Source organism: Spea bombifrons, chromosome 6 (genome assembly GCF_027358695.1).
Source record: "Spea bombifrons isolate aSpeBom1 chromosome 6, aSpeBom1.2.pri, whole genome shotgun sequence".
Lineage (NCBI taxonomy): Eukaryota > Metazoa > Chordata > Amphibia > Anura > Pelobatidae > Spea > Spea bombifrons.
This window is the reverse complement of record NC_071092.1, coordinates 44,017,562-44,085,694: the sequence shown is the minus strand read 5'-3', so window position 1 is coordinate 44,085,694 and position 68,133 is coordinate 44,017,562. Positions and strand designations below refer to the sequence as shown.

Sequence of the window (68,133 nt, the reverse complement as noted above, 5' to 3'; positions counted from 1 at the left end):
CATACAGTTTTGTTTCAGGGATGTAAATGGGGTTTTTTTGTGGTGTTTTTATAGTAAAGTATACTTGTTTTCATGGGAACGCAGGATCTGACAAGATCGTTACAAAAGATTATATGGTTAATACCGAAGGGATGCATAAATAAACCATATGTCGCTGGTTAATGGAGAAAAAACCCAAAGGATATTTCTTTAAAATTATGCTTTGGTGCCACATAATTAATCCATTTTCTTTTTATAAACCTTTCACCTTTACTTAATTTGAGTGGGCTTTTTGTTTATTAAAAATGTTTACTTGTGTTTGCGCATTAATATAAATTTGGACTGATGGATATCATGCTCTGGGTTTGCTGGTAGAAGCAGCGATCTTAGAAATAGATATTAGCTATAGTTTGCCTGATTGCACTTATATTAGAACACAATTCTCCTTTGGAGGAGAACAAGACAAGTGGAAGTAATCAAGTCTCTAGCATTTAAAGCCATTATCACTAAAACAGTTACATTGATTAAAAAAACAAACTGCAAACAATGGGTGTTTTAAATAAATAAATTCCAACTTCAACAAAAAGTTGGCCGGCTGGCTGGCTGCTCGCAATAAGCTAAAATTAATTTTCGGCGTGTAAATTAGCAACTTCCTCGCCTGATTACATGCCTGCCTGCCTCCCAAACTGAGTACTCCCTCACCTTATTATATGCCTGCCTGTTTGCCTTAATGAGCACTCCCTCACCTCATATGCCTGCATATCTCCCAAACTGGGTAATCCCTCACCTAATTATATGCCTGCCTCCTTCACTGAGTACTTAATATATTACTTCTCAGCCAGCCTTCTAAGCTGGGTACTTCCTAACCTTATTTCTTTTTTTACATTATGCATTCCTCCCTAGCTCTTCCCTATGAGATTTGTTTGCATTACTTTCATGCTGTTGAGAAGCCCTTCACACTATTGCACCCAAGTACACGTTCCCATCACATCAAAATTCCTACATTCTGAGATCCTTTATCTTGAAGACACCAAATTACACACAGCCAAACTTCAGACCATGAGCAAGCCAACCGGAGAGACAAATGAATGTTACGGCTCTACGTTTTGCCGTCATTAAAAGACAAGTAACAAATGATTTTTCCCGGAAACGGTTTTATTCGGAATTTTAGTTTATTCTACAATCCAGAACCTAATCTCAGAGGCATGACTTCACAGTTGTGATCGATCTGGGAGTCACGTGTCTTTTGTAGGGTGAATTATCTCTTGCTTTAGAGTTTAGCAACCCCTGGGTTATCTGTGTGTTGCTTGCTTGTCATAAATACCCCAGCCATTAGATCACCGGCTTTGTGACATTGTGCTCACGGTAAAATGAGACTGATAAAGAACATCGGGTCGATATCTGTGACACAAAACAAATATTTCACAACGCTAAAAAATCTTTGATTGCTGGCTCAATGAAGGAAAGAAAACCTCCTAAAGCATCTGTTTCATCAACTTAAAGGCACAGCTTACTGCCACCAATAGAATAATGCATAATAACGTACTTTCTGAGTATTAGAACATACATTGTTTTCTTAAATGGTCCTTTAAATATATACTAATTAAAGAAAAATACCTAATGGAGAAGCTGCAGCTCCCCGCTTCTTCCATGGTCCCCCAATTCTCACCATTGATTGGCTGCTTGAAATCAATAGGAACGCTTTCCACACATGTTCACAGGGGATCTGGTAAGACCCCCTTCATGCTGTTTGCCAAGCGAGAGCGGGAGCTGACGGGTGGTAAGTACATCACTACCACAGGGCCCTTCATTTTAATCTCTCTCTCAGGACCCCTGATCATACAGCATCCTAAATTCCTGCGGGAACACGGCCCCCTCATTCCTCTTGTATCTGTATGTCAATTGTTGTATTGTACCTGTCATTATCTGTAACCTTTTCACCTTGTACAGAGCTGCGGAATCTGTCGGCACTTTAGAAATAAAGAATAAAAATAATAAAAACAGTATAAAGGCACAGGCTCGCTGAGCGCTGCTGGCTCACGTAACAGAAGGCGACGTTAGCGGGTTTTACTGCTTGCCAGCTGGTGCTGCTGCCAACAGGACTGCAGTCTTAATCAAAGCAGGTTCAGGGGAAATATAGCAGTACGGGACTGGGGGGGGTACCCCTTCTAAGGTCAAGCTCAAAATGACTGTACCATACCATACCCCTCACTAGTGATCCAGATTAAAGGCCAGGTCTCATTTCCACTGTTTTTAATGCATGGCGGTACAGATTAGGGCTCAGAGTCACAGTATAACATGTTAAAGATTAAAACTCAGTTTCGCGGCTCACCGCACAACGTTGCAAATTAAAGTCCAGCTTTGTAGCTTAATAACCAGCATTATACACCAGAGAGCACCGAGAACGTCACAATGTAATGCCTGTTGCCACAGATTTTGTTTCTTTTAAGATTAAGTTAGTGGTACGGTGTAACGTTCACTCAAAGATTAAATGTATGTCGCAGTTTAACGATCATTCTCAGAGATTAATTGAGTGTTATCTCGGCATGTCGGATATTATTTCGATCTGGGTTGATGAATGTATTTTTGACAGGGTCACTCTGTGCGCATAGCCAAGTACTCCAAAAGGAAAGGGGGAAAAGGTAGCAGGTCTTGAGACCTTAATGCTACAGCCCTTAATCCTACACTAGGAAATAGATTTTTTTTAAAACCAGGGCTTTTACTAACAAAATAAAAAAGGATGATTTATTGCATGTGCTTTCTTTCATATTCCCCGTGTCTTCAGACGATCACTTGAAGTTTTCAAGTGACCTGGAGACCATAAATTTTCCACGAACCTTAATCTATGTACCAAAACCACTGCTGAAAAGTGATTTAATTAACACCAGGACTAACACAACAGCCTTTTTTAACATTCCCGTCCCCATCTTCTAAATGTAAAGGAGACCTCTTGTCCTGATGCTTTAATATCTGAACACATACCCTCATACCTCAACAGCTCATACTGTAGCTGCTGAAGTGCCTAACGCATCCATCGGCCATCGTACTCTCTAACTCCGTCTATTGCGTCACCCTACTTCACACACGAAGTACACAGCTTTCTTAACAACTTTTGTTAAACCCACAAGGTTTGAAAAGCTCTGTACGTCATTTAAGAATGAATTGCTTAGTTTAAAGTGTTTTCTTTATGAAATGAATGCTGTGTTTGTCTCCACCAAGGCAGGCAGGATTTCGGGAAGGGCATCCATAGTCCATTAGAACTCCCCGATCTCGGATTTCAGAGGCAATCAGAATTGTGGACAAAAGGGCAATTTTGGATTTATGACAGCTTAGACATCTTTTTTCTACCGTAGAGGGGGGTTAATTGGTTAATTATAGTATAGAGTTCGTAGGCTGAAACTCACCAACCTATCTATCCGCTAGAGAGTGGTCAACTCTGGTGAGCATCTATAGAAAAATAAATTCTGGTGCAACTTTAAAAAGCGCTCTTATCACCACAGTAACCAAATGAATTGTCCAATAAGCAGGAACATCCCAACGTTGGCTAAGGTGATAAGATCACAACTTTGCACCAGGATCACTTTTTCTACATAACCCAGGGACCACCACTAGGGTAATAACAAGGGGGCATTGGAAGAGGGTCTGTTAAAGGTAAAGCACTGTGTCTTGTAAAGCTTTTGTTTAAGTCATTACTACAGCACACAATTAAATATTTCTAGGGGTCTGCCCAAGGGAAGTACCCCCTACTTTCAGTATAGTAACAATTTCCAGGGAAGCCGACTTCTTATTGCGAGATGTCTGGAGGGAAATTAATGTAACATATGGAGTACTTTGCGGCAGCCCAGACAGAACAAAGTCAGGTCCTGGAAAGCAGAGATACAGATAGTGAGGAAACTGTAGGTTTGTAAAGGTGGCAGACGGGACAAAAAAAACATCAAGAATCATACAAGGAGAGGACCATCTGTAATCAGGGGGAAAGCAGGAATATGGTAGAGCAAAGTAGGTCATAACAAGAGAGCAAAACACAAGGTACCCCAAGTAGAAGCTAGATCATACAGGGACAAAGTGTAGTAAGCACTAGACCAAATCAAAAGCCCCCCCCCCTGTATGCCACCTTAGGCCTATTCAGGCCAATGTCTAAACACGTTTTGTGTAAATAAGAATTACTCTATTTGTGGCCAAACACACACTATTCTATTATGTGCCGGCTGCAAAATAGCTAAAAACATCACTTTCCTGATGTCTGCTTGTTCCAGCTGACTATACAACGAGACACAATGTCACTGTTACAAGTAAAATCCTTTTAGAACACTTAGATAAGTATTAGTGGCTCATAGCGCATCTAATGTATCGATACATTTCTCTTTAAAGCCTGTGGGTGACATCCAGGGATGCGGATATCGGTGCCAGAGACGCTGGGTTGGCAGTTTCTGCTATCTCTACGCAAAGCTTTGGCGCACAAACTGAGCACTGTTCTACAGCTATGACAATATGACATTACATCTATATAATGGCGCAGTGTTGCAGGTCCCCATGCGCCGAACAATGGGGCTGCCTGTGGAGTCGTCGACTGTCCCCTCCCTAGCTGGCGAGCTCACACATTCCTTCAGCAAAGTCCCCACACACACATTTACACGGACAAGACTGTACCCTCAGCCCACAACATAGTATTCTCTCCCACCCTCCACAGACAGGCGCATACCTTGTACCCACCCCCCACTCCTCCGTCATGTGCACACCTTAACCCCTCTCTTGGCCGTCAGCCTCATCCCCTTGGATACCAGGAATGTGCTGCCTTGGACCTTTCACACACTTGGAGGATGTCTGAGCTTCAACCTAGTTTTTAAGTAACACAACACAGGTGGGGGGGTAAGAAACTGGAGAGAGGTACTTTACGTCACACTGTGGGTTTGTCACCCCGGTGCGGCCGTTCTGTAGGTTAAAGCAATGATAACCTTGATCGGCAGGACGATTGTGTGATCTGAAAGGTGTGTTTGAGCATTTCATGCGGTGACGGGATTTAAACATCCATGGGATAGGCATACGGCTCCTGAATCTAAGACGAGACCAGCCACCGGTTAAAGGTTTTAGTTTTTACAGCAGGAGAAACGGGGCAGACAAGACGGGCCGAATGGGTCTGATCTGCCGTCCTCTTCTAGGATGTTTGGATCTCCTACCCGGATTGGTAATAAACCTCCTTTATCCACAGTGCCACTCATTAAACAAAAATGCAGGAGGGGGGCATCTCCAACCTGAAGAATACATTGATTCAAATATATGGTCACATTTAGCTGGTCATACTTTTGGTTTCGGCTTTCCATGGTTTCACATTTTTTGTAGCAGGTCATGGTAATTTAGACTCAGGTCCATCAAGTTCAACCTTCTACTGAACAACATCTAGAAACAGAACGTGTCAGCAAAATTCGGCCCATCTGGTGTGCCTTATGTCTATCCCTCTGCCACTTTTGCTGGAAGGCTATTCCATGCATCCACTACCCTCTCAGTAAAGCCATATCTCCTGATATTACTTTTACCCCTCTATTTTAAGACTATGTCCTTTTTTTGTGGTAGTTTTTCCTCCTTTTAAAATAAACTCTCCTCCTTTATCACATTGGTTCCCTTTATGTATTTAAACGTTTATATCATATCCCCCCGTGTGTCTCTTGTTTTTCTTCCTGGCTGTATATGTTTAGATCCTTAGGGACAATGGGCGGTCACTAAACCCATTGAAAACAATGCATTTTGAGCCCCTACATGTACGGGCTTTGTCATTAAGGGGTTAACCTTTCCTGGTAAGTTTTATCCTGCACTACAGGAACCAGTTTCGTAGCGATTTTCTGAAAGAGTATCCAAAGTGTCTATTTCCTTCTGGAGAGGCAGTTCTTTTTTTATTGAAAAACCTATTATCCGTCACAGCGTGTATTTCCACCTGCGGCAGGAAAAAATAAAATCAGCATTTGTATATTACATGCCGTACATGTAGCGTGTCCTATCCAGCCAACTAACGTGTCACCCCATTGGCATTGAAAGGGGTAAAACAGCTCAATTAGGTAATAATGATAAGAGGTACAAAATAATGACCTCTAGGTAAAAGCTCGTGAAAGCAGCCTACAGAACAACGAACAAACAGGGTTATCTCAGGAGAGGCTCAGCTCCTGAAAGCAATTAGTGAATTCACCGGGCTCCCTTGCCGGCTTCCTAGACTTCTACCCAACATCTGGGTAGTTTAAATACAGCAGGGAAGACACAACTGTTACTGAATAAACCTATGCATAGCTGCACGTATGCATGTTTTACTCGAGAGGATGGTAGATAAGTGGAACAGCCTCCCAGCAGAAGTGGTAGAGGGTACAGTAAGAGAATTTAAACATGCGCTGGATAGACAGGGGCTGATTAAGGTCGTTACAGCAGGAGAAACGGGCCGACTGGATGCGCCGAATGTGTCTGATCTGCCGTGAAATTCTGTTTCCGTGTAAGGAATACAAAAATCGACCATTTTGGGAACTTCGGGAATAACCTGCTTTATTGACAAAAGGTTTCTATACGGGGGATGTTCCCAAGTTCATTTCACGAATGAAACCCGCAGGCCAAGAACTTGACCAGGGACTTAATACGCGCCCGCCCTAAAGCAATTAGCAGAATTTAGCAGCAGGGGTCCCACCCAAACAGAAGACCCCATTCTTCTCCTGTACTGGGCCCTTTAATGACGAGGTTCTCGTCTTACAAGTATCGTCTTGGAGATGGATGAATACGGAAGCTGCTGATTTAACAGTGTAGCAGTAATGTTAGGAAATAAGCTATGGTTTTTTCCATTAAAAAATGCATAATTAGTAAACTAGGTCCATACTTAAATGGAATAAATTGTTTTGCTCATCAAAGCGTTTCCTTTCAGCGTCACACACAGAGGCAACCTCTGGGTGCCGTAATTACCCCGTCTCTTTAAACCCCCAAGAGAATTTACCGCGGTTTAAAAAGAGCGTTCCAATTATTATCATCATTGCCTCGTCAAATGCCCCCGTGGGGGTTAATAGCGCGCAGTGAATATGTACCGTCATGGTGGTTTTGCCATTTTGCTTCCTGTCTGCCCCCCCCCCGAGGCGCAAAGTCACATGCCAAGAAATGGCAGCGCGAGGGGGAGATAATAGTAGCGGAGGTAAAAGCGAACAGCGTTAACCCCTTCAGGAGAAGAGAGTTTTGGGGAGGTCTTTTGACAAAGGAGGCTTTTTAGGCTGTGGGGTATTTTTTACTCTCTGGAACGGGGGCAACAATATGCATAAGTGTGTGTACCAAGAAATTAGAGAGGGGCGGTGAAGGTAAAGTGCAAAGGGTACAACAGGGGGCCCTTTCTACAGGGGCATGGCATGCCTGAGGTAAAGTGCAAAGGGTACAACAGGGGGCCCTTTCTACAGGGGCATGGCATGCCTGAGGTAATATGCCAAGGTCACAGCAGGCGGGAGTGCTTTGTACAGGGCCTCGGTGTGTCTGGGGCTATAAATGCAACGTTGCAACAGGTGGGCGCCCTTTCTGTAGGGTACATGCCGTGCCTGAGGGTCTATATCTCAAGGTTACAGCAGGGGGCGCCATCTCTGCAGGGGCATTGCGTACCTATTCCTAATCCAAAGCCTCCCACAGGTGTCTACCCAGCTACCTGGGCTTTTCCTGGCTTCGTGCTCTTACCCACCCGGGGCTATTTAGGAGAGCAGCAGCTGCCCTCCTCCCTCTCCCAGACACTGTCTTCCAGCTGCTGGAGGGTGTGGTGAGGGGGGTTGCTGTTCAGGAAGGGTGTGCCGGCCCTGTGTAGCTGCTCTGCCTGTTCCTCAGGCCCGGCCCTGCCTGTGACTGCAGCTCTCTGCCCACCCTGAGCCCTCCTCCCTCTTCCCCGTGTGCAGGCCGGAGCCCGGCTCGGGGTGTATTTGCGGAGTGAAGTTGAGTCACCGTAGGGGTGTGGTTACCCACATCTCCCTCTTTTTCTCCTTCCTTCCTCCTCTTTCACGCTCTCTCTATCAAGCTCAGGAGGGAGACAGGAGGATCGGGGCTCCAGATCACAACAGCAGGTAAACAAAGTTACAACTTTCCTGCTTTCTCACGGACAATCTCTCTTTCTCTCTCTCTCTCTGGAAAGTATGCCATGTTCTGCCACCCAGGGCAAGAGACCTCCGATCTACTTCCTCTCTGCCATGGGGCACTTGTGACAGCTTGGTTGGTTGCAGGGCCTGTTGCTTCCCTGCTGGTTTTACACCCTCTCCCCCCCTGGCCAGGGAAGGGTTAATCCGTGGGTGTGAGTGTGTGCCTGTCACTGGCGGTGAGCGTGCCTGGCACAGAGTGGCTTTTCTCTCACTTCTCACACCCCTTGCCCTCCACAGACCCTGGGGCTTCATGCATGCACTCCTCCCTCTCCATTCTGTATGTAGAGAGTCACATCTGGATTCTCTCTCTCCCAGCTAGTAAGAGCGGCTGGTGAGTGGGGAGAGACCAAGGTGAAAAAAAAGAAGCAACAGTGGTGGAGAGTGCAAGGGGTTAATAAGAGACCTAATTTTCTGGGATTGCCCTTTATTTTTGATGTTAGAGGTTTTTTTGTGACACTCGTGGGAATGGAGGGCTTACTGTGCTAAAAACCTTGAAGAGGATTGGAAAAGTTCTTCAAATGATGCCTTAGAGTTCTAGAACGTGAAGCAGATGCAGCGGTGACTTGAAAAGCCCCAGAGGAGGGTATTTCTAGCTCCTGGGGAGATATTGGGGGTAGATCTGCTGGTTAAGAAAGGTGAACGGTTTTCTTTTGATATGGAGGAAGGCTGGGATAAGGAGATGTTGAGAGGTCTAAGCAAGGTCAAACTAGCTGCTTGTCTGGAGGACGGTGACAGCTTGTGGTGGTCCGGATACCTGTGTATGTCTCGCTAGTTTGGGGAGGGTGGTCAGGCGGAGGGACTCTTCTCTGGAGGCAGGAGAGCATGTCTCACTGGAGTGTGGAGTTCTGCTTAAGCCTTTTTGTAAGAGGAGGGGAGTGAGAGCCTCCGCAGCATGGGGGGGGGGATTTGGATCTGGAGTCCGGCTGTAATGTAGGTGAAAGGTGAGTGCAGGTGAAGGATGGGTGTGTTTGGGAGGGGAGCGTGGTATGTGGCTTCTCCAACCCCGCTAAATTCTTTGGAGAGTTAATCCCCTCCCCCCCACACTGAAGAAGAGCAGGAAACCTTGACTTGCTGTAAGAGGGCACTGAAAAAGAGGGTAAATATTGATATAATGTGTATATACATATGCGGTTTCCAGTGTTAATGCATACGCTGCATGTGACGAGTCTCATGCAGAAATTCAGAATTTTTTTTTGTTGGGAGCAGCTTGGGTTCTGATTACCTCGTAGGTCTCATGGTGTGTGATGTCATCAGAGCCTGCCCTTAACACTCCCCCGGTTGGCACCTACCCAGTCGGGCGGAAGGCTCCTTTAATCCTGTAGGTGCAATATTTTGGTTCCACAGGGTCAGAACACTCTGTGCCTTCTCTTGCCTCTTAACCCCTCCGTTACCAGAACATTTAGCAATGTGTAAAATGCCTGACCAGCACTCACTTTTCTTAAAAAAAATCATTTTTAATTCATATTTTGTTACATGCTGTTGTACAGCACTATGGAAAATTCCTATATAATGATGCTCTGAATTAAGGAAAACAAAGTTTTGGCTGTAAATATCTGCTTAGTGTGACCTTGGATAAAATAACCCCCATGACCCCATCTGCTGAGTATTAAACTTGTGCATATGCCTCCTTTTTACGGAGGCTTGATTGCTAGTTTGCCTGTCGGGCCTTTGCTTCATCATTTTGACCTCCATTTACCAGAAGATGGAGTTTTTAATAGATACTTCGTAGCGTCGCTTGGGTATATCCTTTATGATGCAATAACGAGTGTCTGTACCATTACTTGTGTGGGAGGTTTATTTACCAGGGTGGAAAAAGTAGATCATACCCAAATATATCTGACCTCATCTGCAGCTCTAGAGAGACGAGCCCCCCTCCAACCTGCAGCTCTGGAGAGAGACCCCCCTCCCACCTGCAGCTCTGGAGAGAGACCCCCCTCCCACCTGCAGCTCTGGAGAGAGACCCCCCTCCCACCTGCAGCTCTGGAGAGAGACCCCCCTCCCACCTGCAGCTCTGGAGAGAGACCCCCCTCCCACCTGCAGCTCTGGAGAGAGACCCCCCTCCCACCTGCAGCTCTGGAGAGAGACCCCCCTCCCACCTGCAGCTCTGGAGAGAGACCCCCCCCTCTGCAGCAGGATGTTGACATTCTGGAGGGAGTTCAGATAAGGACGACTACAATGGTGAATGGTTTGCAGGATAAAACATTAAGGGATCACAATATGATATCTTGAAAGACAGAGGATGGGATGGAAACCTTTCGTTTTTCGAAGAAGGAGAAAATGTTAGAACAAGAGGCCTTAATCTAAAACTAGTAGACCAGTTACTTATATGGACTGCAGAAGTGGTAGAGGGTAATACGGTGATGGAAGTTAAACATGCATGGGATAGACATACGGCTCCTGAATCTAAGACAAGACCAACAAATCTTTACATCAGGAAAAACTATCTAGTCTATCAGGAAGCAGCTAGAAAATAAAACTTCACAAACAGCAGGTGTTTTGAAAGCCCGTATTGTTGGCTCGTAGCAGGTGATGCTTAATTCATACGCATCGTTTCCAGCAGAATGAAACGGGTTATGTTTTAGACATTTAAAAAGCGTGTTTTTTTTGTTTTTTTTTATGGTGTTCCTGGTGAGGAGGGATGCATTCTGGGCTGGTTCCTTTCCAGCTCTGAAGAATGATATTTCCGTGAGTGTTTTCCGGATAGCAGGGAGTGACGTGCTGCCCTCTCCCCGGCCAAATCCGTTTCAGGAACCGGGGTGTGAACCACTACAAACACTCCTAACTTCATACCTGCAAACACATGACACCGCGCCAGAAACGCGGATCACCGCTCGCGCAAGCCTCCTCTGTTACTGTAACATTTCAATTTGCTTGTTTTTTTTGTTTTTTTTGTTTTTTTTTTATGGAGGGTCCTCGAAATATATAATAAAAAAAAAAAAACATATAAAATTTTTTTTTTTACTAATGTTCTATTGCCGAAGTGAGACAATGTATTACATTTCAATTTAAAAATATATATATATATATATATATATATATATATATATATATATATATATATATATATTTGAATACTGATTTATTTATTTTTTTATCTGGTCCAAATGCTCTTATTAACCCTTTATTTTAAATTTTCCATATGAACAAGTATTAATTTTGTGAATGAATGAATGCACAAACACTTTATCGAGATGACGGGCACCCTGAGATGAGTTCCGATTAATTGCAGTTATCAGGGCTTGATATTTTTTTTCTGTACGGAACCACAAACTTTGCCAGTGGCTCATTGGCTGTTGGGCGACTACAATTCCCATGATGCTTCCAGTGGGCTTGGTGTGCTAGCGCGTGAATGAGCGTAATGGGAGTAACCTGTGGGCTGTGTGTGTTTTTTACAACACCGTGGTATCGAATAGTATTTGATGACTAAAAGGTTGTGGTGTCATGGTGTGGCAATCAGTGTGTCGTAATATCGTCAGACAAATTCGTTAGTGTTACCAAACGTGTGTCTTCACAGCTATCGTTACCCAGCATTAGTGTAACAAAGTGTTCCGTATCTTTCAGTGTCACATGTAATATTATTTAATAATAATTATAAAGAATATATTATAATGTCTTCTAGGCGTTTGGATACCATGTGACTCTCGTCATTAATACACTGGACTGCTATCATATCTGCCTTTTTCTTTCTAAATCTCCTGAACCTTCTTTCTTCCTCAATAAACTAGAACTTTATGGCTTTTGCCCTTTAAATATTTAACAGGATCCACAGAACCTCAATCGCCATCTGTTCATTTATCGAGGATATCAGCAGTTTTACAGCTTTTTTTTTTTTTTACCCTATTAGATAAAACTAATAATAATGAGATAACCGTAATCTTTGGATAGGGTTTTGTTGCATCTGCTACCGGGTATTACGAAGAGTTTTTTTTGTTTGTTGGTTTTTTTTTATAAACCATAAATGTTGGGATTTTTTTTTTTGCTTCATTTTAAAAGTGTTAATTTTTTTTATAGTAATTAAAAAAAAACAAAAAAACATTTTAATCAGCTTCCAATTGATACTAATAAACATGGGGCTTATTCACTAAACAGTGAGTCTAGACTGTCCAGTCTATGAATGTTGATGAATGGGAACATACAGCTGCTGCAGAACTCCTTGGAATCCAGAACTGTTGCTCTCTGTTTTGCCCCAAGAAGTTGTATTCCTGGGTAAACAAGGTGCTTGTTATCCATATCCGGATCACTGTGCTGCTTTCACGAACCGTGCGTGATTTTGCAGTAAGGAATGATGAATAATTCATGCATTTTTAGTTTTTTATACTTTTTTTTTTTTTAAATTAAGTTGTCCTTAGCAGGTGCCAAGAGCTTAAAATTAATAAGGAATTCAAGGATGCAGGAGCTGCGATGGTTCAATGCACCATAAAGAGCAGTATGGTCGGTAAATGGCCACGTCCACCCAGCACCCGGAAGGCTGGGGATTGTAGGAGTGGGGTTCGTATCTGTCATGATCCTTACATTAACAGGTGCTGGGTTTAGAGGGTTTTTATGTCATCTTTGGTGTTATCGGCGACTTCATGCTTTAAATTTTTAGTTATAATGGAGTCAGAAAATGGCGACGTTTTCTCTCCGGGATAGATGTTGGGTTTGGAATCTTGTGGCTTTAGGATCTTTGATGCACTTTCATGAGGTTCTGCCCTAAAGCAACCCCAAAGAAACCTGACAGATCTGCCCAAAAATGTCCTGTTAACGGATTCTGGGTTCATTTTGTGTTGAATGGGGGCACTGAATACTGTGCGAGGTCTGGTTTTAGGAACATATTTTATCACTCTATAATCCTAACACACCTGTAATCTTCAATATTTTTTTATAAATCTTGATAGATGACTTTGGGGGCAACTTGTTTTTTTCATTCTTTCTCATGTGGTCCTTCAATCTGCCACGTCCAATCCAGAAAGGGATACTTTGTGATCTCTTTCCCATCTTTTATCCAATAATAAAAGTTTAGATCGTGCTGAAGGTTCTGTCGGTCCAAAAGCAAAGCGTACATCTGCGTGTTACGCTGCAGTCAGAAGAAACCTTCTGCCGAGATATCGCTGTGCTAAATAAACAGAATGCGACGGCTCATCAGACCTGTTTGGCTCATCAAGTCTGTCTCTAAAGACTCAGACCTTAATCAGTCGTGGGTCTCGTCTAAGATTCAGGAGCCATATGCCTATCCCATGCATGTTTACTGTATTACCCTCTACCACTTCTGCTGGGAGGCTGTTCCACTTATCTACTACCCTCTCAGTCAAGTCAAACTTGCTTACTTTTACTTCTAAACCTATTAACAACAAACAGTCTAGTGGATGCACCTCGGGTGTTTGCGGAGTTAACAGCTGTCTTTATGAACAGCTTCATACATGGCAGTGAAACTCAGTGGTGCGCTGCGCAGGAATCGCGCGTCTCTGCGAACTAGCAATTATTCCAAAAATAGTCTACGAATGTGACATTAATACGACAGCAGATATTTAGTAACCATGTGAACGAGGAGGGATTCAGTAAATATGGGGGAATCTGAAAAGGTTGGATTTTTTTTTCTTGATGGGGGGGTGGGGTGTAATCCTCTTTACTATAATGTGATCTTGTAAAGCGCATGAATGAACTCAAACTCATAAAAGAATGTGTTGGCAGCTCAGACCCTGTCGGCCGTCTAGTCTGTCCGTTTTTCCTGCTGTAAAGACTCGAACCTTAATCAGTCGTTGGTCTCATCTTAGATTCAGGAGCCATATGCCTATCCCATGCATGGTTATATCCCCTCACTGTATTACCCTCTACCACTTCTGCTGGGAGACTGTTCCACTTATCTACTACCCTCTCAGTCAAGTCAAACTTGCTTACTTTTACTTCTAAACCTATGTCATTTCTCCTCCTCTGAAGAGAACTTCCCCCCGTACTTTGTTAAACCCCTTTATGTATTTAAACATCGTGTCCCCTGATAGGCCAGCACCGCCTTGGAACCCGTTCTACGTTATGACTGTGCCCCTTCTGCAAAACCGGGGGAAGATGGCCCTCTTGGACGATCAAGCCCTCCGGCGTCCCGCTGCTCAATGGGCCGTTACAGGGGAATGCAGCAGAATTCTGTAGAATGGACGTGTTTTGAGTGATCGCAGTTGATCCTCCCCTCGTGTACCTTTTTCGTGTTTCACATGCACCCTTTATGGTTTTCCTCCAAGCGGTATGTTAGGATTATGTCTCAACTTTAACCCCCCTGCGAATCTGGACCCCAGGGGGCGGCACTTATGAATGCCACTCATACTAGCTGCGCTACTGCGCATGCATACAATCCTACACATGCGCAGTATGCGTTCTCGGGTCCTGAATCCCGCCGAGCTCTATCTCTGTCCCAAAAAACAGAATAGAGGAACAAAATTGGGACTGTCCCGCACAAAGTGGGACAGTTGGTAGGCATGTCCTTACACCGTGCATGGGATGTATTGCATGTCTTTAAACTGCCTTAGCAATCCGGACTCATGGCTTGCATGTCCTGCTGCTCACTTTAAATGTTTTAAATAAAGTTGATTTAAAGACACATCAATGGATGCTAGGTGAGTAATGGCGGTAGTGCACACAGTGCTGATAGTACATACTACCTGTGTGTGAGGCGCTGCGTTACTGCTAGTGTGCTCCTTTCTTTATAATAGTAATAATATTATGCAGTAGTATATTATTTAGATTACAAAGCTGAGAGAGCGTTTATGTCCATGGGGACAAGATAAGCCCAGGCCGCACCACCCAGATACCCCCTGGCCAGGACAGCCTGGGGCTTCTTTACTGTGTTATTACCCCGGCTGGAGTACCCCAGCTGTACTGTATATGGGAGGCCGGGGAGGAGGTGGTAAATGTGAATTACGCACCTAATTCTGCCCCTGGAAGCCATTATATCCTAATACAATCTCTTTATGGAGGGGGTATACTATAAATATATATAATATGGGTATGATGTATAAAAACCATTTGCTACAGAAATCTATAGAATCGCCCCCTGGTTGCTATGGAAATCGGAAGACTTTCCAAACTTGGTCACTTTTGATACACGACACTCGATGTTGGAATATTTTTAGAGTACCGCGTTAAAACCTTGAGCTTTCTTTCTCCGTTTTAATGATCTCTGCGGGTCCGGGTAATGGATTTTCATTTTTAATGCGCCGTTCCCAAGCGTAGCGGGCAGTCTGTCGCCCTCCTGGCGTCTATTAATACCGCGCGTGATATTACTGCATATCACAGATATTAAAAGCATGCCGCGCCACCCCTGCACTGTTTATTTATATTCTTACATGACGTCAGCCGGAGCAGATGAAAGGCGGTGGAACTCGCAGTCGGAGCGCTTGCATTTTAACCGTTCAAATTGCTAGGTGTCATTTATTTGTTTTTTTTTATAGCGCCTTCATATTCCGCAGCGCTGTACACTTGGGTAATATGCGTAGCTTCCCAGGATTCCTAAATCTGAGTTCCTCTAACTTTTTGGGTCACTTTTTCTAGAATACCAATGCATAGAAACATTCAACGGGAGATCAGACCTATCCAGGCCGTCTAGTCTGCCTGTTTTTTTTCCTGCTGTAAGGACTCAAACCTAAACTAGTTGTTAGTCTTGATAGAGAATTCAAATGCCTATCTCATGCATGTTTAAATAAATTCCCTCACTGTATTATCCTCTACCACTTCTCCAGGGAGGCTGTGCAACTTATCTACCACCCTCACCCATCTCATAAAGGCAGAGATCTTTAGTGCGCTTCCTCTGCATTTTATGGAGGCTTCTGTTCAACCCCTATCGGGTACCAGACTGACTTCTACATGTTGGTGGCATTGTCTTGCTGGTGACCTCCTGATCCAGGCAACTGCCTGACGTGCCAGGGATTAACACCGGCTCTGCCCAAATTCTACACAACTTGTTCTGGCCCTGCTTTGAGTACTGGAGAAATTCAAATTAATTTGGATCAAATTCATAGGGCCCCCAAAGTTGTGTTTGTTTTAGAACCTTTTTAAATGTTACCATGTTTTGCATTTAATTAATTTTATGCAAATGACTTTGTAACAACTCCTCGGCAGATTTGCGTGAATGGATTTTCTTTGGTTTGGGCCCGCAAACTGATTTATTTAAATGAGCAAATGAATATTATATATATTACACCATATTATGCACTCATGGAGGATGTGGAGACGCAATAACCGGTTTGCGAATGAATGTCATATCTTGGCGCAAGTATAGTATATGTGATCACACATGACGGGTTTTACGTTGTGTTTTGACAGTCGCTAACGAGCCTTTTATTTGGTTTTCCAGGTTGTGAGCGGTTGTAAAGATGGAAGCCGTACTCTCGGAATGGGTGCAGAAATACCATGACTTCATGAAAGGAGCAGGTGAGATCTGGAATACGGCCGTTCCTCATTCTCCAGCGTGGTTTGTCTTACTTCACCTGTTATTGTGCTGTGACTTCTGCTGATTCTGGCTGAGGGTCTTTGTTTGTAGACACCTGAAGAGATCCCATTTAATGCCCCCCCCCCCCCGGGCTTCTTCATCCCCAGTGCAGATACTGTTTTTATTTTGCATATACGAATGTATTTATTTCATGCATTCTGGTGTTGCTTATAAAGAGCTGCGGACATACGGGATGCTATGCAAATAAAGACACAACCTGTATCTTCCCAGATCGGTTTTCATTTCCCTCTGCCGCCCGTCCACCTGTCCGTCACTCGACACACCATTCATGCTTCGGAGGGTTCATTAAAAGGTTCATTTATACAGTATAGATCTGTCACTTTCCCTAATCCTGTGTTCTACAGGACGCTAAAATAATGATGTTTATACAATTAAGTGAACATTTTAATTATTCCTTTCTTTTAAGTTCCTTCTCCGTATCAGGTCTGCCAGCCTTAGAACAGGATGGTAATTTAGTTATGCGGGTCAAGCTCCCATCACTCCTTTATCGCCCCCATCACTCCTTTATCGCCCCCATCACTCCTTTATCGCCCCCATCACTCCTTTATCGCCCCCATCACTCCTGTGTTCCAGTGGCACCCTTTGGCTATTATGTTACAGCCAGAGACTTCCTTGTTTTCTGTGAGGACAGCTCAGTGACCCCCAAACTTTTGTGTGTGTGTATGTAAATAAAATATATATATTCTTTTTTTATGCCATGTACAAACCAAATGTGTTTTTGCTTCTCTCTCTCAGACGCCAGGATAGGTCACTATCCCTTGATGCACTCGCCGTTTCTGCCTGCGGCCATCCTCCTGGGTTATGTCTACTTTGTGCTGTCCCTCGGGCCCCGGATTATGGCGAATCGGAAGGCTTTCGACCTGAAGCCGTTAATGGTTGTGTATAACTTTGGCCTTGTGGCTCTTTCGGCATTTATTGTTTACGAGGTACGTTACGGAGTGATTGATTATATATTATCGGAGTGAGCTGTGGGGTTTTTATATAGTAGCAGCATTGGAACTATTCTTTAACAATTTTACTATTTTTTAATAGGTTTTGGGGGTATTTGTACAGATATGACTCTCCTTAAAGAAATACACATTTAGGGTACATGAATTAAGTGTTTGTTTTTTTGGGGGGGGTGGGGGCTTTCAGACCGTATAGGTATTGCAAACTTTTCTCCTAAAAAGTGTGCTTTTTATTGAAAATTCAGTTGCTGTTAGTCATTTTGTGTAACAGCCACAATGCTCCTTGTTTAACTCTTTAGGTGTCATAGTGGTAAGAAAGTACATTTCACCCACACTGGAAGCTCATTGCAATGGCTTATGCATATATTCCCGTTTCTATCAATCGCCATTAAGAAATGAACAAAAAAATAGCATTTAGCAACAACGGATTACATCATACAGACAATGTTAATTCATCGTTTCTGTGGCTGTTGATGACACGTTCACAGGAAACTGGAATGATAAAACTAATGATGTACAGCTAGTTATCAAGAGATAAGACAAGAGAGAATAATAAAATCAGGTGCTGGCTGATAACCAAACGCAATTGTTTCTTTCTAGTTCTTGATGTCTGGGTGGCTAACTGGCTATACTTGGCGCTGCGACCCTGTGGATACATCTGATAGTCCGATGGCCCTCAGGGTGAGTGACTGCTAAAACTGCTTGGCTGCGGGTAGGTCACGGAGACCACTTTTCTCTTTCGTATTAATGTGTAACATCATGACTCGCACCTTTCCAAGAAATCCATATTGGTGAAGAAACCCACGCTTTCCCCCCCCTCCTTTTAAAGTCATGCCACCTGTTACCTCCTTCCACTCGGCACCTGCTGGACTTTGGACAATAAACAGAGGGGAGATAAGCTTGTTATTATCTCCATTATTCTGCTTCCATTACCGGTGATGGTAACTTGACCCTAACCCTCCCTTCCACGTCTATCCGAGATTCATCTGCACTACCCATTTAATGGCATTATAAGCCAGTGATATGCAATGTATACATATATCATAATATAACATCATTATAACGCACTCAAAAGTTAAGTGTCCTTTGGTCTGAGATGAATTCTGTATTGGGTTTTTTTTGTATAGCTGGCAGCCTTGGGGTATTGTTCATTTTAAACTATTTTACTAGCGAGGTGGCCTTTACAGACGCTTTTATTCTTTCTCCCCAGATGGTGCGGGTAGCTTGGCTGTTCCTCTTCTCGAAATTTATCGAGCTACTGGATACTGTAAGTGTGGACTGTGTAATGACATGGTATTTGAGTCAAATGATGCTTAAAATTAGTATAATTGAACTGGGCCGGAAGACGAGGCCGGGAAAATTTGGCCTTCAGTCGACCTGCAGGTGCGGCAACATTGTGTTTATATATATATATATATATATATATATATATATATATATATTAAAAAAAAAAGCACATTTAAATTCACTGACTTCATTTATCAAAAAAACGCAGCTTATCTAAAACCTACAAGCCGGATCAATAAATGTAATTTCCTTGTCTCTCTAATGGATGTCAGAGAAAAGTCACCGCTATTATCTCACTTTAACTCTTTCAACATTCTTTTGTAAAGTTACCGGTACCTACCCTGTAATGTGTGTACATTTACTCTTCACGTCATTGCGATGCGTGACCCGGCAAGGGATTGGCTCTTTGCCCTGCTTGCCTGACCTTTGTACTTACTGCGTATCTTGCCGGATACTTCTGGGTTTAAAACTTTTGTTTTTAGTCAAAGCAAAAATAGTCTTTTGAATAGGCGATTTTAAACAGTCCGTGAATGTTGGTTACCATCATTCTTTTTATTTATTTATTATAAAAAAATAAAATAAAAAAAACTCTGGTAAATTTTATAGTGCTGTGTACAAATTGTCTGAGATTTACACCAAAGTGTGGTTTCTGTCTCGCTCCACCATGCACCCCATGTCGGGTCCGCCACATGTTTTGTGCAGTAATAATCTCTGCCCCCCCCCCCCGGCTATCTGATCCTGTAATAAACTGTTAATGCTAGACTGTGTCTGGCAAGATATTCAGCCCGCTTCTGCCTGATACGTCAACACAATGTCCGCCTTGTTTAAAAATTGTAAATGTCAGACTACTTAGTAGTTTTGTTTTGTTTTTTTGAGCTTTGCAGAGTTTTATATCACACGTGGAACCACCAATTACATTGTCATGGTTTTCACCGAAACTCTGCAATCTAGCAAATCACAAAACCTATGTAGATTTTAGATCTTGGTAGCGATGTTTAGGTTCCGCAACCAGAGAGTTTGTCTTCGTGAACGACGACTGTGCCCTAGGCATGCTTTGGCCTTACTTAATGATTGCTGGATCCCCAGGCTATATACAACGTAAAATAGTGATCCAGCATTCAGTGTAGATACCTGTGTTTATTAGTAAGCTGAAAAGACGTTTCTTGTCTCGTGACGTCTGCTATCCCTTTTCCCAGGTATTCTTTGTCTTGAGAAAGAAGAACGGTCAGATCACATTCTTGCATATTTTCCATCACTCTGTACTGCCTTGCAGTTGGTGGTGGGGAGTAAAGTTTGGTCCAGGTGAGTTGTCATGTCTATTAGCTTTTTGAAAGCATTTATTTATTTTTGTGCATTGGGTTTTCCAGCAAAAACTGTGAACTTGACACTTTTATTTCCTTCCTCTGCAACTCCAGGTGGTATGGGGTCTTTTCACGCCATGATCAATTCCCTGGTCCACGTCATCATGTACTTCTACTATGGCCTTTCTGCTGCTGGTCCGCGGTTCCAGAAGTACCTGTGGTGGAAGAAACATATGACTGCCATCCAGCTGGTAAGTGATTGAGGGCATATATATTTTCTAAACATGTTTGTTCACATGCATAACCAAATGTCATGAGACGCGTGTTACCCTTCTGCCATACCACCCCCCACATTCATTACTTCTGCTTTATCTCTCAGATCCAATTCGTGCTGGTCTCCATCCACATAACCCAGTATTATTTTATGCCCAGCTGTGACTATCAGTTCCCCATCTTCATTCACCTCATCTGGATCTACGGCACGGTCTTCTTCATCCTGTTTTCCAATTTCTGGTATCAGGCTTACACCAAAGGAAGACGCCTGCCCAAGATGGGCGCAGCTGCCAACGGAGCCCTTCACCAGAACGGCAAAGCCAACAATGGCAAAGCCAAACAAAATTAAATCCAAGGAAGACACAAACGCAGCGTACCAAAACTTGCGCACAAGTGTAGCAGGTGCAAGAAGCGGGAGATGTCACTTTTTTTTCCCCCCCCAAACCTGCCAGATTTGGTTTCCTACTGCGTCTGGGGCTTACACCAGCCAAATGAAGTGCCTACAAGACTGTTTGATCCAAGTGTCCATCCCCCATCCAGCCTATGTTTCTCCTCCCGCTGTATCTACCCGTTTAACTCCATCCCACCACTCCTGAATATGTGAAGAAGCCACCTCGCTCCGAAACGTCATCATTGCATTGTATCTGTATTCTGTCACAGTCCCGCAACAGCAACCAGGAATCCAGATTCCTGCCTCGTCACATTCCAGTATCTCCCCCCTCTTACAAGGAGTAAAGGCCGGGGGGCCGATTCCTTGCCAACTCCATAACCTTATCTGTATCTTTGTTTGCACTGGGAACTTTCTGGTCACTGGGAGATCTGTACAATGGTTTATAGAAGGTGCAGGAATTCTAAAATACTTGAATACAGGGTTTTGTGCCTTATACCTTTTTTTTTTTTTAGGTCATTATGTTGCTATTTTTGTCCAAAGGAGACAACAGTATTTCGTGGGGGTGTTTTTGTGCGTAGGGTATACGTTGTGTTAAATTTGAATTCACCTGGCCGGAGATGGGTTGTCGGCTATTTTGCCACCTATGACATCATCCATAAACCACACACCACTTACCCCTGTTTTCCCGTCCATACTATCTCCACTAGTGTCACAGAATTATTACACTGTAGGGCTTTCAAATCTCTTTACCGGCAGCAAGATCCACACGGTGATTATTCCACAAGATCTGCCAGAGGCAAACGGGCAACTTACTATTATCACATGGCACAGTGAAGCTGTTCTTTGCGGGACTGTATTTATTTTTTAAATGCGATGCAGCAATGCGTGTAATCGATATCCAGGACAGAGGGTGTAGGCAGCGGTGGGGGGGTTTGTGCCGCATTGAATTTGGGAGCTTTATTTTTTTGTGTGTAATTTACCTGCAAGTCTGCCAGAATCTATTTATCAGTTTTGTGTAATATGGGAAATAAAAGGCTTATTATTGCACAATGGAAATATCAAAGATAGCTCTTAGATAGAAAAAGTATTTTTTAAGCCATCGACTTGTATGGAAAGTACAGCGAGATGGAGGGTGATTATTTAAACGATCTCGTCATCTCGAATTGAGGACTGTTCTTTCCAGGTCTGTGTTCTTACATCATAGTATATCTTCTAGATGCAAATCTGCTGGGTTCTAAAACCTTTCCGAAATAAATAAATAAACAAAAACAAAATAGGATTGGCCAAATTACAGCTTTTGCTGTTGGGTTATAACCCCTTTTAGCGACTGGGTTGGATTTGTAATCTAACGGAGCCGTAGGTTGGCCGAGGCAGTTTACCTGCGCTGTTAGAAACCCTGTTAACCCTTTGTGTGCCACGAATGCACATCTTTGCATGCCCATCACTCAAAATGTCAGGTTCAGAACCAATGCAATAATATCTCCGTGGCTGTCCGAATCTTCTGAGCAGCTTCGTCTTTATTTTCCCGTATGTCTGTTTGTAAATAACCATTATTAACTTATGTTAATTTTTACCTTTTAATTCAAGTACAGTGTATTGAAGATCTAAAATATGTACAGCTAGGGTGGGGGGGGATACACATGGCCAGATTTCCATGGCCATGCCCCTCCCCCCTTAGCAAAATCCCCAAAAAGGAATCCATGCCTCTGTGTGTTCCATGAAGGAAGCCCGATTCCGATTCACCGATACAAGAGGTGCTTTATTACTAAGGAGGGTTCTCCTGGTTCTTGATTTAACCAGAGAAGGAGTCTCACATGTGCCTTACCGTTTTACTGTGTCACTCCATTCCTGAACTGTATCCCAAATCACCTTGTACTGTTATTAAAACATCTTCCACCCCGATGTATCTTCCATCTTATGTCACATTTTATCCGTCTTTGGGGGTGATGCAGGAAGAGTAATTCTCTTGCAAAGTAAAAATGTGGCGCTGGGGCATTCCTAGGGCGCCGGGGTGATTTACTGCACTTTTACCACTCTGCATCAGAATTACAACTTTGTAATTAAGTATCCGTTCCTGAGCACACCAGAGTTGGCTCATACCTCATGTATAACCTATGTACGGAACACGCTACACACTAGTTTTAGCTATAATTAGCAAGGTGGAAGACAAGTACGTTTTATGTAGAGGTTGTAGAGTGGGCCTGTCCAAAGAGAGTTTATGCGCACCCACGCTCCTCCTATCGGCACTTATGTTGTCATGTATGATGTTATTTTCATCGGCTATTGCTACTCTGGGTTTTTAATGATATCCCTGCTTGAACACTGGCTAATAAACGAAAATGAGTGATATTTTGATGCTCAAGCAAGTCTGTCCTCCAGTGCGGTTGGGTTCGAGACCCTTGTGGCTAGACCTGACGTAAGCAGATGCAGAATTCACGCAGTGGCATCGGAGAGAAGAGATGGATTGCAAACCGGCTCCAAGACACAGGTAAAAGGGTTCTTCCACCGGAAGCCTGGAATACTCGTGTTATAGAATATATAGGAATTAGACCTGAAGGACCCTATCGGTCCAGACCGGTGGATAATTCTCATTGAGCAGGAAAAGTATTCTCCAAATTCACGTGTTTTGACTTAATGTTTGGATCAAAAGTTAAGTTCTGACTTCAGGGACAGCTGTGGTGATGTCCTCTGCTTCCTCCTAAGGGTTTCACCAATAAGGAAGCCTAGTCCTGAAACTCTTGCACCAATATGTGGAGATGGCTGCTTTTGTCAAATGCAGATGTGGTGCACCCAGCAAATTTTGAATTTTTGTTTTAAGTTGGTGAACCTGGCACCATGAGCTGGGATTGGGGTCTTTATGCAGATATTGTGCTCGGTTCTCTCCCTAATCAGTAAATGATTGGAACAGCCGCTCAGAGATACCTCTGGTGGCCAAAACAGGGCTTGTGTTAAGTTAACATTTTCAGACATGTTGTGTAGAAGGTAGGAGCTGAGAAGCTGCACACTGATTGGTTCAAAACATGAACCATCTTAAAAATACATGTACCAGTTAACATATTACAGGAGATTTGTTATTATGACATAAGCTTATAACATACATTTTATAGGTCCTACAAAAGGTGGAGTCACCCAGTTCTGCCCCACGAATCCAGGCGATGCTTTACACGAGTCTGCTGTGAGGGCAAACTTCGAGGGGGCCGAGTATTTGTAACGAAGATAGTTTAGGCTCTCATATACTCGTAAGTAGAAGCAATGACCCCGATGTATGATATGAGAATGCTTGCGCTTTCATAAAAGGCTGCTGCTCTTATTTAAGTTACATTTCACAACCTCTAGTACCAGTTCAGAGAAGGGCTACTCAGCTGGTGCATGGATTACAGGATTTAGTAAAAATAAATAAAAACTTTACCAGGACAGGGTAAAGGATCTTAACATATATAGCCTGGAAGAAAGATGAGGGATACGAGTTTTAAATACTTAAAAGGAATCAACAAGATAAAGGAAGAGTTCATTTAAAAGGAGAAATACTACCAGAACAAGAGGACATCGCCATAAGCTAGAGGGGCAAAGGTTTAAAAGTAATATCAGGAAATATTCCTTAATGGAATGGGTAGTGGATCCACTGAATAGCCTTCCAGTAAAAGTGGTAGATGCAAATACAGTGAAAGAGTTTAAGCAAGCATGGGATTGGTATAAGTCTAAGATAGATATAAAAAAAAAAAAAAATAGAATGATTATCTGCTGCCATCATTTTCTGTGTCTGTCACAGCAATAGGAACAGGTGCAAAAACAGGAGCTTGCTGAATCCAAGACACTGCCCATAGGTGATTTAGCATCCCTCAATCTGGAAAGAATCAGTGAAATCATTTCATGGGAAAATGCCAATCTCTCAGCAGCTAATAGGACCCCATTCCCACTATAACAGCAGGAGTAAGCCCAGTAAAAGCATAGAAGCATTCTGTATCCACTCCACCGACCTCAGACAAAAGCTTAAGGTAACGAGAAAATACCTGTGCAGAAATTAAGTTAAAAGCAAAGGAGCACGCGGCAAACACCCTGGCCTGATTTGAAACAACTCGTTAAAAGTAGAGGATCTCCGGCCGTACGGAAAGAGGAGATCTATAGCAGAAGTAACAGCCTTTAAACCAAATCCCCCCCCCCCCATCAACGTGAGAGGAGACACAAGATCCCTGGGAACTTCCCGAACTGACCGAGTCTTTAAATATTAAACCCTGTGACAGTCCAGACAGGTTCTACACAGCAACTCAACCAACGCGTTAAATTACTTTAATACCCGTCAAGGAAACCTTGACATTAAAAGGCGCTTGGAGACACCTGTATCGAAGCAGCACTGAGAGCATAATCACTAAATGCAGGTCTTCAATGTTAGATAAATGTAGGGCTGGCATCCGTGACAATACTGGAAGTCCAAGCACTTCAACTTATGACTCATTTAATAAGGCTATTAATGCATTAAATATATAAACCAACGAAAGAAGCATCTGCCAGGGAGTTCTACGGGGAGGGGGGATGGTTGGAAAGACCATTAAACAACCCAATCTGTACTAAATTCAACTGAAAACAATCAGGCAGCCGGTGACAAGCGCAACCAAGTGCGATTCTTTGCCAATAACTGCTTTAAATGTCTGATTCTGCAAGAACACGACGTAACAAACCAAATAATAAAAACTCTTTAATGCAACACATCCCAAAATGATGCGTTGGAAAGGTATCATACAAGTGGGTAATTCTGGAGGAACATGTGATAATGGAATTACGTGTAAAGTTGTGAACGAGGTTTAGTTAATAATAAATACATGTTGCATTCAAAAAAACATTTAAAGGGAGTAGATTATAAAAACACATTTTATGAGAAGGCCTAGTACTTAGATACACAGCCGTCCCAAGTTAATAAACCATTTATTTCAATATATAAACCTATACATTAGATTGCATTTTAAAATCGCAGGACGCGGGCTCCTTTTATCGGATGCTCTGGTGAATGATGCTCTTGTTGGTACGCGCCTTTTCCTTTTCTTTCTTTGTGACGGGATCCACTTCAAAACATTTCCACAAGCGAAGGGTTTCATCCGCCGCTGCCGAAGCCACGGTGCAGCCGTCGGGGCTAATGGCCAGGTTAAGCACCCGCGCCGAGTGACCTGGAGAAACAGAAGTTAGAGTTGGGTGGAGTATTCTGACAAAAGCCAGCTTCGCTTTCAGCTAAAATTATCCGAATCTCTTAACGATGAAAGAGCTTACCTTTAAGCTCCGTGACCCGTGTCATCGTGGGGTATTTCCAAATCACTAGCTGATTCTGGGCAAATCCGTGGCCAGAGATTAGTTCTTTATAGTTTGTGGACCACAATATTGCGCAAACCTGTAGAGAGACATTTTTATAATTGACCGTTTAGTAAAAAGCAGTGTCCAGGTTTCTAGACAATTAAGGCTACTGGAACAAGGTTAGTGCGATTAGATTAGATTTTGGTTCATATTAAGATACAATGCTGTTCACAGCACCGGCTTCCCATTTAAAGCGACTGATCCTATTGCTGTTCTGTAATTGTGATAAGGGCTTTGTTGGCGTAATCCCCCTACAAATCCAGCACCAGCCCTTGATTCTATATGGAACATGTCATCACTATCAATGTTACCGTTTAACTGGTCTTATCACACAAGGACAGTGAGCTAAACAACGAGGTAGGTTTGCCGAGACGTTTCCGTCATGCTTCTAAGCTGCATTACCTGGGAGTGAGTATCGACGGCGTTTAAACACGTTCCAGAACAGACATTCCAGATTCTAATGTGTCTGTCGCTTGTTCCCCCACCAGTTGCCAACACGTTGGATTGCCACGGGCACCAAGCCACCGCCTGAAATACAGAGTCGTTATTGATTCAACCCACACTTCAGTCAAGAACATTTAAACTCTCCAGCAAGTAGGAGTTAAGCTGTAGGGAAGGAAAATTTAAGAACCAAGTGCATGTTACTGGCTCTTATGAAGTCAGAAGGAATTTTGTGACCAATAAAAAGTATTAAAAATCGAGCAAAAGTCTAAGGGTCCAGCCTGCTAACTTTAGCACTCAAACTGATTTAAAGCAGAGGAGCTCAGATGTTGCAGAAGAATGTTCTTGTCCTCCAAGAACAGTAGGCAGTCTAGAGCTAGATGGAAGCCTTATGTGGGAGATAACTCACCTTAACAGCCCCTTGATGTTGAGTAAACGTCTGCACAGGTGAAAACTCTCCAGAGTCTCCTTGGACACTAGGCCAGACGTTAACCAAGTTGTCATTTGCACCGCTGGCCAAATAGCGTCCATCAGGGGACCACTTAAGGCCACAGACCTCCTGCGTGTGCCCTGTGAGGGTGGCTACATGGTGCTGAGCTACCCTCACATCATGGTGATGAATATGACCAGTTCTAGAACCACTAGAAAGAAATATGGGAAACTGCTTTTTAGCCAGAACAAATGCAGCAATTGTAAAGGACAGACAGACAATTGTCCCAGGCTAGTGCAAAATTATCTTAAGCACCACTAGCCAATAGACCTTAGACACCCACCCAGAGCAAAGTCAAGTAAGACACTGCATTCGGGTCAATTAAAAAGGTTGCAAGTGCTTCAATGACAACATTTATGATCATAGCCTTTGCTGAGGAAGGCCAGACTCCACAACAGTTGACTGTTCTAGGCCTGCTGGCTAAACATCATTGAACACAAAGATTCACAAACTGGTGTTGCTGGCTTGATGCCGTGTCCCAGCAACAAGGTTCTAGATCACTCAAAACTACCCAGAAGTTAGAATTAAAGACTATCGGACTGCCTTACCTGGATACAATGTGGTTGTTCCAGGCCAGAGAGCCAACGCGAGAGGAGTGGCTGACCATGTTACGCAGACGCTTCTGTTGTTGAACATCCCACAGCTAGTAAGAGTTAAGAGTGAGAATTAGGATGAACTCTTGAAGGTATAGACCAACCAAACTAGTTATGTTTAGACTGAAAACACACCTGGACTTCAGCATTGCTGGTGCCTACAGCTAAATAACTCCCTTCTTTGATCCAAGACACAGATGATATGTATTCTTCAGGATGTTCCATCTGTAGTAACAGTATAATATCACCCGAAGTATGGTTCCAGAGATACACGGAGTCATTGAGGGCAACCGCGAGGAAGTTGTGCGAGCTCCAGTCAATCAGATTCAAATCTAGAACAGAATATACAGCATGAGTGAGCAAAGTGTTCTCACTCACAGAAGAGAAAAAAGGCTGCATCGTGCTACAACTTACAGTAGTCGTTCCTGATATCTGGAGCATCGAGCACTCTGTCAGGCATGGAGGGAATGTATCTGCCAGCTTTCTTACTAGAGCCAGGAGTGGTCTTTTGGCTGTAAAGCACCTTCAAGTTATTCTGGTATCCTGGAAATAGGATGGAAATGGTTGGATGTCAGTCTATTCACAAATAATTCCATAAAGAGGTTATTACACCTCAAAGCACACGTGGGTTCTATACAAACCTTCAGGGGCGTTTTGAGGTTTGCCACCAAGCCTTAGAATTTTTGCCTCTTCCATATCAAAGCCATTGATGTTCTTCGCCCACGCTTTCTGCTGCTCCTGATAGAAGAGGTAGAGCATTAGGAGAACATGTCACACCACGCAGATGTAAACCTGTCCTTACAAGGTGTAGAAATAGATTCTGAACTGGAATATGGTGCCAACGACAGTGTATTGCTCAGTATTACGCAATTGGCAGAAGCGCAGCAGAGTCTCACTGGAGACTCTGCCATCTACGTTGAATTGTAGAGAAGTTCTGTGCTTGTCATTTTTGTTCTTTCCAAAACATTTAAGCTAGGTTTGCCACTTTAATATGGCTGAATAAAACCACCTGCACTGAAAATAGTGAGAAGGTATGGGGGGGGGGTATATTTCTGCAAAACACCCCCTTCCATGCACTGCAAGAGGGACACCATGAACATTTTACCATGGGACCATATGATTTAACACTGTACTGTTCCTTTTAGAACACAATTGAAAGTTGTCAGACCTCCAATAAGCAGAAAGGGGATTATAAGGTCTTTCAGTTGGGTGGAAGCAGGGCTATCTGGGCAAAAGACCTTAAGGCGGCGAGAGATTAATTCTTCACGTTGTGTTACATTGGTCAATACCTTTTTGGTGGGAGAGCCGTCTACCGGCTCATTCTCTTTGCTGAGAAGGAAGCTGGCGACATCCATCTGCATCGTGCTGCGGTTGGGTATAAAGCGGTCGCCGCCTGCTCTGGAGGGGGTAACCTGCATCTTTGCTCCGGATTTACCTGCAACAAAATGTTAGGTTAGCCAGGAAAAAGAAGCATAGGTGCCCGAGCTAGCGAGTAGCACGGCAACACGGAGTTGGGGGCAAGACTTTGATGGCCATAAGACTGAGGTCTACAGCAAAGCCCAAGACCTAAACAAGTCACCAGCCAGCGATACATCCATCAGCTTCTGCCACAAAGGTGGTCTACAGACCTGGGGTTTTGGACGGGGTCTTGCTGGAGCTGTGAGATCTATTGGATGCCTTCATGGGCGATACGATGCTGGTGTTGGCAGAAGCAGTGCCTGAAGAGCAGCCGCCCTCCTTCGCTTTCCGCTGCCATCTCGCCAGAGGAGCATTCGTAATCGGAGTGTCCAGTTTCAATATATTGTTGAGGTCACTTTCAAAAACGAACTGAGCCATAATGTAATAATCTGTGGGGAGGAAAAAGAGTAGCACATGCTAAGAAAAACACAGCCCGACAGCTTAACCTCATCAGGAAGAACCCCAAGGGTTCCGCTTTCATTGGTTACAGAGCCTAAATAAAGAGGAGACATTCGGACGTCTTCTAGACATTGAGACCCGGAGGCAGCAGATATAATGTTACCGATAACCCAGCACCAGATACCCCAAGCCAAGGGACCCTATACAAGTATATGTAGCCCCCCCCAACTAGTCATACATAAATATAGAGGGTCTTCATTGCCACACAGTACTGTTTAATACATAGAATTATCTGGCAGATGAATCATTAGAAAGCCCCGTCACCTCTGTCCTTTCCTCCTATAGACAGACATTCGCTGAATTTTAAAAACTTTTTATATGAGATCACCAAGTGGATCCAATTCAGCTTTAACAAAGAGGGAGTACTTTAATAGCCATTTGTCCAATGTCTTCCTGCTATAGAACCTCATTCAGCCCCAGGTTTAGCCTCCAGCATACCCCATGTATTTATAAAGTCCCCAAACTACTAACCGCCACGATCTAAGACTAGGGTGTAACGCAAGGAGGTTTACTGAAAGTGGTGGCAGGTAAGGGAACAGCCTCCCAGCAGAAGTGGTAGAGGGTAATACAGTGAGGGGATTTAAACATGCATGGGATAGGCGTATGGCTCCTAAATCTGAGACCAACAACTGATTAAGGTCTTTAGAGCAGCGGGCCATCAGATTCCATGTTACATATGAAACACATGACACCCCTTACGGTTCATATGTGAGCTTTTAGAAGCTATCGCCCACCGCAACAAAAGCCACCGCGGAACCTCTTTAGGGGGAATATAATACAGCCCCAAGACGTTGTAAACAGTGATCGCCGCGGGAATACAGCAAAGAGATTAAGCAGAGCGGTGAACCGGCTCCCTCCGTGTGAAACATGCATTGAGCGCACTTAATAGCAAGTCCCGAACACAGGCCCGGTTAAAGGAGTCACGGTGCCTTAACGAATCCATACGTTACTATAACCGGGAGCACGGAAGCCCCACTCACCACTGTGCCAGCCACGCCGGTACGATCAACCACCAACACAGAGAAAGAGCTCTAGCCCGTAACGGTCACAAACCAAACCTGCAACTATTTAAACCCCAGGGCCACGCTGATTGGCCGCATCCATCGTTAGTTACCGTGCCAACGACGCAAAGCCTAAGAATGCCTTATTCCTATTGGCTGAAGTAGGCCCATCCCTTGAAGATGCTTCATTCAAAATGACCAGCTGTGTGTGTGTCGAGTTCTAAACACAAGAGACTCAAATCAGTTTACGTGTTGAATCCCGGACTACAGAAATATGGCGACCTTTAATGTTTAGAACTCAGGGACTAGAAAGAAGCGAATTAAATGATTTGCAATTATATACAGCTTGTTTTAGGATCGTTGTATTTGTACATTGCTTGTTAAATCATCTAAAATTAAAAAGTTCCCGTTATTATTTCTAACAGGACCTATTTAACATTTTTTGGGTGGCCTAATGATGCTAATCTGTCATTAAAGTATAACGTGCCCCGTGATGCAAAAATAGTCACCGTAGCACTTTTTTTTTTTTTTTTTTTTTTTTTAGGCACTTCTGCGCCTCTCTATTTGAAGAGAAACTGTTGCTGTCACGGCTTTTAGCATGATTAAATGTGTTAATTAACAATAACTATAACTTGCATTTTTCTGGTTACCAATCATTGTTTGGTGATACTTAGTTTAAACGTTAACCTCGTGGAACCCTAGACTGGCAGCAGCCTGTGGCAGAGCCAGTATTATCTAATCAACTTCCTTCTCCTCTGCAACCCTTAAAAGAATGCCGGAACCAATCAACAACTTAATAACGAGAGAGAACCTAATGGAGAGAAATAATCATGGAAATCCAGATTGGCTGCTTGAAGGTCTCATTAGAGCCCCCGGCCTGAGATGTCTGCAGGAGATGTCCTCAGGATCCCCCCGGCTGGAGATGTCTGCATTTGCAAGGGAGCCGACATTGTCAGACCAACTTGTGTAGTACATACATGGACTTGCTACCTGGTAGAGATGGTATGGCCAATTTCAGTATGAGAGGGGTTAATTTGATTGTACAGGCATGTGGTGCCAAAAGGTCTCGGACTCCAACCGGGGCCTTCTACGGGGTGTTAGGTCCTGCAGTGGAGCTGCCGTTTTGTCTAGGTTCAAATGTAGACGACCATATGCCTGTTTCCCCTCATAGATACTGGATTCTTTGATATGCTAAGTGACCACTAGCAGTCAGGAAAACCATCTCATATCCAGGTCATATCCAACACATTTCAATAATAACTCATATATTCATTATCATACCTCCTTGTGTGCATACCTAGAACGGGGAAGCGCAGCCTACAAAAAGAGTACAAACATACGTAAACGGTTTGGAAGGAATTGTGAAGTCTATGATGGTCAGTCATATGTAGCAAGTGTGACATATCTATGGACTTCACAATTTACAGGAAATTCATAAATGCATGAATTATGGCCGTGGCGAGCACAGGAGGGACGATAAAATGAAAATAAGTTATTTTGACTGATATGTTTCCACTACTCAAGGGGGAGGTCACTTATGGTACACCTTCCCTCCGCTTATACCACCTCTGGGCCGGCTTGGAAACTCGAGATGAACTGGGAAAGAGTATAAAGTTAGTGAAAGAAGATTGGTCAGTGTGCTTACTAGGGGCCAAGATCTAATTTTGAGTAAGTTGCCATCTTTCCTTGCCGGAGCCCTACGGACAGAAAAACTGTTACTTGACCATTCAGTGAGTAGTTAGGTTTTCTGTAATTTTCTCCTTTTTATTTTTATCTGTTGGTGTAAATAATCTGTTTATCATCTTTTTGTGTATGCACTGTGATTTTTTGTTCATAATAAATATTCCTTTATTAAGTTCTGCCTTTGTCTGGTAAAGACTCACGTTACCTGATTAGACTATTTTATTAGTAATTTTAAATCACGTAATTATTGTGTTAAAATATTCTGTGGGTTTCTAAGTCTGATTCATTTGGGGTACCAAGGCACCCCGTTTCTAAATTGTCTTGGTGGTGGCAGCGTTATTTTGTGGACTTTATTCCTGGCAAGACCCTGACAGTGCGGGGAAGGGAGGGCAGATTGAATCTGTGCCAGAACCAGGGATGTCTGAGGTGCCGTGTGAGAATGTGGAGGTTTCGCATCACTGGGAGGGAGGGCAGAGCGAATCTGTGCCAGAACCAGGGGTGTCTGAGGTGCCGTGTGAGAATGTGAAGGTTTCGCATCACTGGGAGGAAGGGCAGATTGAATCTGTGCCAGAACCAGGAATGTCTGAGGTGTTTTGTGAAAGTGTGAGAGGACCACCCGACTGTGAAGAAGGGCAGAGAACGAGTGAATGTCCGTCTGTGCCAGATCCCAGAATGTTTGAGGTGCCGTTTGAGAATTTGAAGATTTTGCATCACTGGGAGGGAGGGCAGAGCGAATCTGTGCCAGAACCAGGGATGCCTGAGGTGCCGTGGGAGAATGTGAAGGTTTCGCATCCCTGGGAGGGAGGGCAGATTGAATCTGTGCCAGAACCAGGGATGTCTGAGGTGCCATGTGAGAATGTGGAGGTTTCGCATCACTGGGAGGAAGGGCAGATTGAATCTGTGCCAGAACCAGGAATGTTTGAGGTGCTGTGTGAAAATGTGAGGGGGCCACCCTGTGAAGAAGGGCAGAGGGTGAGTGAATGTTCCTCTGTGTCAGGATTAGCTGGTTCCCAGGGTCCTGTATGTATGCATCCTTGGAGTGGAACAGGTGGAGTGACAGATGTTTCAATCATAGCTGTGGTAACCTGGCAGCAGAATAGGGGACAAAGAGAGGGCTTTTGTGCACCTGTGCCCGTATTCTGTGGGACTACGAAGTCAGGACACAAGGGAGAGGGTAAAACCGGTGACCATTCTGTTATCCCTTACGAAGGGCCTACATGGTTTGGGAAGCCAGGGCGAGACACCCTAGCTACCCATCAAGTAGATTTGTTGGGGCTTGTAGCTATACCGAGCCGCATGGAGAACCAATCTGTTACTAAGGGGATGGGCTATGCCCCTGGGTACCTTGAGACCATGGCCTTATCCTGTAACAGAGCAGACATCGTAGCCGATGCTTTGAAAAGTACCTTCTGCAGGGTGGGTTTTCCCAAAGAAATACTTTATCTTAGCCGGAAACTGTTACCCAGGGAAAGAGTAGGTAGGCGCAGAGATAAGATTGTGGCTTAATCTCTGGGCCACCATCTTATTTGGGGGAGGTGTCACACCAACTTGTGTAGTGCATACATGGACTTGCTACCTGGTAGAGATGGTATGGCCAATTTCAGTATGAGAGGGGTTAATTTGATTGTACAGGCATGTGGTGCATGTGGTGCCAAAAGGTCTTGGAGTAGAGTGCGTTCGTGACAGACATGACAATTATAAAAGGACCACGTAGATATCGTATGCCTTAAAGTGGCTGGAGTGTCCTCTTAATTCCCAATATCTTCATCTCCTGAAATGTCATGGTTTTTATAAGGAACATTATTGGAACCATCTGGTCTCCACACATAAAGTCCAAACACAACATGAAGCGCCAAGACTGTGTGACTCTGAGGGTCTGCCCCTTCAGCCTCAGATTGGGGTAAAAACCTCAGACTCGGGTACAATCCCTGACAGTTCTTAGGTATGATGAACTGTTGTTCAGAACGACATTTAGCTATGGCATTGGAATGGAAAGCGAGCCACTGATGGCCCCTTCATTGGTGGATTATCCATTAGGCACACTAGGCATGTGCCTAGGGCCCATACATGAGAACCTTCATGTTCTGGCTACCCAGAGCCCTCACTCTGCTGGATGCGGGTAGGCGGCCCCTGCTGATGGGTGGCCCTGCTGATGTCGGTGGGCGGTCCCGCTGGTGTCAGTTGACGGAAAAAATTGTTGCTTGGCAGGCAAGTGGGCGGCGGGTAAGCCGCAACACGTCTCCAGCGACCCATAGCGACGCTAAGACGCGGCGCTTCACTCAGAGTCTCTGGGGAAAACCTGGAGAGTTCCCAGGGTACGCTAGGGGCCCTAAGCTTGTGGGGGAGGGGGCCACAGTGCTCTAATGAATGATCTACCAACCCATGACCGCTGTCAACACACAAAGAAAGTGGAACACGATCTTATCCTTCACGGCAATACCGGTTACTGAGGGAGGTGGCTCTCCACATCTTCATGGTATCTTTGGCAGAGATATCTATTGGCCGGAGCTTCTTAACGTGACCAGTCATGCCAAAATATACATTAATGAGACAGAGGGAAATATACTAATGAGGTTTACGAGGTTCTTCTGGCTACACCCTCACTTGGTCGCATACTTTTATATTTCTGTTTTACCGCACCTTTCCATGAATATGTGTCTGGCATTCCGTCAACGCCACTCCTTTTTTTTTTACACAGCAGATTGTAGCGCATCTATAATGATACCGTGACAACATTAAGACGGATGATAACTGCGATAATCACTTGTTACCTCTAATGAGAAAATAAATCTTCTCACAAACATATAATTATTGTAAAAACACTAGCTAGCCCTGCCCTTGTTGTTCGAACAACTCTAAATTGAAAAGTTTAAAATGCATAAAAAATTATCTGCTTTTTCTTTTTTTAGTAGTAACGTAAGGGTAAGATCGGCACTGACACTTTAAGCAGTGGCGTACTTGAGGGGGGGGCGCGGGCCATGGACCCATCAGGGGGGTCCCAAATCTCCAAGAAATTCTCTCTCTCTCCAATTAGGGAAGAGGGTGTGTGCAAAGGCTCTGCCTTTTTTAATAGGCCTTGTCAACAGCGGGACCGCCTTAACCACATCAGCAGACCCGTCCACTGACAGCAGACCCACCCACTGACATCAGCAGAACCGCCCATTGACATCAGCAGAACCACCCATTGACATCAGCGGGGCTTCCTGTCCGCATCCCGTAAGGTGGGGGCCAGGTAGCTGGAGTCATAAAGTTCCCAGGTATGGCCAATGGATGTCCCTTCATTTCCTGCTGTTTTTCTATACACATTATCGGGGCTTTTAGGGCTGTAGAACCCTGCGATACCCTCATATCCCGCAAACATTCTGAGCTCCTAGAAAATAGGGGCATCAGGGGAGAAAAGAGGAAAAGAAGGATTTGAATGCATGAAACCACACAAACTTTACACCTGTAAATAAAAAATCTCGAAACCACTCTGACAAGACAAGCAAGTTTTGCTTGAAATTATCGCAATCTTTGCCGTTCCTTCTTAAACGATATTTCTTCCCTTCTTTTATAATACTATAACTTTTAAAATGAAGTTTCAATTTTTTGGTTCAGTAACAGGCTGTTTGATACAGCTGTTCTGGACCAACACGCAAAATGCTCATTATCATACCTAGGAACACTCATGGTTGGACTCAATCTCAGGGTTTTTGCCCCAATCTCAGGGGCAGATTCTCAGGGCCACATGGTCTGGAGCCATGGACTCCTTCCTGGACTCCTTCCTATCCTACACTACTGTGATCATATATAAGACCCCCAGTTGGTGATAGGCCAGGGTGATTAAGACCAAGATCTGTGGGGAAGGGACTTCATTAGCATTGCCGTAAAGGATCACATCAGTGTGGTGTTGGAGTTTGGAATTTTAACCAAAATATAAAATGTAAACAATTCCTCTTTCCGCCATTAATAACCCATCTCAGAATAGCCACACCCAAAGCCACACCTCTAACCACACCCCTAAAATAAAGTGTCTATTTGAAATGTTGAGACTACAGAAGGAACTTCTTACTGGCCGATCCTGTCACATGACAGGAAACAGGAAGCTGACTCTGCCGTCACTTATGCTCATAATGGAATCTGTCTTTGTCTCTGCAGATACCTGCACCAAGTTTCCCCGATTTGCCAATCTGCTACTCCTTGCCATGCATATGCCCCTGAGGGGGCCATGTACCTTTACCTGCCCCCCAGGCCGAAACTTATTTAAATCTGTAACACATCGGGTGCGGCAGGACATGTCCAGGGGCTAAACCCCCCCTCAAAATTCCCTACGCAGAACATTTATGACCCTCTGGAGGGACACATACTTTTACAACATGTCACCCTCCCTTATCAGATCTGGGTAGTAAGCCCCCCCTCCCCTGCCACACAACATTGAATTCTATGTGTCGTTTTGCTCAGAAATGTTTTAGACTTGAGAAAGGGAGAAGAGCTCCGAAAGCTCGACATTCCAAAATTCTGTTAGTCCAATAAAAAAGGTATTATCACAAGATACTTATTCCATCTGTTATTTTATATATATATCTATATGCTCCGGTGCAGTGGTTTTCTCAGTAATGTTGCCAGCTATGAGTACCATTAACGTGTTTTACAGCCAACTCCACAACCCCGAGTGTGTTTTTTCAGTCTGTTTTGGGAGGGGTATTGTAATTGTATGATTCATTTCCTTAAGAACAGAAAACTGTATTTCCATTGTTTGTTATTCATCAAAAGCTGTAATATAAATATTTTCCAGCACTGCATCTGGTCATTGTTATCACCAACAACATGTGTGAGAACTTCATGTGATACGGTTACCTCTCAATCCCTCCACTCCCCATTTATATATCCAAGAACTAATACGCCAGTCATATGAATATTTTAATATTATAATATTAGTATATATATGTATATATGTGTGTGTGTGTGTGTGTGTGTGGGAATCCATCAGCGTTATTCTGGCCGCTTGGAGTACTTGTGCGAAAGGGCCGAGCCATGGCGCGCACCACGGGCTTACCCTCTTCCACATTCCACCAATCGAGGGAGAGGGTGTGCGGTGGTGCGGGGGCCTGATGCAGCCTGGCTAATGGAGTAAAGAAGCGGATGAAGAATGAAGACAGAAGAACAAAGAAGAGGCAAGAGAAGAAGTGGGGCTGCGGAAAAGGAGATGGGGACAGATTTCGAAGAATAAAGGGACAGGTTGATAGAGAGCGTTAAAGTGTGAGCGAGCGTGAGTATGAGAGAGCGTGAGTAAAAAAAAAAAAACAACATTTAAGCCCTCTACTTAATTTTTAGTTTGTTTCCTCGTTTGAACAAATTAACGAAATTGACAAATTTTGTTAAAATTAAAACATTTGTACGAATCTGAATGCAAAAGTCTACCATGATATACATACCGCCAGACAGCTCCAGCGCTGGCTCGGTGACCGTCGCGTTGAGGGTCTGTTCTGGTAGATGTTTTTTTTTTATCCCTATTTTATATTAGAAGAATGCATACTAAAGTCTTCACAGGTGGTTATTCACAGAGTATCTACATATGCTTCCTACTTATAGGAAGCGTCGGGCCGCTTTAATATCTAGCCTGGAACAGCAACTTCAGCTACAACTCCAGACCTGTAGATGTTGTGCAACGTCGCCGTCTGGTGGTAAAAACTGAACATTTCAGCCATTATAATGGTGAAATAGTTTGTGACATTGAAAACATTTTTGTTGATGAAGCCCAGCCTTTCCGAGATGCTCCACTTTGTATTTGGATCCTCATAGTTTTAAACAGATACAATGAATTAACTGGTTTTATTCTGGTGCTACCGCAAAAAAGTATTAGTCTTCTTATTGTATCCCATGACTACTATATATAAAATATACTTTTCATGTTAGAATGATATATATATTTATATATATATTTGAAAATGTTGGACGCCATGTTTAACTGTTGTCACCACATCAGGTGCTTACAAAGTTTAGTAAATCTGTTCCTCTAATGTTCTTGGTCGTCTCTTCATAGAAGCCCGTGAGGTTAGTCTAGTAAGAATCCACATACAATAATGTTGATTGATTACAGAACTTTTATTTCCAATAATTTAGTGACACAAATCATACATACGTTATCAAGCTGAGATATCATCTCCTGTCCGGTGCACCCAAGTCATGGAGAAAGGTAACAAGAAGAACATTATGGTTACGGTGCCACATATTGAATGTGACGGGATGTTTATTCTCAGTGACAATCACGACGTAGAAACCATAGCTCACGATGAACAAGTTACCTGTTAGAAATGTTTCTCCTACATTACTGGATGCAATCAGGGATGGCCCTCTATTCTTTTGATCAAATTACTGAACACAATAAAGGGGAGCTGGGGGGGGAGCGTGCAGGTGAGTTGTGGTTCTCACTCCTTGACTTCATGATATGTAGTGAAGGTCCAAACTGGGTGAGCTTCTGCTGCAGGTAGACCTTGGGTGGCCTTGTCCCAGGTATGATTACATAGGGCCAGCTCAGTCTTTCTACCGGAGAAACCTGCCAACATGGGTCCTTCACAACGAATAGTGAAGTGCAAGCTCTCCTACCAACCCTCATTTTAGCATTTTAGTGCAAACATCTTATTCACAGGTAAGGACAAAATAATAACCATTAAGGCTTAACAAGAGTTTACATTATTCAATGTCTTTGATAAAAAAAAAAAAAAATATGTTCAATTGAACTATAAATATGCTTTATTAGTATAAATATTCTAAAATAGGATTAAACACAGAGACAGTCTTACAATTCAATGTGAGCCCCAAAGTTCAGAGAAGCCTTAGCTTTTTTCCCCTTTATTATTTGTCTTCCATCCAGAGATAATATAGTAGAGCTATTCTGATGACCTCATCGTTAGATCTCAAAACTTCTAGTAAAAGACTTTCCAATATAGCTTCACAGATCTGTTATTCTTCCCAAATCCACAAACAATCTTCTTCGTTACACTTTATTTTTCTGGGTTCGATTTGTTTCAGACACCTTTCAGACAGCCTAAAAAAAGTAAATGAGACAAAGGAGCAATTGTTAGGAATAAAGTGTAATATTAATGTTACAATAATCCTGAGCAGACGGTGGATACACTATTTTACAAATTCCATCACTAACTATGGAGGGGCAGGTTAAGATTTTAAATAAAGTTTTGCCTATACATTTGCTAGCCACTTGGCTAGAAACATCTATAGGTTAAAAGCTACGCTCCTACGTCTTAAGCCAGGACTGGACTGGGGATGACGAGGTGGCCCATGACAATGACCCAAAAATCCCAAAACATTCCAGCGGTAACACATCTGACGTTCTCACCCAACCTCATCAAGTGAACTTTTTTGTTCCCAAAATATAAAAAAATAAACTGAAAAGAATGAAATTTGATGAAATTCCATCGATCCTAAATAATGTGACGAGAGATCTTTACATCGCAATTGAAGACTTTTAGCGTTGCTTCCAAAAGTGGCAAGAACAGTAGGGCAAAATATTTTTACTATTGCTTGAGAACACAGATCCAGCGATATCCCCAGGAATGAGTTAATAAATGCCAATTATATCACTGGGTTTGGTTCTATACTTACATTCCGACTAGACCCACAAAGTGCTGTCTCACGCAGTTGTCTCATCAACAAGCCTTCTCCAGAAGCCGGTCACGAAACACTAGAAAAAAAAAATGAAGAGTCACAAACAATTGTTACCAGATTTAATTGACACAAAAGCAGGCGCTGATAGGTTGTTGTCATAGCAACTGAATGCTTTCTAGGAGTTTCTTTATTTTTCTGTGATTAAAATCTTGAATGAATGAACAACGTGACAGATCTGCTAAGTTTTATATGAAAGTGTAATTAATGGTTTGACTAAATAGCCTATTAAAGAAAATAGACCTAAACGTCCAGGAATGTGTTTAAATATATATATATATATATATATATATATATATATATATATATATATATAATTTCTGGGTGTGTGTGTGTATGTATTTGGAAAATAATAAAGTACTTACTAAAATCAACAATAATGGAATCAAGACCAGTATCACGACAAACATAACAATTAGGGCGATTATGTAAGACGGCATGGAGTCATCTTCTCCGGAAGCACCTTGAGGAAATAACAGAAAATGTTATAATTAGAGGTGAAATAATTATTTCTGTATATTTGCTGATATATAAGTAATACTCATGTGCAGCACTAAGAAAATGCAGGGAGGAGCGGTGAGCGGTCCCCAGATTTGGGAGATCAGTGGGGCAGCTACTGGGACGGCGGAAAAGTGTCCAAAAACCCGGGACCGTCCTTAAAAAATCAGGATGCGACGCTGGTGGGTGACCTGAGTGGGAAAGATACTGAACTTTCTTCTCCATTATCCCAAACTGGTGAACGGTCAAGACATTTCTAGATGGAGGTTGACTACTGATAATATAGGCAACGGAAAAATACATACCCCCAGCTGGCTGTGGTCCCTGAGATGTGGTTGTTGTAGTAGTAGTAGTAGCGGTGGTAGTAGTAGTAGTGGTGGTAGATCTTGCTCCAGATCCGATAGCTGTTCCTGATGTGACGCTGGTAGCGGACCCTGATGTCTGGACTCCAGTGGCTGGTATTGCAGAGGTTCTAGATGTGTTGTTACTAGTGCCTGATGTAGTAGTTCCTGAGGTTAGGTCACTCGTGGGTGTTGGACTGGCTTCCGATGTATTGCCACTAGTGGGCGGTGTAGTGTTTCCTGAGGTAAGGGGACTAGTGGGTGTTGGACTGGCTTCCGATGTGTTGCCACTAGTGGGCGGTGTAGTGTTTCCTGAGGTAAGGGGACTAGTGGGTGTTGGACTGGCTTCCGATGTGTTGCCACTAGTGGGCGGTGTAGTGTTTCCTGAGGTAAGGGGACTAGTGGGTGTTGGACTGGCTTCCGATGTATTGCCACTAGTGGGTGGTGTAGTGTTTCCTGAGGTAAGGGGACTAGTGGGTGTTGGACTGGCTTCCGATGTGTTGCCACTAGTGGGCGGTGTAGTGTTTCCTGAGGCAATGGGACTAGTGGGTGTTGGACTGGCTTCCGATGTGTTGCCACTAGTGGGCGGTGTAGTGTTTCCTGAGGTAAGGGGACTAGTGGGTGTTGGACTGGCTTCCGATGTATTGCCACTAGTGGGTGGTGTAGTGTTTCCTGAGGTAAGGGCACTAGTGGGTGTTGGACTGGCTTCCGATGTGTTGCCACTAGTCGGCGATGTAGTGTTTTCTGAGGTAAGGCCACTAGTGGGTGTTGTAATTGTTTCGGCTGTGTTGTTACTAGTGGGTTGTATAGTAGTATTTGGAGTGAGGTCGCTAGTTGTTGTAGTTCCGGCTGTTGTTGATATGGTGCTGTTTGGTTCAGTGGTCAGTAGAACTGGCGTTGACTCTGCAGATAAATTAAAATCGGAGTGAGAGCTGAACATATCCCCAAAGATACAAATATTATATATATATTATGTGGCAGCAGAACATTAAATATGGAGTATTGTGTACAGTACTGGAGACCGGATCTCCAGAAGGATATAGAAATGTTGCAGAGAAGGGCTACTAAAATGGTTTATGGATTAAAGGATAAACCTTACCAGGACAGGTTAAAGGATCTTAACCTATATAGCCTGGAAAAAAGACGGGACAGGGGGGATATGATAGAAACATTTAAATACTTAAAGGGAATCAACAAGGTAAAAGAAGATAGTTTATTTAAAAGGAGAAATAAAACCGCAACAAGAGGACACAAGCATAAACTAGAGGGGCAAAGGTTTAATGGTAACATCAGAAAATACTACTTTACGGAAAGGGTAGTGGATGCATGGAATAGCCTTCCAGCAGAAGTGGTAGATGTTAATACAGTAAAGTCATTTAAGCAAGCATGGGATATATATATATATATATATATATATATATATATAGGATAAGGCAGGTACTAAAGGAAAGTACTCAGAGGTTGGGCAGACTGGATGGGCCTACTGGTTCTTATCTGCTGTCACTTTCTATGTTTCTGATTTGGCCCCATCTAGTCACTCATTTTTTCTGTCATAAAGACTCAAACCTTAATCAGTCTTTGGTCTCTTTGGTCTCTATCCCAAGTATGTTTAAATCCCCTCACTATATTACCCTCTACCACGTCTGCCGGGAGGCTGTTCTACCTATCTAGCAACAAACCAATAAAGCAAACGTCCTTACTTTACACCCCTTAACCCCCAGACTCCTTAATGTCAGATTAGGACCTCCTGTCCTGGGCGATCTCTGGCTTATGTTCCATTCACTCACCTCCTGCACGGATGCTTGAAGGTTCCAGCTGCAGCACCCCAAGGTACATGTTAAATTGTCTTACAAAATCAAAAAAATTGTCGATAAAATATTGGGGACCAGGAGAGTCAGGAAAGATGAAGAGGACCATATAGACCATTATGGATCCCGGCCTGCAAAAAGAAAGAGCCGTCACCTATATATCTTCAAACAGAACGTTCCGGGGATAAGGTAGGCCCTGCGCTCATCAAACCTCCATTTAAAAATAATCAACTTTCACACTATTATTGTAGATGCGAGAAAAAAAATAATGTTACTAAATTCAATTAACAATGCATTTGACTCGAGAAGGGGCAGATAAAGCTAAGTGCCCCCCTATATACCGTACATATACTGACATTTACACACACGCTTACACGTATACACTCACAGATACACATACACGCTTTACTTCACACACCTCCATTTCCTCACATCATCACGTCCAGAGCTTTTTTATTTATAAGCGTCTTGATTTAGGCACATAAACTCACCTGATCATGACCACTTTGGCCAATTCAATGGTGGTCTGGTTCTGGAATATTTCTAGAACCTATATAATTAAATAAAATATTATTTCACTTGGTTAAAACAACAGTATTCAATAAAATATAGATATTTTTGAACATATTTCATGACCGGCTACAATTTTTTAAAATAACATAATGAATATTTTTTTATTATTAGTGTGAAATTAAAAATATGTTTTTTAAACATTATGCTGTTTTCTTTAAATATATGTCCAGGTTTTTGCTGAATATGATGTTTTTGGCCATTTGTTCTCACTCCACTCTACCAGACAAATACCCTGGCTCTTTATCATAAACAATAGAATGGCTCAATCTTAATGGCCCAGCCTGACACCCAGGGCAATATTAGACCAAATGACCCCCAAGGTAAGAATAGTTTTTGCTGCCACCCTCCATTTGAATAGCATTATATTTCTACACAATTATCAGATATTTTCACAATGTAATTTTTAATAAGTAAGCGTCTCCCGGGGGCTGCTACTCTGTATGCAGTGCTGGGGGTTATTACTGTATACAGCGCTGGGGGCTATTACTGTATACAGCGCTGGGGGCTATTACTGTATACAGCACTGGGGTGTTATATTACTGTATACAGTGCTGGGGTGTTATATTATTGTATACAGTGCTGGGGGTTATATTACTGTATACCCCCTTAATGACATGTACGGGCTCAAAATGCTTTGTTTTCAATGGGTTTAGGGACCGCCCATTGTCCTTAAGGGGTTAAAGTGCTGGGGGCTATTACCGTATACAGCGCTGGGGGTTATATAACTGTATACAGCGCTGGGGGGGTTATATTACTGTATACAGCGCTGGGGGGTTATATTACTGTATACAGCGCTGGGGGTTATATTACTGTATACAGCGCTGGGGGGTTATCACTGGATACAGCACTGGGGGTTATATTACTGTATACAGCACTGGGGTTATTACTGTATACAGCGCTGGGGGCTATTACTGTATACAGAGCTGGGGGGTTATTATTACTGTAAACAGTGCTAGGTGTTATGCTCAATGATTCTTTTCCCATGGGACGAAGTGAGACCCTCTAAGCAAGTTCCTGGTCTGCCTTTGGGGATTTATTGCCCTGAGCACCAGCATAAATTACAAAATAATTTCACATTGATACATCGATTCCTGCAACATTTGTAAAATAAGCATTTTATAGACGATTATTTCATTTGCACGAAGAACAGGCTAAATATTAAACTAAAGTGAATTTTTAAAGTGAACGGTGAAGGACTTACCCGTTGTTCAATATATCGGTACAGTCTCACGTTAGCATCTGACATATTCCTGTTAATGACTTTAAACTGCAGAGGCACGAGCGTATAGGTTGGAGCGGTGGGTGGAGCAGCGCCTGTTGTGGATGAAGTTGTCTGTGTTGCGGACGTCGCACTAATGGATGTTGTTCCCGTTGTTACTTTCGATGTCCCGCTGGTTGTAGCATTTGTTCCTTGTTCAGTTGTTGATGTGGAACTTGCACCAGTTGCACCTGTGCCAGGTGTGGTAGCCGTGCCAGTTGTAGGTACTGTTCCTGTTCCTGGTGTGGATGATGTATTCGGTGTGGTGTCTTCTCCAGGTGTTGTCGCTGTACCTGTTCCTGATGTGGTTCCATTGCCTGTTCCAGGTGTTGAAGCTACATCTGTTCCTGCCGTGGTAGTTGTACCTGTTTCAGGTATCAGAGATGTTCCTGCGCCTGGTGTAGAAGTTGTACCAGATGTGGTATTTGTACCTGTTGCAGGTGTCGATGCTGTATCTGTTCCAGGTGTCGAAGCTGTTTCTATGGATGTTGTAGAGCCGCTCTCAGGTGTAGCAGTTGTTGTGATTGGTGTTTGAGCTGCCATAGAAATAAAATATACGTCTTACAATTATTTCCTACGTCCCGTGAATCAGCATTAATACACACTACAGACCTGGTGGGCCAATGGTTCATAGGACCCCATACTTACCCTTACTGCTGCCCCAGTGGCAGATCAGGGCCGGCAGAGGCCGCTGGCTGAATACGCACAGCCGCACACTGCGGGGGTATAAAGACGTAACACTATCGTCTGGGGGGCGTTTGGGAAGCTACCCTGGGTCAACGATTTTTCCTGCCTCTGTTGCCCCTTCATAGAGTATACCTTAAACCTCAAATCTCGTTAAGCTGGAAATGTCACCGTCTCAGCATTTAGTATAACTCTCTGGATTATGGTTTTTCCACACACTTACCTCCTGCACGGATGCTTGAAAATTCCAGCTGCAGCTCCCCAAGGAACATGTTAAATTGCCTTACAAAATTATAAAATCTGTCGACAACCTCTTGGTTACTAGGAGCCTCGGGAAGGAAGAAGAGGACCATATAGACCATTATGGATCCCGGCCTGCAAAAAGAAAGAGCCGTCACCTATATATATCTTCAAATAGAATGTTCCGGGGATAAGGTAGGCCCTGCATTCATCAAACCTCCATTTAAAAATTAATCAACTTTCACACTTTTATTAAAGATATGAGAAAAAAAGAAAATAATGTTACTAAATTCAATAAACAATGCATTTGACTCTTTCACTGCCCTCCAGCCAGAAGACGGCTGCAACCATCTGGCCTGAGAAGGGGCAGATAAAGCCAAGTGCCCCCCTATATACCATACATATTCTCACATTTACACACACGCTTACACGTATACACTCACACGCTTACAGAGACACGCTTTACTTCACACACCTCCATTTCCTCACATCATCGCACAATCATGTCCACAGCTTTTTTATTTATAAGCGTCTTGATTTAGGCACATAAACTCACCTGATCATGACCACTTCCGCCAATTCAATGGTGGTCTGGCTCTGGAATATTTCTAGAACCTATATAATTAAATAAAATATTATTTCACTTGGTTAAAACAACAGTATTCAATAAAATATGGATTTTAACACATTTCAAGAACGGCTACATTTTTTTAAAATAATTTGGACGGGTCCCTTAAATAACATAATGAAGACATCGGAAAAAATAGATTTCAATTCTAGGTCCTCAGAGGCACAAAGACCCCTCGCCCCCAATCAGATCTTAAGGGGGCAAAACTTCTACTAAAGGGGAATTTACACAATTTTTTTTATTTATTATTAGTGTGAGATTCAAAATATGTTTTGAAAAATATTGTACTGTTTTACTTTTTCAAAATAGTTTTTGCAGAATATAAGGTTTTTAACCATTTATCAAAAAATCATTTCAAATTGATACGTCGATTCCTGCAGCGTTTGCCAAATAAGCATTTTATAGACGATTACTTCATTTGCACGAAGAGCAGGCTAAATATTAAACTAAAGTGAATTTGGAAAGTGAATGGTGAAGGACTTACCCGTTGTTCAATATATCGGTTCAGTGCCTCGTTAGCATCTGACATATTCCTGTTAATGCATTTAAACTGCAGAGGCACGGTTATATAGGTGGGATTGGGTGGAGCAGCGCCTGTTGTGGATGAAGTTGTCTGTGTTGCGGACGTCGCACTAATGGATGTTGTTCCCGTTGTTACTGTCGATGTCCCGCTGGTTGTAGCATTTGTTCCTTGTTCAGTTGTTGATGTAGAACTTGCACCAGTTGCACCTGTGCCAGGTGTGGTAGCCGTGCCAGTTGTAGGTACTGTTCCTGTTCCTGGTGTGGATGATGTATTCGGTGTGGTGTCTTCTCCAGGTGTTGTCGCTGTACCTGTTCCTGATGTGGTTCCATTGCCTGTTCCAGGTGTTGAAGCTACATCTGTTCCTGCCGTGGTAGTTGTACCTGTTTCAGGTATCAGAGATGTTCCTGCGCCTGGTGTAGAAGCTGTACCAGATGTGGTATTTGTACCTGTTGCAGGTGTCGATGCTGTATCTGTTCCAGGTGTCGAAGCTGTTTCTATGGATGTTGTAGAACCGCTCTCAGGTGTAGCAGTTACAGGTGTAGCAGTTGCTGTAGTGATTGGTTTGTGAGCTGCCATAGAAATAAAATATACGTCTTACAATTGTTTTCTATGTCCCGTGGATCAGAATTAATACACACTACAGACCTGGTGGGCCAATGGCTCATAGGACCCCATACTTACCCTTACTGCTGCCCCAGTGGCAGATCAGGACCTGCAGTGTCAGGCCGCTGGCTGAATACGCACAGCCGCACAGCGCGGGGGTATAAAGACGTAACACTATGGTCTTGCCCCCCAGTTATGAGATAACTTGTTGTATGCTAAGAGAAACTATTGTCTATCGACTGGGGACATGCTGGGCAATACACATTGAATAGATGTTCACGTGAGATGATCTTCTAATCCGCCTCTTGGTCTCGTGTTAGGTTCAGGAGCATAAAATTGCCTCAATGTATTAACCGCTTCCTCTTTTGCTTCAGGGCTGTTCCATGGAGTGAGGTCTCTGTGCAGCCGTTACCTAGCCGAGGTCCTCCATGGTCAATAACGCCTGTGGTGTGTGCTACTGGTACTAAATCTCGTTAATCTGGGAATGTCATCTCCACGGCTTTTGGTATAACCCTTTGGCTTATGTTCCTTTCCATTCACTCACCTCCTGCACTGATGCTTGAAGGTTCCAGCAGCAGATCCCCGAGGAGCATGAAATTAGCCCATATAAAATTATAAAAGATGTTGGCAACGTCTTGGTTACTGGGAGCCTCAGGAACGAAGAAGAGGGCCATATAAACCACAATCGATCCCGGCCTGCAAAAAAAGAGATAAATGTCACTTACGTTTATTCAAACAGAACGTTCCAGGAATAATTGACTCTTTCGCTGCCCTCCAGCCAGACGAGGGTTGCCACCTTCTGGCCTGGGGGGCAGATAAAAGCCGAGTGGCCTCCTGACCCCTTGTCCGCCACCTGTAACTAGCATTTGCACTAGCACACACATTTACACGCTTATACGTATACACTCACACACTCACACACTCACATACACACTAACATTAAAACATCCTCACTCTATCACTTCTTACACCCCCCAGCTCTTCACATCGTTGCATGGCGATGTCCGGCGCTCACCTGATCGTGACCACTTGGGCAAACTGAATGGTGGTCTGTTGCCGGAATATTTCTAGAACCTATACAATTGAATACAAATATTATACTTGGTTAAAACAATATTATTCCCAAAAAAAAATTATATATGGATATTTTCAAACACATTTTGAGAAATGGCTACAATTCTTTTTCTACAATACAAGCTTGGATCTTACTTTTATTTTATTTTTTAAAGCACATAAATGTGTTCTCGCTCTGTTAACTTAGCCCTACCAGACAAACACCCAGACAAGTCATACAGCATATGGTAAACAATAGAATGGCTCAGTTATAATCACCCAAGGCCACCATCTGGGGGCTTTGTCTCCACAAGGAGAATACACCACTGCTAGAGCGCCTCGGACACCTGCTTGGGATTCCTGTACTAAGACTGGTTTTACTCTGACTCTAAGTTTATAGAGGAACGGACTTCATTAGCATTGCCATAAAGCATCAGCTCAGTGTGGTGTTTGAGCCAGGAAAGTCACCCAAAATATCACATGACTGACAGCAACGGCGCCTCCAGGTCTGCAGATAAAGGAAGTTTATTGGGACAAAATCAGAGAAAACCAGGCTTTTGTCAATACCGACATACATCACTGTATACAGTGCTGGGGGTTATATTACTGTATACAGCGCTGGGGGTTATATTACTGTATACAGTGCCCGGGGGTTATATCACTGTATACAGTGCTGGGGGTTATATTACTGTATACAGCGCTGGGGGTTATATTACTGTATACAGCGCTGGGGGTTATATTACTGTATACAGTGCCCGGGGGTTATATCACTGTATACAGTGCTGGGGGTTATATTACTGTATACAGTGCTGGGGTTATATTACTGTATACAGCGCTGGGGGTTATATTACTGTATACAGTGCTGGGGGTTATATTACTGTATACAGTGCTGGGGGTTATATTACTGTATACAGCGCTGGGGGGTTATATTACTGTATACAGCGCTGGGGGTTATATTACTGTATACAGCGCTGGGGGGGGTTATATTACTGTATACAGTGCTGGGGGTTATATTACTGTATACAGCGCTGGGGGTTATATAACTGTATACAGCCCTGGGGGGTTATATTACTGTATACAGCACTGGGGGGGTATATTACTGTATACAGCGCTGGGGGTTATATTACTGTATACAGCGCTGGGGTTATTACTGTATAAAGCATTGGGGGGGTTTACTGTATACAGCGCTGGGGGTTATTACTGTATACAGCATTGGGGGTTATTACTTTATACCCCACTGACACCTGCCTCTCACAACAGGTGTTAAAGGTGAGACGCTCTAAGCAAGTGCCTGGTATGCCTTTGGGTGTTTATTGCTCTAAGGACCAACATAAATCACAAAATAAGTTTTGAAATCACAATTTTACTTTGAAAACATTTGTAGAAATTGTAAGTAAATGACCGAAAGACTTACCCGTAGTTCAATATATTGGTTCAGTGACTCGTTAGCATCTGACATATTCCTGTTAATGCAATTAAACTGCAGAGGCACGAGCGTATAGGTTGGAGCGGGGGTTGGAGCAGCGCCTGTTGTGGATGAAGTTGTCTGCGTTGTGGACATCGCACTAATGGATGTTGTTCCCGTTGTTACTGTCGATGTCCCGCTGGTTGTAGCATTTGTTCCTTGTTCAGTTGTAGACATCATGCTTGTACCTGCTGCACCTGTGCCAGGTGTGGTAGCCGTGCCAGTTGTAGGTACTGTAGCTGTTCCTGGTGTGGATGATGTATTCGGTGTGGTGTCTTCTCCAGGTGTTGTCGCTGTACCTGTTCCTGTCGATGCTGTATCTATTCCAGGTGTTGAAACTGTTCCTACGGATGTTGTAGAACTGCTCTCAGGTGTAGCAGTCACAGGTGTAGCAGTTGTTGAAGTCATTGGTGTTTGAGCTGCCATAGAAATAAAATATACGTCTTAGAATTGTGAGAATTATATATGAGATGATCATTCAGCCCATCTAATCTGCCTCTTGGTCTTGTCTTAGTTTTAGGAACCATACGCCTATCCCATGCATGTTTCAATTCCCCCAGTGTATTAACCTCTACCACTTCTGCTGGAAGACTGTTCCACTTACTAGTATCAGTGAACGTAACCCTCAGACCCCAAAATTTTAGATACTGACTTTAGATACTGACTTCATGTCTTACGTTTATCCTCCTTTGAAACATTCTTCCCTTTTGTGGATTGTTGTATCTTGTTATTTATTTAAATACTCCTATCACATCTCCTCTCTCCTCCAAGCTACATAGTCAAACAACTTCTGTCACGGGCCACCACATAATGAGTTGAGATGGCAACTCTGGGCTTGTGGCAGACATGATACCGGCAAACCCCTTTGAATGGCAGTGGTGGAAGTGGCACGTTCTAACCTAGGCTGACGAGGTCAAGGGTGGCAGTTCCAGGAGGGCAGCATTGGGTTCTCACCTGTGTGCCACGTCTCCATGGGCAGGCTGGGGTTATAAGGGCTACACTCTGGAGGGCTATGCCCAGCTGGCACACCATCCATATGGAACTTGCTTTGGGCAGCACATGCTTAAAACGCCGCACCGTGATGTGAAGTCACATGACTCAGCATACAGTATGCCACAGTGTGCACCTTAGGGCTTTAGTTACTAAATCATGTGTTTTTAGGAAAGTTGAATGAAACATTTCATTATGCATGATTTACCCCAAGCTATTTTTTCTGCCTCTGTTGCCCCTTCATAGGGTATTTTTCTAAACCTAAAATCTCATTAAGCTAGTCACATTCACAGCTTTTTCTTATGTTTCTTTCCATTTACTTACCTCCCGACTGAATGCTTGAAAGAGCTATCTGCAGTTCCCCAAGTAACATATCATTTACATTTAAAAAATCCAAAAACATGTTGACAACTTCTTGGTTACTAGGAGCATCCGGAGTGAAGAAGAGGACCATATAGACCATTATCGATCCCGGCCTGCAAAAAAGAAAACAAACATCATGAATACATCTTCAAACGGATCAAGCACATGTACTTACACACACCTATACACAAACAATCACACACTTACACACAAACAATCACACACTTACACACGATCACACACTTACAAGCGCACCAATTTCCACACTCTCACGCACTTACAAGCACACGTGACCAGACTGTTTTTCAAATGTTGTACTGTTTGCGACAATGTTCTAATTTACAAAAAAAAACTGGAAAAAAACCTTCCTGACTGTTATTTAAAAAACCTTTTACTCATCTACAAAAGCTGCTAACATAAAATAAAACTGCTAACTAGATATTTGTAATGAGTTTAGAAATACCCAATGTATTTTTTTGCAATAATAGAGCAATAAGTACCCGTAGCGTATTGATATTTTAAAAGGGTGTAAAATGCCTCCTTCTATACAATGATGTTTTCTTATTTTTGTACTTTCTGGGCAAGAAAAGTTTCTTATATATTGTGTAATATAGTTTTCCACTGGAGGGTTCCCCTTATGCCTTATGATGTCATGGTGACATCGCTGGAATCATTATTATTTTTAAAGTTGAATACACATTTATTTATTCTTTAACTATCATTTACATTTTATTTAGAAATATTTTTTTATATATATTTATTTTAGTATTTTTGACTCTATGGGCTCCTGCATTTTAATTTTATATTGCCCTGCATTGCTGGGAGATCAGAGGTCTGAGGGGAGTCTGGACGGACCCTCTTGGAACCTTTTTATTTTCATTGGTTCCGGCCTGCAGAAGGGCACCGCCATCTTGGTAAAGGCATGATGCCTTCCAACATGGCGCTTGTGATCGCCTGAGGAGTTGAATGACAAACCACGCATTAACATCAAAGTTTCTTGATTTAGCCATAAAAGCTTACCGGACCATGATCACTTGTGCAAAATCGATGGTGGTCTGTTGCCGGAATATTTCTACAACCTATACAATCGAATTAAAATATTATACTTGGTTAAAACAATACTATTCAAAATAAAATATGGTTATATTCAAACTTGTTTCAATAACGGCTACAAACTTGGCGGGGTGCGTTCACATACACAGCATGGAACCCTTACTTTAAGTTTTTTGTTTGTTTTTAAATATATAACATGAGGATATCATAAAAACAAAGATGGGCTCAGGGATACGGGTCCCAGTAGGATGACCGACCCCTAGTAAAGCATCTCAGGGGCGGCCACCACTTTGGACTTGTCTCCCCAGAAAGAATGCACCACTGTCGGTGCCCCTCTGATTCAGTTGCCCCAGACCCCTGCAGTAGCATTGCCGTAAAGTATAGGTAGAGGGGCTGCACCCTACTTTCCACCCTAAACCTAGACAGTCTAGGTCAGGGGTGTCCAGCCTGCGGCCCTCCAGCTGCTGCAGGACTACATCTCCCATAATGCTCTTTCAGCTAAGGGGCTGGCAGAGGAGTATGGGACATGTAGTACGGCAGCAACTGGAGGGCCGCAGGTTGGACACCCTTGGTCTAGGTCAATATACACCACTGACGCCTGCCTCTCACACCAAGTGTTAAAAACGAGACCCTCTAAGCAAGTGCCTGGTCCGCCTTTGGGGGCTTATTGCCCTGAGGGCCAGCATAAATCACAAATTAATGTCAAAATATCGTTGAAAACATTTGTAGAAATCGTAAGCAAATGACCGAAGGACTTACTCGTTGTTCAATATATCCGTACAGTGCCTCGTTAACATCTGACATTTCTCTATTGATGACTTTAAACTGCAGAGGCACGGGCGTATAGATTGGAGCGGGGGTTGGAGCAGCGCCTGTTGTGGATAAAGTTGTCTGCGTTGCGGACGTCGCACTAATGGACGTTGTTCCCGTTGTTACTGTCGGTGTCCCCCCGGTTGTAGCATTTGTTCCATGTTCAGTTGTGGACATCATGCTTGTACCTGCTGCACCTGTGCCAGGTGAAGTATCCGTGTCTGTTCCAGGTGTTGACACCGCACCTGTTTCCGACGTGGGAACTGGGCTTGTACCCGTCACAGGTTCTTCAGTTGTTGTAGTTATTGGTTTTTGGCCTGGCACAGAAATAAATATATACATTTTCTACATACAGTGGATCCGCATTAATATACAATGGCTGATAGCACCAGATTTATTTGGTTATATTTTTGGGTCAAAAAGCGTTTCAATTCTTCAGGTACGGCTGAAGCCTAAATTGTTTCTTACTCACCTCCAGACCTGATCTCAGCTATCATCAGTTCCCCGAGCATCATGTTCTGGGTAGACAAAACTGAATAGAATGTATCCACAACCTCTTGTAATGTAGGCGGCTCGAGAACAAACCACAGTATCATGAAGACGGAGCCATTTCTGCAGACACAAATACGCTTAATGTCAAAATGATTTAGGAAGTGAATATATTCAACCATTTCTATGCATGTTTTACAAAAAGTTTCATAGGATGAGAGAAAAATGGTGCCCCAATGTCAATGCTTTTGGGACATCGGGCACCACTGACTTGGCCAAAACAAAAACCAGAGGTTAAGCAGGTCCACGTATCAATCACGTTCCTTGTGTCAGGTTTAAAGGTTAAAAGTTGTTCTAAAAATGGTGGAAAATTCCATTTTATGCCTCAGAGGTACCAAGCTCTACCCATATTCACCGCACGTAAAGAAACAGCCAAGAAGATCCTCAAGAGTCTAGCAAAAAGCACCCAAGTTGTTTAGGTGATGGGTTTTGATGTAAACATTCTGTAAGCTGGTTTTGAATTTGTTCTTTTATCCTCGTTATGATGGAATGTTGTAATCACTCACCTAAGTTCGATGCATTGTGCCTTCCGAAACTTGCCGTATGCCCTTCCAAATATTTCTGAAACCTGCCGGGACAGTATACATAGAAATGACTCTGTGATTCTTAACGCAATATATTTGTATAAAATATGTATGTACATGTACGGGCTCAAAGTGCATTGTTTTCAATGGGTTTAGGGACCGCCCATTGTCCTTAAGGGGTTAATGATAATTCTGCCATCACCTCTAACACTCTACACTCTGTTAAAGTAAAACTTCCATACCTCACATAAATAAATGGACATCTACAACCTTCCATACTTTATCACCTTCAAAATACTTATTATTTCTATTTTTTTTTTAATGTGATATAAAAAATGTCTTACGTGTTGTTCGATATACTCAGTCAGGGTGAGGTTCCCACCGACATTGATAAAATCAATATTTGTAATCTTGAACTGTAAGGGCAAAATCGCCAACTCTTCGTCAGGTGCAGTGGTGCCTCTTGTGGTGGTTACTTTGCTAGTCGTGCTTTGTATTGGTCTTGGTGTTATTGCTGGTGGCAAGGGTATAATCGGTTTTGGTGGAGTGGTGACCCTGGCATTAGTGGTGGTTCTAGGTGTTGTTCTGGAGGTTGTACCGGTTCTGGAAGTAGTGGTTCGTCTGGTTGCTGAGGTCGTACTGGGAGTTGTACCTGTTCTGGAGGCTGTGCTTGTTCTGCCTGTTGTAACAGTTCTGGAGGCAGTTGTACCTGTTCTGGAGGCAGTGCTTGTTCTGCCTGTTGTAACAGTTCTGGAGTTAGTTGTACCTGTTCTGGAGGCAGTGCTTGTTCTGCCTGTTGTAACAGTTCTGGAGTTAGTTGTACCTGTTCTGGAGGCAGTGCTTGTTCTGCCTGTTGTAACAGTTCTGGAGGTAGTGCTTTGTCCGCTTGTTGATGTAAAGGTTGTTGGGGCAGATGTAGTTGTTGGTCCTATGTATACCATAAAAATATACAGAATAATGTTATGCATTTTTGATGCTTCTATTATTTTTATATTATTTCTCCTCAATTATTTCAGCTTCAGCTCTTTGCTGTCTGGAGTGATTTACAGTGCCAGGCGGTCACACAGTCATCTTGGAGTCTCATCTTTGCTCTGCTTACTAATGTTATTCCTCTTTAAGAGAAAGAATGGGGGATAAGAGCCATGTTACCTATGAACAAAAGCGGTGGCTCTGCTAACCCCTCCAGTGTCACACCGAGAGTGTTAGTGCTGGCATTTACCACCAAGTTTGGGAATAGATGGTACATTTAAAAGGTTTGGGCGTTAAGTAAGTGTCTGAGAATACTAGGCTGTGTGTGAGATGTTGAGTAAAAGAATGTGAACAAGATTTAATTGGTGGACGTGAAGTGATGGATACATGTAAGTGGTGTGGAATTTAAGTGGGGAGCTGTCTTGCCCAGGACACTATCATTAAACACAGGCCTGGTATTTTTATTACACATCTTAGGACTCTAACGTCATCCTGTTGTGAAGCTCATGTGTGAAAGAGTCCCTTTAAACGAGTGCGCTGACAAACGAGCCTTGTTTCAGGTCATTCCAGACTCACCTTGAGTTGTTGTATTTGTCGTCCCAATCTGAAGACCATCCAAATAGCCATTTCTTTTTCTCATACTCTCATCGAAGATCATCTGTAGCACCTCACTAGACAGAGAATCCAAGGCATCTAAGAACTCAGCGGAATTATTGGCACTCACAGATCCTCTCCTGGGGAAAAGAGACAACATAAGCAATTAATAATAATAACAATAATAAAAATAAAAAAAATATAAAATCAGATGCAGAGTTGGGCTGATTGTTACAATAATAGTTTATCTAAACATTTTTTATTTTCTGCTTTCTAGACAATTATGTTAACTAGGATCGCATTCTAAACCCATACTCGCTAGTTAGCAATTCAACTCTGCAAAAAACTGGTCACTGCCACAGCAGGAGCTCATTGAAGTCATTGCAATAAAGGAATGTTTCTTTACGCCGATGCATGTTTACTGTTTAATAAATTTATATTGTTTATTGTATTTCTAAAGGATGTTTCCTGGAAACTGTTGAATATATATATATATATATATATATACTCTTTTCCCTTTATATATCAATCACATCTGCTCTACATATATCTCTCAATGAGCCATGAACATGACTCTTCTGAGACCCGTCACAACTATAACAGTCCGAAAACTAACTTAATCTCCGTTCCTTCTTTCTCTTCTTGCCCTTAATTTTCTTCACGACTGAGCCTTAAACATTTTACCTTTTTTCCTATGGAAATCTCACGTCTTACGGTTGGACGGACAACATTTGTTACCTTATTTTATAATTACTAATAATTGAACATGCTTACCAGAAGTTGTGGGTGGTCACTCGTACACATTTTGGGAAGGTTTCTCTTATAACGTATAGTGTCTGGAAGAAATCCACAATATTACTGAGATTAAGTTCTACCATTTAGTGAGAATAAATTGCTGCGACTTTCATCTCCTAAAATTTCAGTCTCTCTTAAGACCCCCTACCTAACGCGTCCCTCTTTCACCATTTGATTTCTGGAAAGGTATGACCACCATGCCTAGAATCAACTCACACACGACATCAAATTCTATAAGTTGCTGCAAAATAGGAACATTTAATTAAAGGGACTCACCGAGTTTTCTATCCTGGCTTTCAGTGCTCTGTAGCGATCGGTAGACGGGTCGGCTAGCTCTGGACCATATTCCTGGTTGATTATGGTGATTATGAAGTATACAGAATAATAGACCGGCATGGAATTGGTGGTCGGTTTGCCATTTGGTTCCGTTGCAGTTGTGGTACTTGCTAATGGTGTAGATGTTGCTGAAGCTGTAGTTGTGGGTGATGTAGCTGTAGTTGCTGCAGCTGTAGTTGTTGTAGATGCTGCGAGGGTAGTTGCTGCAGTTGTTTGTGTTGTTTCTGCAGGTGTAGTTGTTTCTGCGGGTGTAGTTGTTGATGTAGTTGTTGCTGCAGGTGTAGTAGTTTCTGCTGCAGTTGTTTCTGCTGGTGTAGTTGTTGCTGCAGGTGTAGTTGTTGCTGCAGGTGTAGTTTCTGCTGCAGTTGTTTCTGCTGGTGTAGTTGTTGCTGCAGGTGTAGTTGTTTCTGCGGGTGTAGTTGTTGATGTAGTTGTTGCTGCAGGTGTAGTAGTTTCTGCTGCAGTTGTTTCTGCTGGTGTAGTTGTTGCTGCAGGTGTAGTTGTTTCTGCAGGTGTAGTTGTTGATGTAGTTGTTGCTGCAGGTGTAGTTTCTGCTGCAGTTGTTTCTGCTGGTGTAGTTGTTGATGTAGTTGTTGCTGCAGGTGTAGTTGTTGCGGCGGGTGTAGTTGTTGCTGCAGGTGTAGTTGTTGCTGCAGTTGTTTCTGCGGGTGTAGTTGTTGCTGCGGGTGTAGTTGTTGATGTAGTTGTTGCTGCAGGTGTAGTTGTTGCTGCGGGTGTAGTTGTTGATGTAGTTGTTGCTGCAGGTGTAGTTGTTGCTGCAGGTGTAGTTGTTGATGTAGTTGTTGCTGCAGGTGTAGTTGTTGCTGCAGGTGTAGTTGTTGCTGCAGTTGTTTCTGCGGATGTAGTTGCAGTTGTTTGTGGAGCAGCTGTTGTATTTGTTGGTGTGGCTGTAGTTGTTGTAGTTGATGCAACAGTTGTCGGTGCAGCTGTAATGGAGAAACAATATGGAAACATTAAAATATAAGACCCATTTGGCCCATCTATTCTGCCTGGTTTTTTCCCCTCACTGTATTAGCCTCTACCATTTCTACAGGGAGGCTGTTCCACTTATCCACCACCCTCTCAGTTAAGTAAGACTTCCTTACTTTTACATTTACAAATTATATGATTCATTCAGTTAATTGTTGAGAGTGTTACAACACAAAGAATGTTATGGGGATTCTGGCTATAATTTACAAAACTTCTTATATCCTTATGTGTAGTCATAAGGATTTTAATACTTTCCCCAAGCCTACAATTAATGTCACAATTACTTATTAGCATTTTCTAAATCATATAGTTTAAAGCTGATATAGTAGAGGAAGGCATTAAATAATTAGTTAATACAAAAGCTGGACGTGCACAGTCATTATGAATAAACATTAAAGCAGTTAATACACGTCACATATCATAAAACTAAAGCATTTAAACAAGTACAATGTATGCTATCCAGTCCTTAGATTTGGACAAACCAGTCAGTTATGAGGAATAAGCCAGACTTTTTCAGGAACATAAAGAATTTATATACTGTTCTGTCCAACATATACTCTTTAGTATTGTTTATTAAGAGTTTAGTAGCAGTTTTTTTTATGATTTGTTTCTACAATTCCACCTTCCGCCTGATGGTGGCAGTATTTGTACTGTCTGCTTTAATAGAATTTTGGTCATTTGACCCATTTCAGGTGCCATAAAGTCAGACCTGAGAGATAATTGAGCAAGGGCAGTAATCCTGAAATTGTTTCCAGAATCTTAAACAAAAGATTGCTCACGTGTCTATCACTGTAACTTGTCTTACATGTATGCTATGTTGTATTTCCACATTTCATTGTTAACAAATATTAAGTGTTGAGAAATATCACCATGATACAGTATTTACTATGTAAAGTATTTTACTATGTATACAGTATTTACTGTGTAATAACATTTAACCTAAATTTCTCCCAGGAAAGAAGGACCTTCTGGTAAATCCTCCTCAAAGTAATAGACATTTTTTTAATCAAAGAAATATCCACATAATGGGCAAGATTCAGTGACCTATCTGAAACATGTATTTTTGGGAACTAATAAATAAAAAACAAATAAATGAAATAAATTTGTACTCGCCGAAAGCGATTCAGCTCACTATCCCTATAATGGGTGGGAACTGCTCAAAATCACTCACAAATTTAGCAAGCGTAACTTAAAATCACAGCACAATGACTCCCGATTCAAAATCTTAACCAATAAGAGCCTAGTAAGATCAAAGCAAACCTCTGGGCTTGAAATTAAAATGAAAGGAACTGATACATTAAACTTAAATTCAAATATAAACATGCAGAAACCTTTGTAAGTTCAGTCCTCCTATAAACAAAGTGTTGAGATCCCAGAAAAAAAGACCGGTAATTGCCCAAAGTTTGTTAAACTATAACATAAAGTATAATTAACCCAATTTGTCCAGTTTATGCAGCACAAGGGAAGCTTGGATAACTCAATAACTAAAATTGCACGCCAGCATTAAAAGGGTTCCATTTTCAAGAATTACGTTTATGGTGGAAGAAAGTATCATTGCTCAGTTGAACTAACCACATGGAAGTCATTCAATTGAACAGCTTGCTACAGTTGTAACAACTTGAATTCACATCATTTTTTTACATTTGTAGCAACCTGTTCAGTTTCATAACTTTTTTATGTTTTTTTTTGTTATTCTTCATAGAAATGTTATACTCCCGGACAGGCCCTGCAAGTTGCTCCTATGCGTGGGAAAAGTGACAAATGTCAAGGTATCCATTGAATAGTCAATGGTCGGGTCTAGAGAGCTTCAAATGTATTTGTAAATGTTATGGCTCCTTGGCATGTTACGGCTTCCATTCCTTATATTTATTCCAATCTATGCATTCACTAGTCTGGGATTTGAATGAATAACATACGGTATAGTATCTGCTTCACTATACTTCAGGAGGTATTGACACCAATCCCTTGTTTAAATATAAATGAAATGTATACTATGATGTGACTTTAATAATATTTGTATATCATTATGTGATCCAGTCTGGTCCCTAATTCGAAACTAAACAAGGAGATGTTATGCTCTCCTTCTAAGAGGCTTCATTACATAAGAACGTTGAGTTGCCAAATGCCGAAGGGCAAGAGAGCATCTGGTAAATCCAGTAACAACGTATCTCCCTTTCCCCCTGGGATTCAGGAACAGATCACAAATCCCATATTCTATAAGCATTTCTGGAGCACATATGCCACCAATAACTGTAGAGGACCATAATGCTCATTGTTTTCAATGGGTTTAGGGACCACCCATTGTCCTTAAGGGGTTAAACTTTTCATTTAACTAAATATGATTGGCTGTGTGTTGCAAAGACCATTGAGTTATTGAAAAATATTAACCCTTTTATAGGTTTTATATTAATAATGGAAACCGTGACTTTTCGGAACCTAAAAGTACGGTGGGCGGACTCCCTTATGACCTTCAGGTTATATACGGTGGAGGAATGTAAAGTTGCTCAATGTTTAAAACATAAAGGTGCCAAAAGTCATATCATCTACTTCTGATGCATCTATTCACGTACCTGTGGTTCCACTTGTTTGGCAGTTTGTAACCACAATGAGCCCTAAAAATAAGAAAAAACATAGAATTTTATCTACATCACGAAAATTCCATGACATAACATATTTTCCATCATAAGCTCTGAAAATGAGTAACAAAAAAGTATATTTTATCTAGATCACAAACACTCTGTGACCTGTCTTATACACCCAATAGATAAAAAGGCACTTATTAGAAAGCGTCATGTCAAAGGTATGGACTTTAATGTGCCGCTGCTCTTAGACATTGACCTACGGAAAAGTTTGGGTTAATGTGAGCTCTCCATACTAAGAAAATGTTTTATATCCCATTTACCCTCTATCTGTGCCATTAGAGGCTTAGATCTCTCTGTTTAACTTAGTAACATAGTAATTTAGGTTGAAAAAAGACCAAAGTCATCAAGTTTAATCATTCTACCTATCCTTCCTGTTTTTGGTCCAAAAGAAGGCAAAAAAAACCCCCAATTAAGCTATTTATCTAATTTTGCCACTTAGGGGGTGAATTCCTTCTTCAATGAGATTTCTCCTTGCATTGATAACCTCCAAAATATTAATATTTAGTCTATCGTTTATAGCCCTGTATGTTCTGATTTTCCCTCTTTTGAAGGCATCCATCGTGTCTGATAGAACCCCCTCTCTTGGCAGTGAATTCCGTACCTTTACTGCCCTCACTGTAAAGAATGCCTTCCTTTGCTGTGTATGAAATCTTCGCTCTTCCCGTCTCAGAGGACAACCTCTGTTTTTTGGACGTTTCTGTTAATGAACAGGCCACCGGAGAGTTCTTTATATTAACTACCAACTATAAAGGGTTCCTTTTAACCCTTTCCTAGAAGGTGGAAATATAGAGGGGACTGCCCTGTGTTTTCATCATGTACAAAGATCCTAATAGAGTATGGGGTTCAGTCACTTTTATCAACCCAGATATTTCTTTAAATCCATCAAATGTTCTTTTTACCTGCCAAGAATAAGAAAGATCCAAGCATTGGCTTATTTCCAGCCATTCTGAGACAGATGTCTCAGTTTCCAACCACTGACCGACTTAGACCTAAAGAGACAAAACACAACATGAGCAATTACCATTTTTGTTTTATATATATATGCAGAAAATAACCATTTTCTGTATTAAAAGATATCACCAAAAATTAAGATGCCAATCTATATAAATTCCATTGGCATATACAGTGATAAGTGATGGACCCCTAAAGCAAAGTTCATGTAAGCGAGATTTCCCATTTAACACTTAATTGGGCTGAGATTGAAAAATATGTAAAGTTATATGAGCTTTCGGGACCTTGGAGCTCTCTTTTTTGGACCTTCCATAGAGGAGACCACCGAGGTCCTGAAAGCCTATGTATTGATCGATTGATAAATGGATATATATATAAATATTGTAAAATTCTATCCACAGATCACATTAAGAATATTTTCTTGACTTAACGGCCTGTAGAAACCCAAAGTCACTTGTAGCCGTTTTTTGTTAATTTAACGTACTTATTTACCTTTTTTAGTTTTTCACAGTAAATTTGATATACGGTATATATTTTCCCCCAAAATATAGACATTTCAATGAAAATGCCTCTAGAGATAACACCGGTTAAGATGGCATATCACACAGATAAGAAATATTATATCACATTTTTTATAGAGTGCGCCAGCGTATTCTGTACCGGAATTTTCCAGTCACATTAAAATTGACAATAAGATTCATGGGTAAAAAAGGAAAAGAGAGTCCTGGTCTAGTGAGCTTGCAGTCTATGAGGAAATTTTTGTTTTATGTTGAAATTCAGGTTTTAAAAACATTTCAAAGACTCGATGTAAGAAGGAATATCAAAGTTGCTATCATTAAAAGTTTTGGGAACGTTCCAGAAGGTTGATTGTTCTTTTGTGTTTATCTAAGGCATCTATGTCATGGCGCAACTATGATCAACGCATTCTTTTGTCTAATATGTTTCCATATCACACCCTTTTGGTGGTGAAATACGTTTAATTATCCTCCATATCACTGCAGGCTGCGATAACTTACTAACAGATTAGGAGGATTTACTGATATTGAATATTATCACACATTTGCATATTAAAAAACATTGTTGATTAAACATCACCTGTCACTGTAACATATTGAAATTCCAGTTTGACGGCACGTTGTAATTTAAGGTCATGCCTGTAATTAATTGCCATTCTTTTCCATTTAAATCATAATTGCTGACATTTATGTAAAATGCTGTGTTTTACTGAATATCACAGTGAGTCTTACTTAAGTGTGCTAAAGAGGAACGATAAACTTCACAGCCTTAAAGGGGAAAAACTATTTGCAAATTAAAGTAATAACCCCCCAGCGCTGTATACAGTAATATAAACCCCCAGCGCTGTATACAGTAATATAACCCCCAGCACTGTATACAGTAATAACCTCCAGCGCTGTATACAGTAATATAACCCCCAGCGCTGTATACGGTAATATAACCCCCAGCGCTGTATACAGTAATATACCCCCCAGCGCTGTATACAGTAATATAACCCCCCAGCGCTGTATACAGTAATATAACCCCCAGCGCTGTATACAGTAATAATCCCCCAGCGCTGTATACAGTAATATAACCCCCAGTGCTGTATACAGTAATATAACCCCTAGCACTGTATACAGTAATATAACCCCCAGCACTGTATACAGTAATATAACCCCCAGCGCTGTATACAGTAATATAACCCCCAGCGCTGTATACAGTAATAACCCCCAGCGCTATATACAGTAATATAACCCCTAGCACTGTATACAGTAATAACCCCCAGTGCTGTATACAGTAATAACCCCCCAGCATTGTATGCAGTAATAACCCCGCCCAATGCTGTATACATTAATAACCCCCAGTGCTGTATACAGTAATATAACCCCTAGCACTGTATACAGTAATACCCCCAGTACTGTATACAGCAATAACTCCCAGCGCTGTTTACAGTAATAAGCCCCAGGGCTGTATATTATAATTATTATCTTTTATTTATATAGCGCCAACAATTTGTATACAGTAATAACCCCCCAGCGCTGTATACAGTAATAACCCCCCAGCGCTGTATACAGTAATAACCGATCTACCAAAAACCTGGTTTTATCTCATTTTATTCCAATAAACTCCCTTTATCTGCAGACCTGAAGGCCTCCACTGTCCCTTAAACACCACACTGAGCTGATGCTTTATGGCAATGTTAATAAACTAAATTTCTCCATGGAGTCTCATTATTGGAAGAGGCCTGGTGGTAATTAAGACTGAGACATTCTATTATTTACAGGCAGTATAGCTTGGGGTGTTTGTCTAGTATATTGGTCTCTGCCCACCTACACAAGGGCTGCTTAAACCAATAAAAAACAATCAGCGGAATAATAATAATATTAATAATATGGGTGAGATGACGTAAACACGCAAATCTTGAAACAGGAAGTTAAAAAGGCTGCTCCCGTGCTGTCCACGTAAGGTGGATCTTAAATACATATATAGTGCAATTATTAGTCGGTAAGCATCATTACATCAGTTTCTTTACCTGGATCGGTCACCTTAAATAATCTTTTTTTTCTTCTAGATATCTCATTATTTATTGTTTTAATTATCTTTAATTACTTGTGTAACCAGCACAGAAATCTAGAGGAAGCGGGTGAGGTGTGTTGTCTGAAATACCACTTTCCAGGGCAGGTTGGACGAAGCCTGTGATTATAATATTTTATAAACTGTGAGCCAAATATTAATACAAAATATATGGGTTATGGGTTTTTGCCACATGCACTAAAGCGGCCTTAAATCGGAGAATTCCTAATGGCCGCAGGCGACATTTGGTAAGTAAGAGTCGTTAATTGAGTAACAAGTTAATTAACCTATCCAGGCTCAACGGTGGTGGTCTTTAAAGGGTTAATTATAAAATAAATAACTAAATAAAATGAAATTGGGGGTCCCCTAGAACCATCCTTTTAACCAAGAGGGGACAACCTCTTCCCTTGTTTGTGGCGGGGTGGGTATAATTAAAGAAATATCCTACAAGGGGGCATAGAGCCCACCTGTACCGCACTAACACCCATCCTGTGGGCTAAAGGATAATTAAATACCCTATAAGAAAAACAATACCCCCCAAATGGGGGGGGGGATTACACTCTCTCTAGGTTACTAAACCTGACATTGTTTATTTACATTTAGCGTTTCAGTTTCTATGGCAACAACTGTTTGTGTCACATGACAATAAAGTGCTCCTGGCAAAAATCATCAGTGATAAAAATAAATGATTGTTTCTGGGAAGGGTTTGGGAATTCGAAGGTTCTAACAATTCGGTTCCCGAAGCTGTGTTTAGTTCCGAACATTCTGGACAGTAGGTGGAACAGCACCTTTAAAACAGTTTAGAGAACAGAATACAGAGAATATCTCACCTGCACCTTGCTTCTGCTTGTCGTGTATAATCCTCTCAGCAGGGAATACCGACTGACAAACATTTTAAAAGAGAAGGACTTTTATAAGAGAGAATGACCCACATGAGACGCGTTACATTGTGGCAGAGGAGTTTCTCCTGTGGCATAATTACTAAGTGATGGCACAGTAACATCCGGAGGAATGCGAGGTATTACGACGGGGCGCTGGTATGCCATAACTGCATCTTCAATGGGTAATTAATAAATTATTAATAAATATATGATAGGCATTTAATTACCGCGTATCTCATTTCCTTCTCACACCTCTGTATATACAGAGCTTCTGCAGGCAGGTAGCCCGTCTGGAAAATATATAAAAAATATAAAGCGGGTCTTCACCTTTTCTCGAAGTTGCTGATTGTCGCTGATTGGTTCAGGCAGTCGTAGCGAGGGTGGGAGGTGAGAAGGGAGAGAACTTCGAGAAAGTGAGACGCGGAACTTTAAATATCTCCAAAAGATTGGTCACGTGATAATTGGAGCGTGGGTTACTTTATGCATGTCGAGTTAGAAGTCGGTTACACAGACTGAACACACAAAACAATATTACTTTTAATAAATGTATTTAGTTACGTTAAAAACAGGAAACTTCCTCTGTAGAGCAGAATTCCCATCATTTTTTAATGCAAAAAAAACAGAAAGTTACAGCTACCCCAAACTACAGTTTTCAAAATGATTGCGCTTCTTTTAGAACAGTTGTAGTTTTTGCCCCATAATATCATGTTTTCAGGCAGCTGCATATTAGCCATTTGTTAATCTCAGTCCACTCTAGAAGACAAACCCCCAAACTCCTTATCATACTGGCTGTGGGAAACAATAGAATGAATGGCTCCGTCTTAATCACACAGGTGGACACTCTGGTTAAGGGAAGTCTGTGTTGAACGGACTTCATTAGCATTGCCATAAAGCATCAGCTCAGTGCGGTGTTGGAGCCGTGAAAGTCACCCAAAATATCACATGACTGACAGCAACGGCGGCTCCAGGTCTGCAGATAAAGGGAGTTAACTGGAATAAAATTAGATAGAACCAGGTTTATGTCGATTACAAGCCACATTAATGTATACAGTGCTTGGGGTTATTACTGTACAGTGCTTGGCATTATTATTACTGTATACAGCGCTGGGGGTTATTACTAGACTTGGGCACCAGGGGGCTCTTCGTGTTCGTCTTCGTGCTCGTCTTCGGCAAAAAAAAAAACTTCGTATTCCGCGAATATTCGCCTGGTCCTGTCTTCTCTTCGGGCGAATATTCGCGGACATTCTTCGTGCTCGGGTTTTCTTCGTTTTCCCCGGTTAAGGGGTTAAAACGGGGTTAAAGCCGCTCTGGCGCCAGGAGTTTAAATGTCCGTATGAGCAACTCTATTGGTCGTCAGCAGGGGGCTCGTCTGCCATTGGTTGATGGCAGACGAGCCCCCTGCTGGCGACCAATAGGGTCGCTCGTACAGACTGTTATACTCCTGGTGCCGTAATTGTTCGGCAGATCCCGCTGGTCTCCCTGTTCTATCATTTTTTAACTGATCGAACAGGGAGACCAGCGGGATCTGCCGGGTAAGTTGCAGCATTGGGATTTTAAAAGTCTGCACGAGCGACTCTGTTGGTCGCTCGTGCAGACTTTTAAAACCCCAATGCTAGAACATTGGGTCTCCCTCCCTGTTCAATTAATTAAATGTCCGTACGAGCGAACAATAAAGTCGCCCGTACGGACATTTAACTCTGTACAGGGAGGGAGACCAGTGGCATCGGCAGGGTAAGTTGCAGCATTGGGGTTTTAAAACCCCAATGCTGCAACTTGCCCTGCCGATGCCACTGGTCTTTAACTAATTGAACAGGGAGGGAGACCGATGCCACTGGTCTCCCTCCCTGTTCAATTAGTTAGTCCGTGCCGGGTTAAATGTCCGTACGAGCGACCAATAAAGTCGCTCGTACGGACATTTAACTAATTGAACAGGGAGGGAGACCAGTGGCATCGGCACTGCCGATGCCACTGGTCTCCCTCCCTGTTCAATTAGTTAGGGGTTAACTTTTTTTTAAAGGGTTAAGGGGCCGTGCAAGTGAGCCTATTGGTCGCTTGCACGGCCCTTTAACCTATGGATTTCCGCTCCCGTTAACCCCTTCGATGCTGCGTTAGATAACGCAGCATCGAAGGGGTTAACGGGAGCGGAAATCCATAGGTTCACTGTCAGGGGCTACAAAGACCGTGCGAGTGAGCCTATTGGTCACCTGCAGGGTCTTTCTCTGGCATCAACCAATTGGTTGATGCCAGAGGAGGTCCCTGTAGGCGACCAATAGGCTCATTCGCACTGCCCTGTAACCCGTGACGGCGAACCTGCGGATTTCCACTTCCGGGAACTGCCGCGATGCCGCGATGCCGCGAAGCCGCGAAGCCAAAACAAGGTAAGATGAAGGGGGGGAATGGTAGACGAAGACGAAGACAATCACGAAGATCTTCGTGGTGTGTGTCTTCGTCTTCGCCTACGTTTTACCGCCGCCGTCTTCTCTTCGGCGTGTCTTCGGAACGAACACGAAAACGCACTCTTCGTGTTCGTTTCCATGTTCGCCCGAAGACGAATGCACAAGTCTAGTTATTACTGTATACAGTGCTGGGGGTTATTACTGTATACAGCGCTGGGGGGGTTATATTACTGTATACAGCACTAGGGGTAACTTATTACTGTATACAGCGCAGGGGGTTATTACTGTACACAGCGCTGGGGGTTATTACTGTATAAAGCGCTGGGGGTTATTACTGTACACAGCGCTGGGGGTTATTGCTGAATAGAGCGGCGGGGCTTTTTCACTGGGAATGATTATTTGCATAGATGATGAAGCCATTGTCTTGAATCATTCCTTTACTGTCTAACTACCTACTTCTTTGACCTAATTACAGAAACGGTTCATTTCCTATGGAGATTCTTCTGGAAAAGCTTGGCAAAGAAATGCATTTGTGGAATTCAGTGACAAACTTGTCTAACGGCCAGGCACGTAAAGTGAAAATTATATCCTATCACATGTAGTGAGTAGCAGCATTCCGCATGATACATCAATGGATTGGCCTTTCTTTTGAATATTGATGAAAAGCTATACAGTACTTAATTATACACAATATATATATAGAAAATAAAACATATATTCTCATATAGATTAGCTTTCCGGTTCATACCTCCTAGCCATACCATTTTTCGCAGGACACTTCTTACTTTCAGGGACTGTCCCGCTGGCCTATATGACTGCTCCTACGTGGCCACCTCATGAAGCATTGGAGCTGGACAGGTAATGTAGGTGGGTGGCCCTATCCCTGGCCTGGGGAGGGCTGGCACCTTCTGTCCTAGGGGCAGGGCCGGCCCTATAATGGGGCAGACTGGGGCAATTGCCCCAGGCGGCACTTTAGAAGGGGCGGCACTTTGCCGCCCCAAGCGCTTTTTTTTTGTTTTTTTTTTTGAAGCGGAGGAGAGAGAGAGGGGCACCGAGTGGTTTTCGCTTACCCGCTCGGCGCCCCTCTCTCTCTCTCTCTCTCCTCTGCGGCGAGTCTCCCTGTTCGGTCCCGGTGCCG

At 42.7% G+C, this 68,133-nt stretch overlaps 2 protein-coding genes and 1 long non-coding RNA gene across 3 annotated transcripts; 1 reads left to right on the top strand and 2 right to left on the bottom strand.

Annotated features, from left to right (window-relative positions):
* The first annotated feature begins 7,895 nt into the window (after positions 1-7,895).
* ELOVL1 (ELOVL fatty acid elongase 1) lies at positions 7,896-22,693 on the top strand. The gene is made up of 8 exons (XM_053468803.1): positions 7,896-8,033; positions 16,426-16,502; positions 17,317-17,507; positions 18,129-18,209; positions 18,739-18,795; positions 20,012-20,117; positions 20,231-20,367; positions 20,496-22,693. Exons 2-8 carry the CDS (start codon positions 16,445-16,447, stop codon positions 20,736-20,738), a joined length of 873 nt encoding a protein of 290 aa, XP_053324778.1. The 5' UTR covers positions 7,896-8,033; positions 16,426-16,444; the 3' UTR covers positions 20,739-22,693.
* A 2,767-nt stretch (positions 22,694-25,460) lies between these two features.
* Positions 25,461-30,610, bottom strand: CDC20 (cell division cycle 20). Its single transcript, XM_053468724.1, has 11 exons — positions 30,542-30,610; positions 29,273-29,491; positions 28,934-29,079; positions 28,286-28,382; positions 28,059-28,187; positions 27,780-27,976; positions 27,600-27,694; positions 26,971-27,202; positions 26,523-26,648; positions 26,040-26,157; positions 25,461-25,939 (listed from the first exon to the last, which is right to left on the bottom strand). Exons 2-11 carry the CDS (start codon positions 29,478-29,480, stop codon positions 25,764-25,766), a joined length of 1,524 nt encoding a protein of 507 aa, XP_053324699.1. The 5' UTR covers positions 29,481-29,491; positions 30,542-30,610; the 3' UTR covers positions 25,461-25,763.
* Positions 30,611-39,882: 9,272 nt separating this feature from the next.
* LOC128499710 (uncharacterized) lies at positions 39,883-40,739 on the bottom strand. The gene is made up of 3 exons (XR_008354800.1): positions 40,711-40,739; positions 40,273-40,370; positions 39,883-39,926 (listed from the first exon to the last, which is right to left on the bottom strand). It is a non-coding gene; the product is annotated as an uncharacterized LOC128499710 (long non-coding RNA).
* Between the last annotated feature and the right edge of the window lie 27,394 nt (positions 40,740-68,133).

Excerpts from the sequence above, each read along its gene's own strand:
- CDC20 (XM_053468724.1), bottom strand. The coding sequence starts at position 29,480 with ATGGCTCAGTTCGTTTTTGAAAGTGACCTCAACAATATATTGAAACTG. Across the intron at positions 29,080-29,272 it reads GACCCCGTCCAAAACCCCAG|GTAAATCCGGAGCAAAGATG; the intron begins GTCTGTAGACCA and ends ATTTTGTTGCAG. Across the intron at positions 28,383-28,933 it reads ACGGCTCTCCCACCAAAAAG|GAGCAGCAGAAAGCGTGGGC; the intron begins GTATTGACCAAT and ends CTCTTCTATCAG.
- ELOVL1 (XM_053468803.1), top strand. The coding sequence starts at position 16,445 with ATGGAAGCCGTACTCTCGGAATGGGTGCAGAAATACCATGACTTCATG. Across the intron at positions 18,210-18,738 it reads ATAGTCCGATGGCCCTCAGG|ATGGTGCGGGTAGCTTGGCT; the intron begins GTGAGTGACTGC and ends CTTTCTCCCCAG. Across the intron at positions 20,368-20,495 it reads ATATGACTGCCATCCAGCTG|ATCCAATTCGTGCTGGTCTC; the intron begins GTAAGTGATTGA and ends TTTATCTCTCAG.